This window comes from Melitaea cinxia, chromosome 20, assembly GCF_905220565.1.
Source record: "Melitaea cinxia chromosome 20, ilMelCinx1.1, whole genome shotgun sequence".
In the NCBI taxonomy this organism is placed as follows: Eukaryota; Metazoa; Arthropoda; class Insecta; order Lepidoptera; family Nymphalidae; genus Melitaea; species Melitaea cinxia.
In genome coordinates this window covers 250,836-322,924 of record NC_059413.1, presented here as the reverse complement: position 1 = coordinate 322,924, position 72,089 = coordinate 250,836, and the positions used below count along the sequence as shown (strand labels likewise).

Here is a 72,089-nt window from a genome sequence, read left to right as displayed (position 1 = left end):
ATTATGTTTTTAAGTTGTTTCGTTCTAAAATATTAGAGCTTAATAATAATCTTTTCCTTGAGCACTCACTATAAGAAAGTCGGGGAGTTGTTTCGGTTAATTGTTTAAGCGATTCAATTTAAAGAAAGATTGAATTCGCCGTAATTTTTCACCGCCGACAGCTGACAGGTGAAGGGATTTGGGAGATTTTTCATTTTAAGCCTCTTAGACTGCCTCTTTATTTTACTCGTTAAGATTTCATAAGCGCTTATCCTCTATATTTTATAATTTGAAAAGAAGAGATTTCTTTAATAAACATTTTCGAAATGTCTAAGTCATTCTGATATATTTCTGTATATATTTTCCATTCCATTGCGTCTGTATATATTTTCATACCTCTGTGATCCCAGTGAGTCCGATATGTCGTCCCAACATTTTATCTCTATTTAACACCAAGGTATTTATCAAAATATTATCTAATCTCGATTATTATAACAGCTGATTACAACTGTTACGCATTGTTAAGCATTCTTGACGTCATTCGCCAACCCACAATGAAGCATTGAAGTCAATGAAGCAATCACAAATAATAGCTAATATTGGTATATACGTATTGTATTGTATAATTACATCAGTTTAAATCTTAGATTTGAATTTCGATAACAATACGTCCTTCGTTCCACATAAAGCCCTTGAATATAATCAAGAAAATAAATTAATACAAAATCGATTGACTTAAAATATACATTCTATTCGACAAGTGATCCATTACAATAAAGCGCTTTAAGTGAAACATTTTTCCGTATCAAACCGCTGCAAATACTTTCAATGATAAAGGCGACTTCTCTCCCCGTTTATATCAATAAAGCTGTTCGAATGAATTTCAATCGCTTAATATTTAACTTAAATGGTCGCCGAACACTGCAGCTCCGGATCGGAACTAATTAAGGATCGAGGTAAAATAGTTTTTATTCCGATTAGCATAAATTATTTCTTTGAGGAAGTTACGCAATCTCACCGATGCAGGAACATGTTTATATTTATATTTTCAATTGCTTCGCTTAGATTAAACGAAGCTTGTATTATTTTCTGTGTTAATGTTATTATAAGAATAAATAGAATATTTAGTTTTAAAACCATTGAACCATATAAAAATTAAATTTGGAAAATGATGAAACAGTTGTATTTATTAGATAACTAAATTTAAAATGTCACGCTTCACGCGTCAGCCTGTAATATCCCACTGCTGGGCATAGGCCTCTTTCCCCATATAGGAGAAGGATCAGAGCTTAATCCACCACGCTGCTGCAATGCGGGTTGGCGGATATATTCCTATGAGTAACGATCGCTATCAGGTGTACATGATAACAACCGGGACCGACGGCTTAACTAGCTCTCCCAGGCACGGTGGGGAGACCCACAAGGACTGCGCAAACACCCAGACCACGGCAAACACCTGTATGGCCAATACAAATGTTTGTCATGTGCGGGGATCGAACCCGCAACCGCCAGCGCAACAGATACAATCCATGGATGTAACCGTTGATTTCAGAACATTTGACCAGGTGGACCGATTTCGACAATTTTTTTTAATCGAAAGGTGGTGTGTGTCATTTGGTCCCATTTAAATTTATTTAAGATCTAACAACTACTTTTCGAGTTATATCTAATAATGCGTTTTTACTTGAAGCTTTTTTCGTCGACCTACGTTGTATTATACCACATAACTTTTTACTGGATGTACCGATTTTGGTAATTTTTTTTTTTTTTTTTTGTTGGACAGAAGATATCTCTAGTTTGTGACCATGATAAGTAAACCAGGATTTGATGATGGAATCCCAGAGAAATCGAGGGAGACTCGAAAATCCGCATAACTTTTTACGGGGTGTACCGATTTTGATAATTTTTAATTTAATCGAAAGCCGATGTTTATCATGTGGTCACATTTAAATTTTATCGAGATCTTATAAGAACTTTTTGAGTAATCTTTGATAACGCGTAGTTACTTGACTATTTTTTCGTCGATCTACGTTGTATCACTTGTCGATCTAATTGAAGTTGGTTTTTTTTTTCGTTTGCGAGCAAATACAATTATTAACCGTAAATTCTCTGTAGAGGCTACTCAGTCTAGTGATGAGGGAATAATAACCGAGGTTTGTTCTCTGGCTTTTATAAACAAATATTGAAATTGGATATCGTAGTATGAGAGAGGGAACGTTAATTGAAATTTTGCTTAGTTGTTCTATTCTGAAGTATTTTAATTTCAAACGGCAACTTTTATGCATCTCAAACACATATTTCCTTAAGTGCACATCATTTTTAAAGTTGTAGTCGAAACACTTGGACCTTGGAGAAGCAGTGCTTATTCTTTTTAAAATAAGATAACTCCTCGTCTTATTGCCTCCACTGGTGACAAGAGGGCTGGTGCATTTGTTGCCCAGAGAATCGGCGTAGCGATTCAACGGGGAATGCTGCCAGCATTCTTGACACAATTCCACGCGGATATGATTTGTACCAAAACTATCTGTAAACATTTAGTTCTAAGTTGTTAATTGTAAATATATATAATGTTTAATAAACTACTGATAAAAAAAATAAAGACCAACCAGAATAAGATTTTTCTTGTAACTGAAAATTCTACCAAAGCGGTGCCTCTATGAACGGATTTGTCTATGAAAATCAGTATTATAAATTTCCAATACATTAGAATAGCAGAACTTTTCATTCGTTACAAGTATTATTTTGCTAAGTAAATCGCCGCGGTAAGAACATTATCCTTGCAGCGACGTGGACCGCATCAGTCTCTGCCCCTTTAATGTGCTCCTTATCAAGCTGTCTCTGCGCTCATTAACTTTCTTATTACGTTTTTTCAATCTCTTGAGTACAATTATTTGTATGCACCGTATTTGCATAGTCAGTAAAAAAAGTCTGTATACTCTGGCTCGAGTTAAATCTTATTCTAGTTCCATAATTTTGGGAAAACGATGTTTATGCAACAGCTGAGCGTTCGTCCGTTTACTTATGTATTCAACGTTCTAACATTCGTATTTTATAAATATTTATGCAGCAATTGTTTTGTAGTTTTATCGCGGCTTCACGAAACAATGAATGGAATAAACGTTACCATATTTTTACAGTAACGGTAAGCGATATAAAGGACTGACAACGTTATATCAATCGCAATAACCACGTAAAATGTATTATGTATTTTGTTGCCACTTTTGACGATGCTTTGGCACAACGGTCACAGCACTGGTTGGTAGCTGTTGCGTTGGCAGTTGCGGGTTCGATCCCCGCACATGACAAACATTTGTATTGGCCATACAGATGTTTGCCGTGGTCTGGGTGTTTGTGCAGTTCTTATGGACCTTTCTACCGTGCCTTTACACGTTCAGCCGTCGGTCCCAGTTAGTATCATGTACACCTGATAGCGATCGTTACTCATAGTATAGGGAATATGCCAACCAGCATTGGAGCTGCGTTGTGGATTAAGCTCTTATCCTTCTCCTCCATGGGGTAAGAGGCCTATGCCCATAAGTGGGATATTATAGACTGAAGGGTTTTGCTGCTTACAGAAGTTTGATTGTTAGTAAGTAGTTGTTTAACAATTAACAGGCGTATCTGAAATTGACAATTTCCATAAAAACCTGCCAGAACGTCTTAAGCATTACAGTGGGGGGATTGCAAAACCATTCACGTGCAGATTACGCATAGAAAACAACTTCGAACGATTTTACTAGCAACTTTGTGCGACTGTCTTAACGGGAATAGCCATTGTGATGTGAAAAGTTCTCTGGTTTTTCAACAGAATTTCATGTTTTCTCTCCACTTAGACAGTCGCAGTGACCCAATTACATCTCCAGCTTCCTTCCGCGCTGCGAGATCGCGCCGGTGGAGTCTAATAATTCACTATAATTGGATCCTTCTCTCAACTCTTTCGTACTAACTGTTTCTGCAGAAGATTAGCAAACTTTTCTTAAAATACAAGTCATTCATTTTGAATACTTTGCGGCTTGTAATAGTAATGTACTAACTTGGTAGTCTGGTTTAGTCCGTGTTGTAATTAGGCCTTTATTTTCTTTCTTTTCTTTTGTTTGTTTGTTTACTTGCATAGGTTCACTAGAGAATGTGCTTTGATAATTTTTTTTCATTATAAAAAATATGCCTATTTTTATTTGAGATATATAACCCATAAGCAAATCACAAAGATACACACTTGATTCGGTAGGAGTAAAACAATAAAATCAAATCAAACCCATTAGTATCGATACTCGATATATGCAACTGAGAGTGCCTCAGTCGCGAGCGAGGATGGGATTCGAGAACTCTAACATGAATGTATCATTAAAATACAATTACAATAATGTGATCGTGTAAAGCGAAATAATCACACAATAAAAACTTTTCAAAACCCAACTTTAATTTTCTCCTCCATTCGCAAAATAATTACTAAAATGTTTTAGCTGGCTGTTTCTCACACTGTTTCCTTTTTACCTTATTTTTGTTTTTTCGTTTAGTTTTCATCTACTCTCGCTGCAACAACAACTAACAATTACACGTTTTTAAAACAAAGAAGAGAAACGTGAAACACAACACGTATGGTATTAAATGTGATTGTACGTCGTCCAACGAGGTATTATATTATTAATCAAAGAAATGAGTGGATTAAGAAAATAAGTTTTTAATGTACGAATAAGTACTTTCTTTCTAAGAAGCAGGTGAGCTATTGATTTGAGTCAGTAATCTAGTAATTTAAAATATCCCTTAGAGAAAAGAAATTAATGGAAGAAGGCTACCCTATCTCTTTTTTTTATAATTTGGCGAAGGTATTTGAAATAAAGCCGTTTTGATTTCAATTTTGATTTTACATCATTGTGTGTATGTTCCCTCTATAATAGCTTCATAGATACTAAACGCCGCCTTCCGACGACGCCGCGTTGGCGCAACAGTTACAGCCATGGATTGTACCTGTTGCGTCGGCGGTTGCGGGTTCGATCCCCGCACATTACAAACATTTGTATTGGCCATACAGGTGTTTGCCGTGGTCTGGGTGTTTGTGCAGTCCTTGTGGGTCTCCCCACCGTGCCTCGGAGAGCACGTTAAGCTGTCGGTCCCAGTTGTTATCATGTACACCTGATAGCGATCGTTACTCATAGTAGGGAATATATCCGCCAACCCGCATTGGAGCAGCGTGGTGGATTAAGCTCTGATCCTTCTACATGGGGAACGAGGCCTATGTCCAGTAGTGGGATATTACACACTGAAGCGAAGATATTAAACGTGAGTTTTATTAAAGAAGTATTGTAATAATGAGTAATTCCACTGCGCATGTTTTATCGCATTAGTTTTTCGGACTTAGAAGAGACATGCTACATGTACCGAACTATGATATTATTCAAAATGTATTCTATGAATACAAACATTAATCGCATATTTTTACTTCGTTAAATATATATGTATAGGTACGCATATTAAGCTCTGACTGTAGAACTCGAAAGCAGAATAGTAAATAAAAAAAATTCAAATGCTTAAAGAACAGAATTTTATTTTAGCTTAAGTTACGCAAAACTGAAAATATCTTTTTACACTTAATGAATGTGAGCGTCTAGTGAGATGTTAAAAAAATATAAAATAATTATTGGACTGAAATTAGTTTATTTTGAGGACAATGTTTATTGATGGTAACCCTGACCAATTGTCTTGAATATTTGTTTTTTTATCGTCTTTATCAAAATTCTTTCAACATTAGTTCATCACAATATTTCTATGTAACAACTTCGATGAACACATTCTTAAGAGAGTCGAAATTATATTATGTAATAGGTATTTTAAATTTTTAAAATAAATGTCTATATAAATATAATATTATTCATAGATCCCTTGATCTAATTAATTACTTATAATTAGTTTTGAATTCATTATTACGGCGTGATGTCTGTTATGCCTCGGGCTCTATTCGCCCGAGAGCTTAACGATAAAAGACCTTGAAATAAATTGAACATCTGAGAAACATATTTTTAAATTAATCTCACGAAAGTTTTTTAAAAATGTTAACACATAATGGTGTAATTGTACGTTCTCATTATAAGTAAAATTAATGTTTTTTTTTGTGTATGATATGATCCGAGTGTAACAAAACTTCCATATTCCGGATGTAATAATAATTTTTCAGCTGTATGACAGTCTACACTATTACGGCTGTCAACGTTAACCTGTGTATGTTTCTGTTTAAAATATAAATACTTAATGTGCTGTAAATTGTTTTGTTAAAAGGAGTGATACGCTTCAGCCTGTAATATCCCACTACTGGGCATAGGCCTCTTTCCCCATGTAGGAGAAGGATCAGAGCTTAATCCACCACGCTGCTCCAATGCGGGTTGGCGGATCAGGTGTATGTACATGATAACAACCGGGACCGATGGCTTAACGTGCTCTAAAAAAGGAGTGAATAAATAAATTATTATTAAAATTATTATTATTAAAATTATTATTATTATTGAAACTAATACATTCATTAGTATGGATATGTACTGCTTACTACATAATATTACGCGTATGTCGAACTTACCTAAAACAATAAGAACCATTGCATTATAATACATTATTCAAAAAAGGTTTACATTACATAACATAGATTAAAAAGAACTTTGTCATAGGTTTACTGAAATATTTTTGTCGATCGGATAAATGAACCATCGGTTACAATAATTTAAATAATAGAATCCCTTGCATCTCAAGCGGGTTCTATTTACCTCGGTCGAATCAAATAAATCGAGCAGATCCAGCGTCCGCCGAAAAGACAAGTGGAACGCCCCGAGATAACAAAGCAGCGCAAACAGCTTACGTAAATATCCCCGGGAAACGTCTCCGGGATTCGACGCGATCCCGCGCTCGCCGATCCCGCGGGAACGAGCGGTAAACAACCTCGATGGCTGATGAAGCGTGTCCCTAGCAAATATATTTTGTCTCGGTAACGTTGCTGGCGAAAACTTATACATATTGGGCGTATTACTGTCGAGAATGTGTGGCTGTGACGTTACATCTTATTAGACGTTTATAAAGTTGACACCAGATGCTTCGGCATCGACGTTATTGTAAAAAAACAAGCTTTTATGTTACTTAACAAGACTGAATAATAGAATTAATTCATACTATTTATTTTTGTGTTACCCACACATTAGGGAATTTTAAACAATGTTTAATATCATACCAAAAATCGACCGCCACAACGGAGATCGAACCTGCATCTCCGACTGACCGTGTCGGCGCTCTAGCCAATTAAGCTATGGAACGATGTACCCGTTAGATCAGAACTTTTGAGATGATGATTTTATATTCGGTTCTAAGCGACTGCGGCGCCGTCTATGGTGATTTCTTTATGGAACTCGTAACTGTTTCATATGAATGGTCGATTAATATGATATTAAAAAATTTTTGATAAAATTAATTTCAAATTTAAAGTAAACTTGATTGGAGGTTAACTTACCTATTACGTGATAACATTTTTTTTAGCTCTGCTTGGTTTGGTTGAGTCTAAGGGCCTGAATCCTAATAACAATCGAATACAAACAATATTATAACAAGATAACTGCGGTCTGTTGCTAGTTATTTTTAACTAGCTGAGTATGTTTTAAAATTAAATTTTATTTTCAGGGTGTTAGTGATACACCTGTTAACCAATGGCGTCAACTTAAGTAAATATAACTAAAATACTAGTCACAGCCAGTAATAATAATAGTACTAATACATTCTTTATATGACCAAATACTTTACAACTTCTTAACCCGCCAAACTGTGTGACAGTTTATCGACGGAATTAAGTTATTGGTGTGCTATCGCATATTTCCGGATCCTCGACCAACTACTTCTTAGTGGAGGCCGTTAATTGCGAGGTATTTCTTTATTTAATAGCTTTTCCCCGCGGTATCATCCACGTTAATTTAGAAAAACTTACATAAATATTATATAACCTTTAATATTCATCCCCGTGGCTGTGTGTACTGTGTGGCTACGGTACTAAAGAATATAGCCACCCCCTCTCTTCCCGTGGGTGTCGTAAGAGGCGACTAAGGGATAACACAGTTCCGCTACCACCTTGGAACTTAAAAAGCCGATCGGTGGCGGGATAACCATCCAACTGCTGGGTTTGAAATACACAGGCCGAAGACGGGCAGCAGCGTCGTCGGTGCGACAAAGCCAGTACTGCGGTCACCAACCCGCCTGCCCAGCGTGGTGACTATGGGCAAAACACATGAGTTCACGGTTTTTTTGGCGTAAACTTGTGGAGGCCTATGTCCAGCAGTGGACTGTATAGGCTGTAAAGATGATGATGATTCATCCCCGTTATATGAACTATACAACAAAAAATAATTTTTCAATTCGAATCAGTAATTCCTGAGTCGATTGCGCTCACACAAACGAACAAACAATATCTTTAGTTTTATAATATTAGTATAGATTTAATTTTAAATTTATTTTACAATTTCCAAATTGTGTAGAATATTATTTTTTAACTAATACAAAATTTTGAAATCCTAGCCTACCTATATACCGTTTTTCTAAGTCGAGTTTTCATTCGTAAATAAGAAAAACGAGTGTGATTTAAACCCCATGACTGAAGTAAAAATTCTTTAGCAAAAGCCTCTCCTCTCTGTCTGTTGCTCTGTTCGCCTCACCCGATCACACTTTTCGTAACGCTCTCGTTACGCATTCACCAGCTTACTCCCCTCGCGTAAAGAAATTTTACTTCAAAAAACTGATCATATTTTATATAATTTTTTAGGTCAAGCTTTGTGTTTTGCATAATAAATCGTTAATGTGATGTTGAATAATTCTGTAGTGAGCACTCAGCTGCTCGATATAAAAACGAAATGAAAATATAAGAAAGCAAAGATTCACTGAATATTTACATTATTTCATTATAAACAAATAACTTGAGTTTCTCAGCTAACAATAGGAAGCATAATGATATTTTTCACTATACGTTTTCCTGCCTCGTGCAAATGTCGACCTCAATAAATGAACAATTGGTAGTTAAACCCTCTTTTGTCGTTTCTCACCTGCTATCATATCCAGCGAAGAATATTTTTTAATGTTACGAATACATGTCTTTTAAAATTTGTTACAAATTTTTTTAAGAACCAAAAATGTAAAAAAAAACTACCCTTTTTTGAGCAGTATGTTGTTTTTTGAAGTTATACTTCTTTTGCGTTAGGGAAAAATGATGAAAGTAAATTTAAACGATGCGCGCGAACACCGTCTCACAAAAAAAAACAAAATTCTGAAGTTAGCTAGTCAATGAAGAAGAAGTTAGCTAACCAATGAAGTACAATTTCTTATTTCTTACATAAGTACACACACTTTTTTCCTGGTTTTAATATTCAATTTTTATTTTAATAATAGACTATATAATATACGACTCTTAGAGAAATGAAGAATGACAGTTAGTACAACAGTGTTGTTATACCTGTTAAAGTTATGTGAATATACATGTAAATTAACATTTTGATAAATAAATAATGTGCTTTAACATTAGAATTTTACTTTTGAACGTGTGAAAGAGGACACTAAAATTTGCATGTGAGCTGTTTGTCGAATAAACAAAAGTTACCACTCAAATACATTTACAATATTCTGCCTTTTTAAAAGTATATACCAGTAGGTCGGCAAACAAGCGTACAGCTTCCGTGGTGGTATGTGATTACCGTAGCTTATTGACGCCTGCAACACCAGAAGCATCGCAAGCGCATTGCCGGTCTAACCCCCGATCCCCCCAGGAGCTTCAGTCATCTTACTCACCACAGGAACACAATACTGCTTGACAGCAGAATTATTTAGCTGTAATCTTCTGTAAGATCGAGGTGCTTCTCCAGTCGAGATGCTGCAGATTTTGAGCAGAATATTTCCTGCAGCGTCCTGCCTCAGTTAATCCATTCAAAATAGTAAAGTTATTATTTGTGTATAATTACGAATTCAATAATTTATATTTATTTATGTAAAACAAAGTATTAACAAGCGAAGCTGTGGGTAACAACAATTAGTAACAACAGCAAGATCAACATTAAGTTTTTTAATAACATCTGCCCTCTGTTTAGGAAGTTACAACAAACGAAACAAAACTTCGCAATCTCGGTATCGGGTCTCAGCCTTTATAACTTTAAGTTAAATGTTTAGGGCCGGCTCCACCGGTTGCAGAAAAGTTTACTCAGTACATAAGTTACTAATAGATTACATCATCAGGAGGTAGATTTGCTATTAAGACCTGTTTCTTATCAATTAAGAAACTACATTTGATTAATATTTGTAAATAGAAACATCTCATAAATATACTTGAATTCGATGGTAAAAAACGAATATTATATCAAAAATTTTCATCTGTTTGATACCGTCATTCGTCAAATAACGTTATTCATAACGGTAAAACAGGTCCTAGGAAAAATTGAGAATATCACACAATCCAACTCTTCGCCTTGAACAACGTGCAAACGGAATGACGATGAGTGAACATGAAGCAACTTGTCATTTCTTTAGCTGACAACTCGCCCTCTTTTTCTAGTCTCACCTTCAAGCATCTTTTACGTAGATAAAATTTAAGGTTGGCTCACACTGAACACGGTACGGTCTGAAAAATATCCACTTAAAAAAAAGAAAACTAGAGTTTATTACCAATAAAGAGTTAGAAAATGTACGAGCTGTAACAGTTTCCGTCCATGATGATGATGATGATGAGTTAGCATCCAAAGAAATGGGAATTAAAGAAAATAATCCTTCTAAAACTTAGCTTCGGTGGCGCGACAGAAACTCACCAGTTTCTTGAAGCGTGCAGACGTCCAGGTTTATTATGCGATCACACTCAAAGGATAATGAATAATTCACACTTAATTTCCTGAGTAACTTATGTAAGTCAGTCGCGCATCGCTTGCTGTGTGAAGCATCCAACAGCGCTTTCCTTTTGACATATTTAAGTAACTCGTTTCTTAAGAGTATTTTCTAAGCTAAGGGTCGCGACTTCTTAGAATTGGATCTTACTTGTAGACGCTTAAAAACGTTTTTAGTTTTAAAATTCCAAAAATACTGCTTATAAAATATTTTATAAGGGTGTATTTTAATCCCTAGGCAAGTATATTCTTATTACTAAATAATAACATCAGACTGCAGTTAGTTTTCGTCAGGGATTCGGTTTATCAAACACACAATTACTTTGATTTCTAAATTATAATTATAAATTTTATTAAAGTAACGTCTTATTAATCGATGAATACCGAATGCACGCACGAAAAAGTGTCACGTTCCACCGGAACCTGAGCGTGCAAGCGAGAGCGCGGAACAAGCGAAAAAGGGCACAATCGGCCCAAGCGTTGGCTTGTGTCACATTTATCTCTCTTATTTTATCAGCCTTCATATTATCGGTAGGTATTAAATTTATTCTTTTATTCTTTAAACTCATAGGTGCACTTTTAAACGAAAAAAAAAAAACAAATCGATTTTGAATTAAATATAGTCAGGATGGATGTTCAGGAATTTTTAGCCAATAAATGTAAATTAATTTTTATCCACTAACCAGATTGGTGGTTCGTCTCTAGTTCAGATTCCCTACTATCTGTTAAATGTAGCGTGGTATTTTTTTTAGCCAATCAAGTACCTCAAAAAAGAAGTGGCTTTCCGAAATTAATATCATATTTTAACTAGTAGATAGGAACATAGAATAATATAAACTTCACAGTCATTAAATATTAAAACTTAGTAGTCAATACATTTTTTATCGTTCAAGTAGTCACAATTTTATTAAAGAAATCGTGATTATGATTGTTTCTTTGTCCGATAGACTCATCAGAACTTAGACAGCTCAGCATACTGTAACAGCATACAGTAAGTGACATCAAAAACGTCTGATATGAAGGGAAATGTTTATTATATTACTAGCTGACTCGGCAAACGTTGTCTTGCCGCTAAACGTTATTTAAAAATAGGGGTTGGTCGACGCCAAATCATAATAAAGTAAAAAATAAATAATTTATCAAAAAATTAAAAAATAAATATTTTGGAGGGGACTACCCTTAACATTTAGGGGGGTGAAAAATAGATGTTCGATTTTCAAACCTACCCGATATGCACACAAAATTTCATGAGAATCGGTCAAACCGTTTCGGAGGAGTTTAACTACAAACACCGCGACACGAGAATTTTATATATTAGAATATCCTAGAGACCACGTCTCAGACCTTTTGATAAATAGCAGTTCACAAGCAACTAGGTCGTTGGTTTTTTGGATTTCTAAGAAACTTGCTTTAGAATTGCAAAATGAACTATTCTTCTTCTAATGACTTCAACTTTTAGGGAACTAGACAAGATCCGTATTGTCACCTGCGTAAACAGTAATAAAGATTACATTGATATATAGTTAATCACGTTCCTGACGTAACACACAGTAATGATAATTAAGCTACATATAACGAACACAGTAATTACTTGTCGATCTAAGTGAGGAATGTGGATATTACGTCTTAATCTCAGATATATTGCAGCTAATGAACGACTAATAAACTGTTTTTTAGATATTTGTAATAAATCCTATAAAACAAACAACGCTAAGCATACTATTTTTTTTTATGCATTCTTATTTGACGTTTAGCTTTAAAAAATACGTTTTATACGACTTCTTCCAATTTGCAGTCGTACATCTCAAAATGAGAATCGCGTCAAATAAGTTGCCTATAAAAACATCGAAGCTTCATAAAACGTGGACAATTCCAGAATAAATTTTTATGAGGTTTGTCTGTTTGCGGGTGGGGCAAGATCGACAATGTTCAAAATCTATCCAAGAGCGAACTTCAGCAGTTTTTTTTTATGTAACTAGTTCAACAAACAAGCGTACGGCTCACCTGATGGTAAGCGATTACCGTAGCTTATAGACGCCTGCAACACCAGAAGCATCGCAAGTGCGTTGCCGATCCAATCCCCAATCCCCCCCACGAGCTCTGGTCACCTTACTCACCAACAGGAACACAATACTGCTTGAAAACAGTATTATTTAGCTGTGGTCTTCTGTTAGGTCGAGGTACTCCCCCAGTCAGGCTGCTCCAGATTTTGAGCAGGAAATTCCTGCTGTGCCCTACCCCAGTTAAAACCTCAGTGAAGTATGACGACGATGTATATTTTATTTTTATAAATATTACATTTCACGCTCACATTCTCATTCATCACTCACGCGTGTAGTTGTGAAATCACATCTGGATCTTCCTCGCGCGGAGTCGACCATAAATCACGTATGTTATAAATAAAAAAGGAGACCAGTTCGGGAATTCAAATAGCAGAGTTCATAGTTTACACGATTTATGAAAACGGCGTGTTTACGCGGACGAGTCAACACGGCGCGCAAACACGCCGTGATTTGTACGCGCCGTGACGAGTGGTAACTGTTGCATTGCCACCGGCGTGTTTGATAACCTAACACTGTTTCAAATATTATTCGAGCTGTAAAATAAACTACCGATTGAGTGCTTTTTTTTAGTTGTGAACAATTGTATAACGCCTCATAAATATCTTATGAAAAACAAACTCCAAGATTACAAATGCCGCGAATATCAAATAGGTAATAGATCTTGCTGTAATCTCAGCGTTAAATGTTTTTAAGTGTCTTGAGATGCAGGATTTCATCCCACTGGGGCATGTTGACTCTAAGGCAATAATTTATTTATTTATAACTAAACAGAAATAGGAAGGTTTATACCCCTCAGACATCAACTGCATCATCATCATGCACTAACAACTAAATACTACTTGACACTAACTTTCTTCTAACTTAATTGAACCTTTCACAGACAAGCTGCAAACCATCAACTGCAACTAGATGGAACACTTCATTGTTATTACGACGTGAACGTGTCCATTACTGCAGTAAATTGATACACAGTTTGGTATCAGCGTTACGCCGTTAAATTGAAATTACCTTCGACGTCGGCTCGCGTGACGCGTTGTGAACATTCTACTTTGTCACGCTCGCGGAAGTGCCATATAATGGCCGCTGTTGTTACTCGATTTTATTAAATGCTTTAATTCGGGTTTCGATGAGATACGAAAAAACATTTAACCGTCCCACCCCTGTGTATAGAAAATTACAATGTTCTTTATCTGTATATTCGTCCCACTGCTGGGCTAAGATTTTTTTAATGTTCTGATATATTTTATGATGAAACTGAAACATGCAGGTTATTAGAAAACCGATTTCAACTACATTAACAAGTAATAAACCGTAGGTAGATGAAAAAATAGTCAAGTAAATACGCGTTATCAAAGATTACTCAAAAAGTAGTCATCAGATCTCAGTCAAATTCAGATCATATTAAAAACATTAGCTTTCGATTAAAGTAAGAATCATCAAAATCGGTAAACTTAATTAAAAGTTATACTGTATAATACAACGTAGGTCGACGAAAAAACTCCTCGCCTTATTGCTCCACTTGCACTGGTGACAAGAAGGCTGGTGCATTTTTTGCCCACGAATCGACGTAGCAATTCAACGCGTAAATGCTGCCAGTATTCTTGACACAATTCCACGCGCACATGATTTGTAACAAAACTATCTGTAAATATTTAGTTCTTGTTTTGTTTTATTTTTTTGTTCTTAGTTGTGAATTTTAAATATGTATGTTTAATAAACACACAATTATTTATGTTTGTTTAGGTATTTAACTACTTTTTAACTGATTAAAAAATAATCTTAATTAATAGGTTCTTAATTCGACTGCATTTTTTTATATTTTATGTATGTACCTCAGAACTTTTGACTGGGTGGACCGATTTCAATATTTTTTTTTAATTGAAAGGTGTTTGGTGTCATGTGGTCCCATTTAAATTTTATTGAGACCTAACAATTACTTTTTGAGCTATTTCTAATAACATATGAGTTCACGTTATTTTTGGCGTAAACTTGTGGAGGCCTATGTCCAGCAGTGGACTGTATGGGCTGTAATGATGATGATGATGACTATATCTAATAATGTGTATTTACTTGACTATTTTTTGTCAATATACGTTGTATTGTACCGGATAACTTTTTACTTGGGTGCACCGGTTTCGATAAATTTTTTTTAGATCTAAAGGTGGTGCTTGTCATGTGGTCCCATTTAAATTTAATTGAGATCTGACAAGTACTTTTTGAGTTATTCTAATAATGTGAATTTCTTTGACTATTTAACGTCGGGCTACGTTGTGTTACCTACTAATCGATATAATTGCTGTGTGGTTAATATAGCCACCCCCTCTCTTCCCGTGGGTGTCGTAGGAGGCGACTAAGGGATAACTCAGTTCCACTATTACCTTGGAACTTGAAAAGGCGACCAATTGGCGGGATAACCATCCAAATGCTGGCTTTGAAATACACAGGCCGAAGACGGGCAGCAGCGTCTTCGGTGCGACAAAGTCAGCCCTGCAGTCACCAACCCCAGCATGGTGACTATGGGCAAAACACATGAGTTTACGCCATTTTTGGCGTGAACTTTTAGAGGCCTATATCCAGTAGGGGACTGCGAAAAGCTGATGTGATTATGATGATGTGACGATATAATTGAAGTCGTTGTCGTTTGCAAGCAAACACAATTATTTACTTTACGGCCGAGATGAACCACATAATCGAGCACAACAATTTTAACCGAAATATAAACAAAATTTAATTAAATACAATAAGAAATTATCAAATAACAGTAATAAACACCAAGACGATACTAAAACAATAGAACGTTAAATTAATTCCAACTAATACTCGTCATCAACAACAACTTTAGCATTAAAATAATTCTCGAGAAAGTTCGAGAGACTTCGAGTACATCAACAACACATATTAGTGGAAGTTTCCACTCATGGAATTTGTATTATATTAAACTGAGGATGACCATTCGCCTAGCTTTATTTTATTACGCAAATATCTATTAATCATACCATTAAATTCAGAAAGATATTAATACTAGCTGACCCCGCAAACGTTTTGCCATATATGTTATTAACCCCCTTAACCCCTCTCCCCCTCTTATAAGTTAAGTGTAAGAAAAATAGATATTGGCTGATTCTTAGACTTTCCCGATAGGCAGACAAAATTTGGTAAAAATCGGTCCAGCGGTTTCAATGGAGAATTGAAAATGGACACGAGAATTTTATATATGAGATATATTTTGTTCTTCGACCGTTTCATATAAGTATGTGCCTTTGTGTTAGATTTGAAACATTCTTAGGAAATAATTAGAATATCATTCATAGGAAATCAAATACATAAGGCTATTTCATACTAGGAGGGAAGGTACCGTTCGCCTGATAATAAGCGTTTATGGTAGCTCACATGTACTCATGCTACAAAAAAAGGGTTACGAACACGCTGCCGACCCTAACTCTCCACTGCAGCTTTGTTCGGCTTACTCACCACAGGAACACATCACTGCTTAAGAGCGGTGTCATTTATCTGTGTTCATTTGCAGCTATGTCCTTTTTTTACGTGAGGAAAATCCCTCATGGATCCCTCCAGCGCGGGGGCGCCGGAAGATTACGTCAGACTCCTACTGACTAAAAAACCACCACGTGTGAGCAGTCGTCCGCCTGGGTGGGGCGAGATGGGGTCGCGCCAGCATTCGCCACATCGCCTCTTCAATTTCAAGTTCTATTCGAGGTGTAAAGAAAATAATTGTTCGGGTATACATTTTTATTATGATTTTTTATCGACATTTATAAAAAAAAACTACTTTACAAAATTCCACCTCTATTTTATTTACAATGATGTATAAATATATAATAATAATTATCGAATGATATAATAAGAATAACAAACTGCAATAATAATAACAGTCATCACGTAGACTATTTATACACAAAAATCTTACGCTTTTTTAACGTTACGGACATTTTTTGTCGGCTAGGGTACCGCCGCGTAAGGAACTTCGTTCAAAAAACTGACTTCAAAAAGGTCAAATAAAGAAGCAAAAGGAAAATTACTTATTTCTCAAAAGCCCCGGTAGGATTTGTTTTTGAGTGAAGCGCCCAGAACACACATAATATACAAGCACAAGCGATCAGACCATGAATAACATCTAGATTTTTCGTCACGAGCTCGGATCAAAGCCACGACCGCAAGTGCAACAGCCACTGCTATAAATTATATCTAACTGAAGAAATATCTGTTGTAAAAACATTTTTCAATAATTAACGTGTTTCAAACTTTGTAAACTACAAACAGTCCCTGATTGGTATCTACGAATATTTCTTAACATTATCTCAGCCACGTACTTTCAATAACATGTTGGAAATTGTTGATACAAGGCTTACGTAACCCTAATCCCACGAATATGCTGACGTACCAAACTGATGGAAGCTTCCCAGGCGACCACCTCACGAGTTCCCCGTATTAGCCTTTCAATGCCCCATTGTTTTAATTTCTAAGTTTAGCAATTGTAATATTATTTTGATCAATATTGAGTCCCATTTCGACTAAAGCAGTCATTAGCTAAAAGATAATTATTATATTAATATGTAATTAATAAATAATTAATAATTATCGGGTTTTTTTTTCAACCTACTGGCCCCTGCAAAGGTAATTCAAGTTTTACTCTTTGTTATTCATGCAATAACAACTTTTCACAACTAGCAACAAATGATCCGAAATTATATAAAACTGCGACCAATATTAAATTGTTTCAGACATTCTGCACAAAGGATGAACAACTAACTATCCTAAACCCCAAAGAAAATATTCAATAATACTTAGAAACGCTCGAAACGCTAGATATTTTTTCTTTTATAACTGAATTTTTTTATAACAATAACGAAGTGACAATGTCCTGTAAAAACTTTAAAATTTTTAATACATTTGAGATGTTTCGGCTCATTTACTGGCCTAAAATATTCAACCGGTTTATAAGCGCTGCTTGTATCAAATCAAAATATAACAAATCAAAGTTATTTCAAAGCATATGCAAATCACGGTCACAATACGCATTGCACTTGATTTATTTCGCCGATACGAAGCACATTTCCATAAACATATTTATCGATAGTATTCATGAAACATTCAGCCGCTGTGCCTCGCGCCGAGATCAGCGCCGATCGATCTCCGCGAACTTCTTTTATTAACCCTAAAGCTTTTAACGCTGTAATTGACTCGCTTCATAAACCGCTATGTCGAGTACAATGTATTGAATTTTCTTTTCTCTTATGAAATAAGGAATAGAGTATGAACTATTGTTATGTGGCTTTAGACAGTATTTTTCTTACACAGTCAGCTTGATAAATGTGAATTATTCGTATAGACTTGTTATTAACGTTGCTTTTGAGAGTCGAATGTAGGTAATAATATTAGTTTTACATTACAAAACAATTTCTGAGTTCTAGTGTTGATTGAGGAATGACAAAATAAAAGTAATTCATTCATGTAAGTACAAGTGAAAAAAGAAACAAATAATAGTAATAAAAACTGACTTCAATTACATCGACAAGTAATACAACGTAGGTAGACGAAAAAATAGTCAAGTAATTACGCATTATTAGACATAACTCTAAAAGTACTTGTCGGATCGCAATTAAATTTAAATGGGATCAAATGATATGCAACACCTTTCAATTAAAATAAAAATTATTGAAATCGGTCAAACCAGTCAAGTTAAGATGTAACATACATTTAAAAAAAATGCAATTGAATTGATAAAATCCTCCTTTTTTGGAAGTCAGTTAAAAAGTAAAGTGACGTGTAAGATTAAAAAATTATGGATTCATACACAATGTGACACAAAGATAACAGTTTATTTTATATTTTTATAACGATTCAGTCTGTTCCCACTGCTGGGCATAGGCCTCTTTCGCATGTAGGAGAAGGATCAGAGTTTAATCCACCCTGCTTCAATGCGGGTTGGCGAATTATATGATCATATGATAGCAACCAGCACCAACAGCTTGACGTGCTCTCCGAGGCACGGTGGGGAAACCCACAAGGACTGACATCCAAGCCGGAAAAAATATATTTGTATGAATACAAATATCCATCCCGAGGAAGGAATCGAATTTGTTTTAGGCAACTACACGCAGTGCTGTGTGGCTACGGCACTAAAGTATTTAGCCACCCCCTCTCTTCCCGTGGGTGTCGTAAGAGGCGACTAAGAAATAACAAGGTTCCACAACCACCTTGGAACTTAAGAAGCCGACCGATGGCGGGATAACCATCCAACTGCTGGCTTTGAAATACACAGGCCGAAGACGGGCAGCAGCGTCTTCGGTGCGACAAAGCCAGTACTGCGGTCACCAACCCGCCTGCCCAGCGTGGTGACTATGGGCAAAACACATGAGTTCACGTTATTTTTGACGTCAACTTGTGGAGGCCTATGTCCAGCAGTGGAATGTATAGGCTGTAATGATGAACTACACGCATCACTACACCAGAGCGATTGTTGAATAAAATAGCAACTGGGTATGAAATACCCACGAACGTTTATTTCAATACACAAACTAATCTCGGACATATTCAACTATACTATATATATCCATACTTATATTACAAGTCTGAAACTACTTCATAAGGTTCTGATAGACGACGACGTTTTCTAATAACCATATTGGTTCCGATAGATGGCGTTATTTGATTCGTTTATTTACCACTAGCGACGCGCCCCGGCTTCGCACGGGTGCAATGCTGATACTAAATATAGTACAGAATGTCTTGATTTATAGTGTGAAGCTAGCTTATAGCATTGTTATTAACATAATAACAACAACATTCAAATATTCGTCGTTAGATTACACGTTGTTACAGAATGCATTGAGGAAATAAAGGTTCACTGCTCGTTCCCCGTAGGTGATAGCTTGATAATATGTAGCCTATATGTTGACCCGACTTCTTAATAATATTCGTGCCAAATTTGAAGTAAATCCATGCAGTACTTTTTGAGTTTATCCCGGACATACATACAGACAAACGGACAAAAATTCTAAAAACTATATGAAGGAGTAAGCTCCAGTCGTGCGTTGGAGCTGACACACACCCTAGTTTTTAAGTTTTAAACTACTGCGTTTTACGCTTGTACTGTTGCGCTCTTTCCATTTGTATTTTGTAACGCCGACTCCTTTTTGTTGAAGCGATGTTCTTTATTGCGATGACTATTATGTTCGTCTGTTTGCATTGCTCCTTTCAACTGAATAGTTGAAAGGAGCAATGCAAATACTATTGCGCTGTCTAAAGCAACACAATATTCTAGTTGTACGCGCTTGGCAAAGTTTTCGACGTTGTTACTTCCACCTAACGTTGTGAACAACCGCGAACGCAAATAATTAAAAAAATTATTTCCACTATTAATGATAGTGTTCGTAAATAATAATAATTGAGTTTGCAAACAAAAAAATGACTTCGATAACATAGACGAGAAATAGTCAAGTAAATACTCAGTACTAGAGATAACTCGAAAATTAGTTGTTAGATGTCATTCAAATTTAAACGGTTACATATTCAAATGTGACAAGCACTAACTTTCAGTTAAAAAGTAATTATCGTTATCGCTACCCAGTAAAAAGTAATGAGGAGTAAAAGTAATGAAAAATATAATACAACATAGATTGAAGATAAAATAGTCAAGTAAATACAAGAATTATAAGAATTAATAAACGCTTCACACTCAACGGATCCCTCAGTAGGGTTTTCTCCTGTGCTGGGGGTCCGGAAACACATACAATACACAAACTTAACGCCCAGACCACGACTAACATCTATATGGTCGATACAAATGTCTGTCGTGAGCGGGGATCGAACCCGCGACCGCCAGCGCAACAGCCAGTGTTACCGCTGCGCCAACGTGCTGTCAAAATACGCATTTAATAATGCGATAACTCAATAAAGCACTCGTCAATTCTCAATTAAATTTAAATGGGACCACATGACACGCACCACCTTTTGATTTAAAAAAAATCATCGAAATCGGTCCATCCAGTCAAAGGTTCTGTGGTAACATACATAAAAATTACATTCGAATATAGAACCTCCTCCGTTTTTGACGTCGGTCAAGACAGAGTATTTATTTCTTTTAAAATACACGTTTGCTAAGAAAAGAAAAGTGGTTTGGAAATAATAACATAGACGAATTTTCCTTTCTCACTTTGGTTTTTTTACCCAGCACTTAAGATCTTAGATCAAATAGGCCATCGCTCAAGAGGTTATTACATTAAGTAAATAATTGTATGTGATTTTAAACAAGGCTATGTCGCCATACCAGTTAGGAATGTACAAAAGAAGTCTTTGCGATACGTAAATGAAAGAGTAAATAAGAAAGAAAGAAAGAAAGAAAAATAAATTTATTTGGAATATCAAAAAATTACGGATTTAACGACTAAAATATAAAAAAAAAAATTACAATTAAATAAAAAACAGTTTAAATACATTTCAATAAAAATGCATACAAAAATAAATTATAAAGAGGTAATAAAATAATAATTAAAAAAAAAACAAAAAACCCGCCTGCGTGAAGAACAACTAATAGAAAATCAACTGAAAAAGCTGGAACAAGATAAAAATTCAATATGCACACAAAGTCAGCGAAATAAATAGAAACAGTATCAAACATTTTGTGCTGTACATTTAAAATATATTAATACGGTAGTCCTTCGAAACTTTATGCAACGTCGTACATAACATGCAGTCGGAGACATGCACAAAGAGAGAATGATTTGACTTATCCTTCAATTTCATGCCTCCGACTGCATATTATCTATGACGTTGCATAAAGTTTCGAAGGACTACCTTATTAATATATTTTAAATGTACAGCAAAAAATGTTTGATACTGTTTCTATTTATTTCGCTGACTTTGTGTGCATATTGAATTTTTATCTTGTTCCAGCTTTTTCAGTTGATTTTCTATTAGTTGTTCTTCACGCAGGCGGGTTTTTTGTTTTTTTTTTAATTATTATTTTATTTATGTCTTTTTAGTCAGACAAATTACGTAATCGGTTCAATTAATTAAAACAGTTTACATCATGTGGTTGATTAAGTAAATTTTTAGGGTCAAGAGAACTGATAGCAAGCCCGGAGAAAGATCTCACTCTACTCAAAGCAACGTAAGCCTGACCTTTAGCAAATAGGTGACTGCTTAAATCAACAACTATTAGTTTTAATATAATGAAATTATTATTAAAATTATTTGTTTGTATTTGGTATTATGTATTTGTTATTAATTTTATTAATGTAATTGTAAATTGGTGTGACATTTATTTATTTTTATTTGTAATTTTAATTGTATGTTTTTTTTTAACCATTGTATTTTATTTGAAAGGCTACACCCCGAAGTTGATCGTCGCCTAGGAGGCGAGTTTGACATGGCATAGGCGTGCGAAAGAGCAAAGTCCACATTTTTTAAATTTTAATATTGTATTTCTGTCTTAGTATTACGGTAATAATAATCATGATATACCTTTTTAAAATCCTTGTATTGTGCCCTTCAATTTGATACCCATATTGTAGTATTCGAGAAAAAAATTTTTTTTTTCATTAAATACAATGGCTTCGCACAGCCGCCATGTTTGATTTTTTTTAATGTCACCTATCTAAGAACACTTGGGCAGCAAAGACGAACCTAACGATACCTCAGTTATGTAAATCCGTTTAGTGGTTCTGGAAATATGAGGTAGTAAAGAATATTACATACATACATACATACAAGATACGCGCGAAAAACATAACCCTCCCTTGGCAGTCGGGTAAAAAGGAAAAAAAAAAACAAAAAAGAAGAAAAAACAATCTAATTTAAAATTGAATAATAATAAAAATATGTTAATAGCGTCTGCAATTATGCCATAAGTGATATAGCTTGAGATAATGAATAAAGATGACTTGAAATTGTACGAAGGACTTTAAGGGGCTACACTACCTCAGCTCGAATTCAGATTTCATTCGTACTAAAAACACAAGAGAATTGAGAGCGCTTGGTTGTTCATCGCGCGAATTATATGTATTTTCTCCCCACAAACATTACCAATAGTTGTTTTTTAAAAAACGCAACATATAAAATGTTCTTCATACTTATTTCAATTACCATGCTTAATCTCAAGTCCATAACTTCTACATTTACTGAGATATTAAGGTTTTAATACAAAAGAGGTAACTTTGAGATTTTTTTGTATCGAGAAAATTTTATTGAATCGTGTTTTCGAAACATATGAAAGATAGTTTATGTCCTGAACTTTACCATACATAAATTTCAAACTTAAATATTCAGTAGTTTGGAAGATATGGACATCCTGCCGAGTGGAAAATAAGCAATTTGAGGTAGCATACACTCTTAAGACTTGCGACTCTAAAATACATCGATAATAATAACAGCAATAAAGGAAGTAATGTCGCGATCAGACGGCACCCTAGAGAATTGACTATTAAGACATTAAAATAAATTAACAGCCGTTATCTTTTCTACAGCAGCGTACTTTTACGTCAGATCGGCCACATCTTCTGATCTCTCGAAATTTACATTTTCAATTAAGGTTCTAGCAAGGTTTCAACAGTTATTTTAATACGATTAGTACCTACATACAATATATAGTAATGTATTTTTTTGTTTTTAATCTCTCCTTAAAGCCATTACCATCAGCAAATATGGTTCGCCATTTCATATTCAACTAACAATTATATGTTTTTTTGTTACTGGGTTATCATGTAGTTTATATGAATATATAATTATAGAAAGAAAACGCTTCAGTCTGTTCTATCCCACTACTGGGCATAGGCCTCTTTCCCCATGTAGGAGAAGGATCAGAGCTTAATCCACCACGCTGCTCCAATGCGGGTTGGCGGATATATTCCCTTCTATGAGTAACAATCGCTAGGAGGTGTATATGATAACAACCGGGACCGACGGCTTAACGTGTTCTCCGAGGCACGGTGGGGAGACCCACAAGGACTGCGCAAACACCCAGACTACGGCAAACACCTATATGGCCAATACAAATGTTTGTCATGTGCGGGGATTCAAACCGCAACCGCCAACGCAACAGGTACAATCCATGGCTGTGACCGTTGCGCCAACGCGGCGTCATAGAAAGAAAGAAAAACATTATTGGATCACACACAAGAGACAGCAACAAATACTTTAATTCGACTTTAGAAAGTAACTGTAATACTATTACAATTATTAAAGTATCGTGTGCCTCAGGAATGCGCCAAATTGGTTAAGTTCGGCATAAGTCAGACTGTCATAGTAAAAATGGTAAAAATTATATATTCACGTATTTGCTTGACTTCGAAAGCCTTACGAAATGTATAATACTGTGACTTCATTCATATTTCACCAATATACTTACTATGAAATTCGTAGGTACGAGTTGCCCAGCTATCTCCACGTAGCCCCGACTCGAACTATCATCTGTTTCGCCAATTACCGTCCTCTGCTCGCCGCAAGCTGATTAATATCGTCTCTGAAATTGGGTCGGATCCTGTTTGTACACACCGTCTGCGACGGCCTTTGATCCCTACTGATGTAATACTAACGACATTTTGTGTGTGGTAATAATCTTTTGCTTGGCTCCTTGCAATCAGGCTGATTTTCTGCACTTATGAACATTACAACTTGTTTAGCCTTAATGAAAGAATTACAGGTGTGTTGAATTTAAATAGCAAGAAAATACCTTTAGTTGTGCATCGAGTTTTGATAATGTAACCAACTTTGATAGCAATTTCGTTGATAATAGTATTGTTTATGCTTAACAGTCAAATATTTTAAGCGTAGCTATTACAGGAGTAATGTAAAAAATAAAAACCGACAGTATTTGCAAAAGTTTATGTTTATTATAATGTAACAAATCTCGTCCAAACCAACAGACTGCTGCGTGTCTCAGTGCGCGGTCACATGAACACGTCGTCGGCGAGCGCGCGGCTCTCCGCCGACACACCGCTCTCGTCTTCGAAGGTCACCATCTTGTCCCTACGAGCCCTTGCACGGTCCCCGAGGGCGTTCACCCCAACAGCCACCAGCTCGCTAGCACCAACACCCGTGTAACTCAGGTTGAACTCGCTCAGACTGCGAGGCACGAAGTACTCCACGCACCTCTCCGCGTGCCCGGCCGACCGACGCGCTGGGGTGTTCCTCTGGAAACTTTCTTCCCCGTATGCCGATGATTTCCTACGCGGTAGGCTGTTGAATTTAGTTGGGTTCGAGCTGTCGATCTTGAAACTCACTTGTGCTCGTTTCTCGTGACAGCTCATAGACGGCCCCTCGGCCGTCTCTCTGTGTCAGGAAACGACGGCCATGGAAATCTTTTCATCGCATTTTTCTACACTATGAACTGCGCGAGTCTTAGAGTTTCCCGTACAGAGTGCGGTAAAACCGCGAAAGGCCGAGCTCATATCCTCTTGGATAAGATTGAAACACATAGCTACCACTACAATACCTACTAGAATATATATACAACACACGCCTAAGGCGATGTCCTCCGCCTTCGCTGATACGGTGCTGGCGTACATCCCGGGCTTTAAATTACCAAAACCTATCGTTGCAAGGCTCGAAAATGAAAAGTAACACCCGTCTATAAAGTTCCACCGCTCCGTCGTGTGAAACAAGAGCGTACCTAAACCTATGTACAGAACGATCAGAACTAGACTAAGCACGATTGGCACTCGCGTGTGGTCCCGACACGTCCAGTGATAGCCTCCGTTAAAACTGTCCAGGTTTAATGCAGCTTGAAATGGTGTTCGTTTTTGACGTTCGTAAAGTTTTTCTTTTCTATCACAATCGACAAATTGCTTGCATTCAACACCGGGTAGCGAATACCGGCTGAGGCAGTCTGCTTTTGAATGAAAATCACCGCTTTTAAGGCGCGCCGGGCAAAGTTTGGAGTAGAGCCCGCGGAGACTTCTCGCCAGCGCCTCGCCTATTGTCGACAGGTACAGCATTATTAGTGGAATGCCCACGCAAGCGTAAGCTATCGCTACCAACTTGCCCGTAGACGACTTTGGAGTTACGCTTCCGTGACCTGCAAAAGAGAGATTTATTTCAACTTACAAAAAAATATCTATTGCTGCAGAAAACGACTTTTCGACTTTTTATATGACGATAATAGGAATTAATCTGCTTCAAAGTGGTGATTAAAATTGTTTAATTTTTCAATCTTCAGTATCAAACTTCATTTATTTATTTATTTTATATGTACATCCACAGAATACACATAAAACATTATATTAAATCATTATTAAATTATTATCTACTATGTATCCCATTACGGAGTACACATCATTCTACAATATATTAGATATTATTTTTAACCGACTTAAAACTGTACTGTGTGTGTACTTAAAACCGACTGTACTATGTAGCTACGGTACGTAGTGTTTGGCTACGGTACTAAAGAATTTAGCCACCCCCTCTCTTCCCGTGGGCGTCGTAAGAGGCGACTAAGGGATAGCACAGTTCCGCTTCCACCTTGGAACTTAAAAAGCCCATCGGTGGCGGGATAACCATCCAACTGCTGGCTTTGAAATACACAGGCTGAAGACGGGCAGCAGCGTCTTCGGTGCGACAAAGCCAGTAAGTACTGCGGTCACCAACCCGCCTGTCCAGCGTGGTGACTATGGGCAAAACACACGAGTTCACGTTATTTTTGGCGTTAACTTGTGGAGGCCTATGTCCAGCAGTGGACTGTATAGGCTGTAATGATGATGATGATGACTTAAAAAAAGAGGAGGCTACTCAATTCAATCGCATATATTTTTTGATGTATGTTCGGGAATAACTTCGTCGTTTATGGGCCGATTTTGATAATTCTTTTTTTGCTGGACAGGAGTTATCCCAAGTGTAATACCATGATAAGGAAACCAGGATCTAATGATGGAATTCCAGAGAAATCGAGGGAAACCCTCGAAAATCGTAGTGACAACTAGTGCGTTTGTTAATTTTTGTTTTTTCTACTAACCTTATGTTACTTGTCGATGTAATTTAAAAACCCGACCGAAAAAACCCGATGGTTTTTTTGTTTGCGAGCAAACGTAATTATTTATGATATATGTTGATAACATACATATTAACACGCTAAGGTTAAGATGTTTGCCTCCCTTTTTAGAAAAAAAACCTCACAATTACTAAACATAAATTATATATCATTTTATAGATAAGTGCTTTTTCTAACGGCTTTTGTTTTGTAAATTATTAAATTATTAAACTTATGCATATGACGACTTTAATTTTAAAATAACGTCAACATGATTGACGGTGATAATAATTATTATACTTCATCACTTGTTCATATCGCAGTCCACTGCTGGACATAGGCCTCCACAAGTTCACATCAAAAATGGCATGAACTCATGTGTGTTGCTTAAGTCACCATGCTGGGCAGGCGGGTTGGTGACCGCAGGGCCGGCTTTGTCGCACCGAAGACGCTGCTGCCCGTCTTCGACCTGTGTATTTCAAAGCCAGCAAATTATCTTTAAACTTATTTAATGCGAATCATTTGCACGGGTATAGTTTTTAAGCTATTGCATAGCTTCTATCGCAGGCTTTGAGCGCGGGGACCGAATCCAGAAATTCCGTAACGAAAAAAACCTCACGCTCCCCACTCCGACGGGCACGGAGCTGTGGCTTGAAGGCCGTGCATCGTCTAACGTCGTTTCAGTTCGGCAGTCTTCGACACGGCGTTGTGTGCGTGCGTTAAGTCGCAAACTTATGTTTCTTATTTCAGTTATCATAAACCTATAGTTTCAATGATAAATATTCCTGAATAACCAACAGCTACTGTAAGATAATAAAACCCACATGTATTGTAAAATAATAAAAATATTTTAAACAATATTAACTTTTTATTTATTTAATAAAAGAAAAAAAAATTGTTTTCTTATCGGCCACCACGCTCAAAAAGTGTAACTTGAATTAATATCTAATAAAAAGAAATACTGCATAAATAAAATAAATAAATAATTATAATTGCATAAGTTGATACAAAATGCTATGCAATAGCTTTACCGCGGCAGACCCCGAGTGCCACACGTTATTTTTTTTTTTATGTCACTAGGTCGGCAAACAAGCGCACGGCTCACCCGGTGGTAAGCGATTACCGTAGCTTATAGACACCTGCAACACCAGAAGCATCGCAAGCGCGTTGCCGACCCAATCCCCAATCCCCCCCAGGAGCTCTGGTCACCTTACTCACCAACAGGAACACAATACTGTTTGAAAACAGTATTATTTTGCTGTGATCTTCTGTAAGGTCGAGGTACTACCCCAGTCGGGCTGCTCCATATTTTGAGCAGGAAATTCCCGCTGTGCCCTACCTCAGTTGCAAGTTAGTTAGTAGCATATAATAGAATTTCTTACCGATCGTAGTAATCAAAGTGAGCGCGTAAAGAAAACTGCCAGCGAACGTCCAGCGATAGTCGGCGGCGTCGTAATGCGTTGAAATACTGGGAAACTCTCCAGACTGCATTGATTTCATCAGAATCCTCTGGAAGTCCATCAACTCTTTGGCAGCCAGCTTTGTCCAATTTTCTTTATAAAGAATATTTAAATCTTCCGTTATAGACCAAAGACGCTCCACTGTCCGTGATCGAAGGTCACCACTCTGTGATTGACTCAGGTTCGGTTTCGACGCGGCCACAGATGTCTCTTCTGGTAGAGTGTTGCCCTCTATGGCGAGGAACAGAAACCCTCCCAGTAGGTTGTAGGTGAGGACCAGGAAGCATATCGCGAGGCAGGTGAGTGGGGAGGCGCGTCGCTTGTGAGCGCATCTGCAGCAGAAGAGCCGCGCGTCGTCTCGACGCGAGATGAAGCAACAGTTGGGTTCATCGATGGTGGACGGTTCGTTTTTCCGAAGTATTCGCTTGGACGGGTCCCGGCCGCCGTCCTCTATCATGTTGATCATTGGCTCATAGTTTACCGTACCTTGTACTTTTTATGGTGTATCCTTTTCTTCGTTCTCAACATTCTAGGTTAAAAGTCTACTGTTGCGCGTTGGAAGTTGTTTGAAGGTCTGAAACAAGGAAATTAAATTTGTCATTATTTCTTTGTACCTTAAATATGTGAGTGTACTAAGTCTGGCATTGAACAGGTAAATAAAAAAACTGCCGAAATATAAACTTACAATTTACTTTTCAATTATGTCTGCCTCTACAGTAAACTTTTAACAGCAAAGCGTTCAAACAAACTTTTAAACGTTTTTATTCCTAATTTTAATATTCAAAGTTCGAATTTTCAATAATATTGCACTTGTTTATTTATTTGTAGTCAAAAAACAACAAACAAAGTTTCCTACTTCTAATTTCAAGGAAACCAAACCTTTATAAAAATATTTATCACTTACTTTTGCCTCCCCCCTCTCTCTTAGAGGTAGAATTTTCAAACGATTTTCCTTATTTAATGTTGCCCAACAATATAAAAGTCAGGACGCATTATATTGCAAATTAAAATTTCATTTATAGTTATAAGAATTGTTGTTTTTTTAAATATCCTATTGAAAGCTATTAAACCTGAAGAAGAAGAAAAAGAAGAAGTTTTTTATATATCTTCAGCTAGATCGGCTAGCGTACAAAAGACCTACTTGATGGTAAGCGGTTACTGTAGCCTATCTATGTTATATCGATAGACGCCTGCAACGCTAAAAGTATCCCAAGTGTCTTACTGACCCTACACCTGACCCTCCCCAGGAGCGCTGGCTACCTCACTGACCACAGGAATACAACACAACTTGAGAGCCGGCTGATCTTTTGAAAGATTAAGGGAGAATAGAAGGGAATTAGATTACTCATGTTAGAGAAAATATCCGCCGGCCGTAGTGGAGCAACGCGTTGTAGTAAGTTCCTATCGTTCTCCTATATGGAGATATCCTATAAGACGTCTATACCCAGCAGTGTGATGTTACAGGATGAAAGTGATGCGAACATTTTGATACGAATATCTGTCAGATTCGTCACTATTCTGTGACTGTGACGAAATATTCTACAATCTAATTTGAAGAAATAAAACAGTTCCAACGTTGAAGGTTTTAAAATTAATTACCTTTAAATACTAAACAAGCACGAGTTCTAAGACGAGGGCGGAAGCTAGTCTAACGTTAATAACAGATTTAATCGCTTTATAAATTTACTTTGTCCGCGCTCGTGACCGCGCGCTGTGAGACCGGCATTTATTAGAAGAATAATTTTTCAAGAGAAAAATATGTACTTCTTAACAAAAACTTTAAAATAAATTTTTCAAAAAATAACCAATCGTTTTAATGTCCCAAAAAATTAACCCTTAAAACTCGCAAAGATTTCATTTATTTTCTGTTGTAATATTGTTTGATAAATTATATACATTCATACAAACTATATTACAATATAATTTGTGACTAAATTTACGCAAAAACGAAAAATCTTTGACACAGACTCATTTCCCGCTTCGTTAACTCTCAACCTTTTAAATAATTTTTAATAATAAGTTATACATTTTCTATTTGATCTCAAAGGGGACAATCTTGTTGAACCGAGCAAGCTTTAGGCGATTGAACTAGGAAAAGCAATTAAGGCGAATTAGTGGGCAGCGGAGTATGAACGATTGGTTGTAACGAAGTTGTGGGGTACGCCCCTCCCCCTCCCCACTGGCAAACTTGACAGAATAACTGCCTCGACCATACGAGTATATCGAACTAAACTTAAGCGAAGTATTAGATGCTGCTCCGGATAGTATATCGAGTAACCAGAGACTGCAATAACAAAGTTTCTTACAAGAAATTTACTGTTCTATATCCGTGAACGGGAATAACATTTTAATTCAAAGGAGTTTGAAAGGGCTCTGACCGTCATTACGAAATTTAAATTTTACGTTTAAGCCATTTTACAGAACGCCAATTTTATTTTAATCTAAATGGATATATATGTACTTGTGTAACCTCAAATACTGATTGTTGATTTTTTAGAAAAATGATCTTTCTACTACGTGGAGATAGTATAAGTCTATGATCAAATGTGAGCTTTTATAGGCTGAAATGTCATCCGCAATTATCATTATATTAAAAAATACAGCTGACCTAGAGTACCTTGATTCAGTTTTATTAAAGTTTGAACTTTCTAGAAACATTAATCTGGACACGTCTAGGTGAAGGCTGGAGTGTGTGCCGACCGGTCTGCGGTCTCAACCGTCTTTCGACTTTGAAAATAACTTAGCAGTAACACACGCCACTGCACATTAAGGAAAACCGTAATGAGATTTTAGATTAAAGAAAATATAATGGTAAATGGGCATATTCTAATGACATGTAATAATCGTTAGGCGAATGAATGAATTTGAATGAATTTAGAGCAATTTGTCTCCACTTGTAAAAATTGGTCAATATCTGTTCACGCAATAGAAACATTAAAATTGTAAAGAGTAAGCGACATGCTGTTGCGCGGACCGTAATTTAATATTGATGAAGTATTCAAGGCAACGTAAGCTTCAGAATGTTAATGCAGCTCGCTCTGAAGACAGAAACTCACGTGTTTCAGCTTTCAGCTCCTATTCACTGCCTCGTCTGAAAGACGATGCCTTCGGGCAAATAATCAAAGATGAAAGGGTTCCGTTCGAGACGTGTCGTATTTTCTTCTATATTGTTACCAACCAGAATACTATGACATGTTAAACGCATATTATTTTTATTGCAACCAACAACTAACGAATAGTGCAGAGTAGAAGAAATAACTTTGTTATATATATTTTGGTATTAGATTTCTGTTCGTACTTTTACTTACATTAGGTTAAAGTAAGTTTTCCACGAAATTACTATTGCGATATAAGTGATAATAAACTTATGAGCACATCGCGTGACTCTCCACAATATTTGAGTGTAGCTATAGTTTTCTATTATTTGGGTAAATTCCACTCATTATAATGAAACAACTTTTTCGGACCTCCTCTGACCATGGAGTCCTTCAGTAACCATGGTTGCTGTAAAGTATCCGAAACGCTGGGCGTTTTTAAAAACTTAACAAACCGCGATAAAATCCGAAAAAGTTTAGTCATGTGATAGTTTTGTAATAGTCTTATGATAGCTATAGATTTTATTTTCCATAATGATTGTGTTTGCTAGCAAACTAAAAAAACCTAATTCAATTACAACGACAACGCACTAGTCGTTACTACGATTTTCGAAGGTTTCCTTTGATTTGTCTGGGATGGCACCATTGGATCCTGAGTTTCACCACCGTTGGGATATCTTCTTTCCAACAAAAAAAGGATATTCCAAATCGCTTGATAAATGACAAAGTTATCCGCGAACATACATAATATATATATATATATATACAGTTGAATTGAGAAACCTCCTCCTTTTTTGAAGTCGGCTAAAAATTAAACTCAAGAAATACATCAAGACTAAAATAAATTTTAAAAAGCATCCAATACTTTTAGCTTTATTAAATATTAAGAAAAATTCCTTAATGTCAAAAACCGTAAGATAGTATATACACAATGAATACACACAATTTAAAACATTTCTGTCCATACCTTGCAGAGAAAATAGGGATAGGATGAAACGAAAGATTTTTCTCAAGATCGAATTTCTCCTATTTCATACGAAACAGAAGTTAGTTCCAGCGGGCTCCCTGACGAACAAAGTTGCGATATTCAAGTCACGAGAGCAAAGTTTAAAAGGCAATCCTTACCTTCGAAACTGTTTTAAATTATCATTGAAACGACTGCTGCTAGAACATTGATTTATTACTTTCACTTTTACCATCAATAAAAGTGCTTCTAATTATTTACAAGATGTATCATTTCAAAATTACAAGTTTTAGGAGTTAAACAATATATTTATTTATAGATTAGCACTCGAACAATATAGATATCCGATATCCACAATTTTATTTTTTACAAAACCAAATTACGTTTTTCTCGCTAGCCCTTGTCAAAATTCTCGATCATGCGCTCTATACTCTTTCTAGAGCGTTCTTTAAGAAATGACAAATTAATTTGAATTTAAAAATTGTGAGAGAAATAAGTAATGTCAAATACGCCGTATACTACGGGTATCGTGCGGATATGCTTGTTTATTAAATATATATAAAAATAATATTTTATAAATTAAATAATAAAAGTTAATATATGTGAAATACAAATAGATATAATATACATAAACGAATAATAAATGCCAGGTAGCCTACACCACCCCCCTCCAGAGACCGTCAAGGGCGGTAAAAATCTGGAAAATGAACTCGGCGTCCAGAACGAGTTGTATGCTGTTTCTGAACATCTGGTAAAGGTTCTGGTTTAGAATTTGCAGGATCAGACAGTATAAAGGCCGGCTTAATGCGGTCTATTGATACCGTGACTTCTTTACCTTTTAAAAGTATTTTGAAAACTTTGTCATCCCTTGACAAAACCTTATGGGGGCCTGAATATGCAGGATGAAGAGAACCACGCGATGCGTCTTCGCGAAGGAAAATGTGATCGGTGGTTGCTAGTTCCTTATAAACAAAGACTTTTGGGCTACCATGACGAGAAGCGGGCGAAGGTTTCAATCGTAATGCGATCTGTTTAAGGCGAGCGGAGAAGTCAGAGATATCCGTTGTACCACCGTCGGCAGGCTGGAAGAATTCGCCCGGTAATCTTAACGGCTCTCCGTAAACAAGCTCAGCAGATGAGGACTGAAGATCCTCTTTGAAGGCACTACGAATGCCTAGGAGAACCCATGGCAGAAATTCCGTCCACCTGTCATTAGCGGGACAAACGATGGCAGCTTTGAGTTGACGGTGGAATCTTTCCACCATGCCATTGCACGCTGGATGATACGCAGTCGTGCGCTTATGCTCGAAACCAGCGGTCTTTGAGAGGCACTGAAATAACGCCGACTCAAATTGACGACCACGGTCGGTTGTAATTGTAGATGGACAACATACATCATCAAACCTGGTCCTGCGACACAGATGATCACACAGCAGGTAATCGCTATAAATTGTTGAAAAGTTCCCTCGACTATCTTTCGTATCCATCATCAGACTGAAATGGCACTTGTAACTCATATATATGCAAAGTTCTCATCAATAGAAACGAATTAAGTTCAAACAGCAGGTAATTGCTATAAATCGTTAAAGAGTTCCCTCGACTATCTTTCGTCTCCATCATCAGACTTTAATAGCACTTGTAACTCATATAGGTGCAAAGTTCTCATCAATAGAAACGAATTAAGTTCAAACAGCAGGTAATTGCTATAAATCGTTAAAGAGTTCCCTCGACTATCTTTCGTCTCCATCATCATACTGAACTGGCACTTATAACTCATATATATGCAAAGTTCTCATCAATCGAAACGAATTAAGTTCAAACAGCAGGTAATTGCTATAAGTCGTTGAAGAGTACCCTCGACTATCTTTCGTCTCCATCATCAGACTGAAATGGCATTTATAACTCATATATATGCAAAGTTCTCATCAATAGAAACGAATTAAGTTCAAACAGCAGGTAATTGCTATAAATCGTTAAAGAGTTCCCTCGACTAACTTTTGTCTCCATCATCAGTGTGGGCTAACGCCCGTCTGGTCGGAGGATCCTCCCTTTTCTTCACGTTCCCAAAGCACTTATAACTCATACAGGTGCAAAGTTCTTATCAATAGAAATGAATTAAGTTCAAAAAGCAGGTAATTGCTATAAATTGTTGAAGAGTTCCCTTGACTATCTTTCTTCTCCATCATCAGATCGACTCCAGACCTTTATTAAATAATAGTGCTTTATAGTACCTAATGAAAACATGATTAAATTTACTAGTCTTCCTTACGATTTTTGAAAGTTTCCCTCGATTTATCTGGGATCCCATCATCAGATCCTGGTTTCCTTATCACGGTACCAAACTATGAATATCTCCTTTCCAACAAAAAAAGAATTATCAAAATCGGTTGATAAACGAAGAAGTTATCTCCGAACATACATAAAAAAAAAATATATATACGGTCGAATTGAGTAACCTCCTTCTTTTTTTGAAGTCGGTTAAAAAAGTACCCTTTATAACGATTTACATTTTTTTTTATATTTCATCATAACATATTTTTAATATACTACTAAATTTAAATTTATCCTCCCCCGTTATCCAGGTAGTTATATTTTCAATAACGATGACCGCGCGATTCTGCAACTATAAAGTGTTTCCACAGCGCTCGAGCTGTACAGCGCCCGTGTTTCAAATTTCTTATAAATTATCTGCGAAAGTGGTTTGCTTTGTGCTTTAATATTATATTTTCTTTGCGGTTCCTCGCCGACTTGTGCCGACCTCTTTACCCTCGCTGTAAATAAATTTATACTGTACGTACAATTTTAAATGAGTAATAATATTGAAATATCTTGTTTTCTTTTATCAATTTCATCCCACACATCAGTGGACCCATCGCTCATAAGGACATATCCTATGTCCGGGGTCGAGAAACAAAGACTCACAAAGACCAATATCTGTACAATAATGTATTAAAAGAAAAATAGGAAATTAGAAAAATTATATTTTCAACTTCGTTCGTACCACGAAATAGCACCGCAATACCCACATAACGAAATTTAAAAACTTTAATTCACAAACGTTTCACGTAATAGTATTACTTTAAGCAATAGATGTACAGTGCACTCAGTGTGAGTCACGTGTGCGTTGCATTTGTATCCTCGGCGTAATGGAGAAAAGGAAAACTGGGGAATTGAGTTAGTCCCCACGTAATGGATAGTGGCCATCAGCAGTCAAAGGCGAATGTTACTCGACGCGGTTCAAATTGAGCGCACAAGTTGTCTGCGAGGTGTAATGATGCTTTGAGACGCCGCAACAAGTTTCCAAACTACATACTCGTTAAGTACCTACGTTGTTCCCCATATATTAGTATCTAAGAGCTAAGGAAAGGTTTGCTTTATTTATAATCAATAACACTGAAACCTATGACCTGATATTAGCTCTAGCGATTGCTCTTGCGAGTATAACTCAAAGTTTTACAATTATGTAACAAAATTCATGTTATTTTGATGACAATGTATTTCCAATTGAGACTTTCCTGCAACTTGCCTACTTATTTTATTGTTTTCAACTTGCTAAACCGTCAGACTTGTACTCCTATTTTTTTAACCGATTTCTAAAAAGGTGGTTTATGAATGTTACCTCAGAACTTTTGAGTGAGTGCAGCGATTTTGATGATTCTTGTTTAAATCGAAAGGCGGCACTTGTCACATGATGCCATTTGCATTCTTTCGAGATCTAATGAGTATTATTTGAGTAATTTTTAACAACGCGACGCGTTGTATTATTTATCATCAGTTCAGCCCAATACAGTCCAGTGCTGGACATAGGCCTCTACAAGTTCGCAACAAAAATAGCACAACCTCATGTGTTTTGCCCATAGTCACCACGCTGGGCAGGCGGGTTGGTGACCGCAGGGCTGCCGTTGTTGCACCGAAGACGCTGCTGCACATCTTCAGCCTTTATATTTCAAAGCCAGCAGTTGGATGGTTATCCCGCCATCGGTCGGCTTTTTAAGTTCCAAGGTGGTAGTGGAACGGTGTTATCCCTTAGTCGCCTCTTACGACACCCATAGGAAGAGAGGGGGTATTACTTATAGATAGATGTAATTGAAGTCAGTTTTAATATTCATAACATATAATTCATGAACATACCATAGATTAATAGAAAGAATTTTCAAATTTAGTGCAGTTATTCGTAATTTATACGCGTAGGTTTATAGGTATTTTTGCGATTTATACTTCTTTATACAGATAAAATATAACTGTAGTAATATTATAGATATTAATTGAAATAAAGGTTTTATATTTTTTTTTTTTTTTTTTTAAATAAAGTTATGTCCACAGGCTTAAAGTGCCCATGCTTTTGTTATTCCGATTTTTAGTTTTATTACTGATCGTTTACTTGTTACACTACTGCAGCTTACACTAAGAGACCTAATTATTCTATCTTAGTATCCCTAATGCAGACGTGAGTCCACCGACCAAAATTATGCTAGACTTAATTGATATCTTACATGCAAAAAGACATGGAATTATATTACGCCTTACTTTAATTATTGTTGTCACTATTATAATAATTATTATTATCTATGTTTATATATACACTTACTTGCTATCTATAATATATGTACACTTATTGTCTAGCTAACGTATATGTACACTTATGGCCTACTTGGCCTACTTACAATATACACTTAACCTATGTTATTATTAGTATTTTTTTTTTTTTTTTTTTTTTCCTTATACAATTTATTCCTACAAGTAAGGTGTGCTACAATTTTAACATTTCGAGCACACCCTCAATGACGGCGGCATCCCTGTGGTGAATCGCCATCCTGAGGCTGTGCTCGAGGATGTCTTTTTCAGAAGTTTCCGCTGCCTTCGTCACAAAGCGACCAATTGCGTCGTCACGGTCGTCGGTGTAATAGACACAGGTGTTGGTATGCCTAGTCACCGCGACTACAGCGTGCGAGACGCTGTCGTGAATCTTGAGCCTCCTTGTCTTCGTCTGGAGGACAACGACGTCCTCATAGGTCTGGCCCTGCGCCTCATGGATGGTTAAGACGCGCGATCCCTCACCAGACCCGTATCCCTGGTCAGTCAGCAATCTCTTCTCCTCTTGCGTAAAGACCAGGTACAAGGTCCGGTCCCTTCCTACAGGAATGCGCGCGCCCGTGAGGCTCTCCACTCGCAAAGATCGGATCTTTGTGCTTGAGCTGTACACGGTCTTGTAAACCTCACTGATGGCAAAGGCGACGTCTTTGGGGTTACGATGCGTGCATGACAACTCACATGAGATGGTTGTTAACAGGTTTGGTCTGCGGTACCGCATTTCGAACAGGTTGTCCCTGTCGATGTACGGCAGCTGATTTATATCTCCAATGAGGACTACCTTCTCTGCTCCCGATAGTCGGGCGGCCATTACTATGGCTCCGAAATGGTTCATGAGGGCTTCGTCCACCGTTAGGCGTTTGATTTTTGAGTCCTCACGGAAACCATTTACCAGCACGGATGCCATAGTGCGCACCTTTTGCTTGGCCTTGTTGCCATAGCGGTGCGCCAGTTTTTCCTTTAGGTCTTTGGCCGCCTCGACTGTGGTCGTAATCACGACCTCCGTGTCCTCATCGAAGTCCCTGACTATGCGAGTTGTCTTACCGCATCCCGGTACACCGTTTATCCACTCCAGCGATGGTAGCCCCCAGGTCACGGACGGTAAACCGGCTTCCCGGTCGCCCGAGATGGTTTTCGCCATCCGCAGCATCCGGTCGCCCAGCATTACTTTCGTGCATCTGGCCACTACCACCACCGGGTCCCCTTCAGGTGTGTCGAAGGTTTGAGACTCCTCGTCACTCCCCTCAGACTCGACCGCGCTCACAAAACCTGCTGTGGTGTTATATGCAGCCATATACCTACCCGACATCTTGCCCTTGAGTATTTGTCGGGTTTTGCTGTTGTATATGGCTGCTTCGGCTTCCTCGAGTTCCACCTCCAGTAGCCTTTGGTGATCGTACTGGTAGGCCTGCATGATCTTCTTGCAGGTGGCCAGGCTTACCTCGCGGTTTGCCTTTATTATGGCCAGGAACTCGATTAGGGCGTTCTCTGCATGTTGAAACGGTGTGGACGCAGGTCGAAGTCTTGGTGGTTCTACTTGTCCCATATCGGCCCTAGTTCGAGCGGCGAGTGACGCCTCCGGGTGCCTCGGACTGTCGTCTTTGGTGAACCCGCTCAGCGTCCCCGACAGTCGCTCTCCCTGTCCAGCCTTTTTGGGAGAGGGGTGATGCGGGAGCTTACCTTGTTTCGGGGAGATGGTTGCCTGGATAAAGGTCGCCAATGACATCGAGCTCGGCTTAGACTCAGGTGCGGCCCTTGCTTTGCGTTGTTCAACCTTCTGGTTCTCGATCTTTTGTTGTAGGCGCTCCGAGCCACTAGGTGCGGGTTCGCTGACAGTCGGCAATGCAGGGGATGAAGGTGTTTTGGATTTCGGTCTTAAGTAACCAAGATCCTCCCCCCTGTCTTCGTAAACAATGACCTCACTGTTCTTAGAAGCCATTAGGCAACCGTACCTATCCGATACGTTGCCTCTATCATAACCGACTCTCATCGAATCGACACTGATTCTTCCGGGGATTCCCCCGGGGATCTCGCCCAAGCGCTGTAGCCACAAGCTGGACTGCGCGAAGGCGGACGTCTCTCCCCATTCGAAAAGTGCGATCTCTTTGTTTTTCAACCGCAATAAACGATAGGTCGGGTCGCCCTCCTGCTCTTGCGCTAGCGCTGTGATTTTTGTGCGCTTTATGCTTGTCTTTTGGGTGCTACCGTTTATCAGTAAGGCGAGCCCCGGCGAAATCGCCAGCTGATTGCGTTCTTCAGAGCGACAGAAGCTTATCCCCATCCTCTCCGTTTCGCTGTCCATGAATAGAGCCACGCATCTGGTCCTAATACCAACTTCTCCACTTCCGTTCACTTCACTGGGCGAGGATTGTGTCATCCTGCTCTGAGTCGGTTGCGGAGGTGCGTTTTGGTTGGCTCTATTCCTGAACAGGTTCTGCAGTGAGGAAGACATGGTCCTAGTTATTTGGCCCAGAAGGGTGCGGCCAGGAGACATCCGCGGAGCCGTGATGTTGTCCTGCTGAGTTACTTGTTGGACACGGTTTTGTTCTATTTGTGTTTGTGTGTTGTGTGTCTGAGTGTGTGTTGTAAGAACGACGGTGTTGGCATTCTGCGTAGGTGTTAAAGCCAGTGGTGGAGAAAGCGTGCTGTTCCTCTTTGCGGCTGTATTGACGGCCTTTCTCGCGAATGTGAGGAAGGACGTTCTGCTAGTCTCGCTCTCCAGGATGGTATGGAGCGATGGCTGGTCTAATTTAATCTGGAGTTTGAGTTCCAGATCCAGCCTTTCCTTACTGAACCTCGGGCAGCTCAGTATAATATGCAGAACTGTCTCCTCACAATTCGGGTCGCAGACGCACGAAGGACTGTCAGTGATGTGGAATCTGTGAAGATACGCCGCAAATCCTCCGTGGCCGGTCAGAATTTGTGTGTCGACAGATGTTGGTGCCGATTTCCTTACCAGTCTGCGAGCGGTCTTTACATCCGGTAAGAATATTTTCGTGACCGAGCCAGTCTCCGAAGAATTGTATCTGTCTTGCCACACCCTGGCAGACGCTTCCCGTATCTGCCTTTTGACATACGAGAGTGGTACTCTGTCGTAGTCAGGTGCCGTCTTTTTCGTTAAAGCCGCCCTTTTGGCTAGTTCGTCCGCTCTCTCATTGCCCGGTGTTCCAACATGGGCCCTCAACCAAAAGAACCGTACTGTCTTATTCTCCTCCTGGAGCTGTCTGATTTGACTCTTCATTTCCACGGCCAGAGGGTGAGTTACTGAGGGGCTCCTCATCAGATCTAAAGATGACCTCGAGTCGCTCAGGATGTTGATGGAGCGTGACTTTGAGGTTTTTGCCATTTCCACTGCTCTGAAGAGTGCGTACATCTCGGATTGAAAGACAGTGTTGTGCGGCTCTAACCGGAAAGTGGAGTATCTTACTTCCCTGTCTTGATCCCAGCATGTGAGGGCAGCTCCTACTTTACCCTCTATTTTGCTTCCGTCGGTAAAGATGAGAGGTCCGACGATGCTGTGTTCCTCAAGGACTTCGGGGTTCAGACTCTCTAAGCGCTCGTACTCTGTTGGCATGAGTAGAGAAGGGTGGGGGTTTTGCATTGGTCCCACCCTGCGCTCCAGTTCTCTTCCCGGTGGAAGAAGGTCCGTGCTGTAACCTTTTTTTGTCTCAAAAAGTAAGGCCGCCTCTCGAACGCGAAGGTCTAACGGGAGTAAGCCTGTGAGGACTAGTGCCGATGTAAGCGACACCGTTCTGTACGCCCTGCACATTTTCAGTGCAAATCCTCTCTGCAGGGAGTTTAGTTGCTTTCGTATGGTTAACTTCTCTGCTGCAGAGGACCATACGCTCGCTGCGTACAGAACGATGGGCTCTATTACCGCCACATATATGGTCCGTACGATCTCTCCATTCAGACCCCAAGTTACTCTCGCCGCGCGCGCAAGCTGTTTATAAATGTCCGCAGCTTTTTTGCATACGGCGGATACGTGCGCGTTGAAAGTGAGCTTCGAGTCCAAAATGAGCCCCAGCAGTTTTATTTGATCTACAAGCCTCAGTTGGGTGCCGGACATATGGATTATGGGGGTATCGTATTTCAGCTTTTTAGTGAGCACCATCGCGTTGGTCTTATGCGCGGCGAAGCTCAGTTTGTTATGTATACCCCACTCTTGTACGGCAGCTAAGGTGGTTTCGGCTGAGGTCTGTAGGTTGCCGGATTTTTGGCTGGAGAAGACGAGGACCACGTCGTCCGCAAAGGCCTGGCAATACACTCCCATATCGCTGATCTTTCTCAGCAGCGAATCCAGTATGAGGTTCCAAAAGGTTGGCCCGCCAATGGATCCTTGGACGCAACCCTTCGTGGTCTCCTTCTCACTGGTCGCTCTGGCGTAGTTAACAATGACCTTTCGATCCTGGAGGTATGAGGCGACCATAGTAAATAGAAAGGTTTTATATTGACATGGTTATTTTTATTACTAAAGTTATTCAAAAATGGGATATTTACCATTTTTTTAATTTAAATTTTGCAAATCTCGATATAGTGGAATAGTTTTTGAAATAAAGTACATTCCAGAGAATAAAAGGATAGTAAAGCGGTTACAAACTCCAGCAGAATATATTGTGGAGACAGTCCTTGCATGAGCGCTATGTCGCTTCATCTCAGACGTTTGTCTCACCGTCTTGCGAACTTTCTCAACTCCACACTGTTTATTATATAACACCAGTTTATTGCGATGTCCAACAACGCAGTGAAATGACTGCATGAAGCTACCATCGCTCATGTTTCCTTTTCGTTTTGTTTTTTTTGTGTATCGTTTGTTTTCATCACGACCCATTTGAATCATCGCGAGCTGTATGTTTCGCAACGCAGGCAGAATCTTTAAAATATTTGGAAGACTATATTAGTTTTTTACCTGCCGTTATAGTCTTGTTGAAGCTCCGGTATTATTCAAAATCGCCGTTAAGTTAGACGAGATCACGGCGTTTGTCACAACGCAGAAATGTCGCAAATTTCAATTATAGTTGCGGTAAGTAAGTCATAATATAATAACTAAAAAATATTATTAAAAAGAGTCCATTTAGGCAAGGTTCCGAAGATACTGGCAGCGTTCCCCCTTTGAATAGATAGACTAATTCTTTGTCCGAAGTAGCTGCAAGCTCTCCGTTCTCCTGTGACGTCGAATAACCTTTATTCTATTTCTTTAAAAAGTCTTATAGCGCTAGGACCCCACGGACCAAGGGTCTCGACACCGAATGGGACAAAATCATATTCGGAGCCTAGACCCCTGTATTTGTATGCTTTAGTTTTTTCAGCCGCTACACAAGCCGCACAAGCTCTCTTGTTGGTTCCATGACTTCAATTACATCGACAACTAATACAACGTAAGTAGATGAGCAAAATTAACAAACGCACTAGTCGCCATAACAATTTTCGATGGTTCCCCTCGATTTCTCTGGGGTGCCATCATCAGATCCTGGTTCAGATCTGATTATAGTACCACCCTTGGGATATCTTCTTTTCAACAAAAAAAGAATTATCAAAATGGTTCATAAACGATGAAGGTATCCGCGAACATACATATAAAAATATACATTTACGGTCGAATTGAGAAAGCTCCTCCTTTTTTGTAGTCAGGTAAAAAAGGATTTGGTAGATTTTTTATTATGTAAAATTATACACTTCAGCCTGTAATATCCCACTGCTGGACGTAGGCCTTTTGCCCCATGTAGGAGACGGGTCAGAGCTTAATCCACCACGCTGCTCCAATACGGGTTGGCGGCTATATTACCTACTATGAGTAACAATCGCTATCAGGTGTACATGATAGCAACCAATACTGTGACCGTTGCGCCAACGCGTCGACAACGTAAAATTAGAATTTCAAAATATTTGTAAACAGACAATCAAAAATTCCATTGTTTGAATAAAGATGTTCATTATCTTGAATGTCACTAAGAAAATAATAAGTTGGTACTATGGTGAGTTGTCTTTCGTTCAGACAAAAGCATTTCTTTATGTAAGTCGACTGCGAGCTCCCCCCAGGCGTGTACCTGAAACAGCCTCCGAATCGTCTCACAATAAACAACAAAATGAAAATAAACAAATACGGTCTGTTTAAACATGAAAATCATTTGATTTATTTATTGTTTGTCGAAAGAGTACAAAAGGTATTTTACATTTATTGTATTAAAACGTTCATACAATTTTAAAATTTTTGCAATTCTTTATTGATGACTATCCTAATATTTGAATGTTTTGTATTTCCCTTTTAAATTGATATTCATTATTCATTCCAAATTCCATTAAACACCTATTTTGAAATCCTAGACTTATCGTATTTACGTTTGCATTACAAATTAGACAAACACAATTTAAAAACTCAATAATGGAAGACATATTGATCCCACAATATTGCGGTTAAAACTAATGTGGTGTAAAATACAATTTACACATAAATTCGTTGAAAATACTGCTTAAGATACTTAAATATAGTGTTCAGCATAAAACACAAAAAGCGCTCGATCAAAATACGGTTCAAGTAAGATCATAATGATGACATTCGATCAGCGCTGCGTCAGCGCTCCAATTTATAAATAACTCAATTACATCAACGTGATTCGGAATATCTTGAGACTCGTAAACTGTAACTAGGAATTCAATATCGTCGGCATCTTAATTGATAACAGTCTAGAACTCTAGAATCGATCTCGGCCCAGAGAGCCGAGGTAGCTAGCAACGTGAGCAGGCTTAAATTTACACTGTTTGACTCCGAGTAATTGTGTTCCATTTATATATTTAGGTTTTATTTATTTCATTTAAATAAGAAAATAACATATATTCAGATATATTCTATTCAATAAGATTTTTATATTTTGGATCAGTTACGAAAATAATTCCATATATTTTTTCTCGTAATAAGCACCTATAAACAACGTCCAGAATAATACCCTGTGACGGCGAACAATTTATGAACTTTCGTTATTGTTTCGATATAATTACAATTCATCGAAGTAACAACGAAAGTTGGCGAGCCGTCAGACTTAATCGCGGGTAGTCAAAACAATTCGTCTCAAACTGACGAAAACTACCCGATACCGAGTCAGTCTAATGCCCTCTCGTAGCGAGCTAAGGAACTAAAGTGATTAATAACTCGTTAATCTGTTCAACTTATCAGATTACATGGAAACGAAGCTATACCTGCGAGGTGACGCCTTCCCCGGCTAATGACGTTTTTATCCCTTCGAGGAAGGGGGACAGAGGGTAGAGGGGAGGAAAGAGAAGTTTCGTTTTCGAACGTAGGGAACGATTAACCGACAGGTGGACCCGTCCCACCAGAAACTCGGACTGTTACGCAACTTCCGCTTCCCCAATTGAATACTAATCAGGCTCGAAAAAAGTTGCCGTGTAGTAATAATGAATGATTTTTTATGTAAATGTAAAATTATGGAGATTATTCGTGTCCGAGTGTCCAACACGAGTACGATTACGTAAGTACGGTTACTTTTGTAACTTGATTTGTACTTATTTAAAGTTTAGTTAAATTTAAATAATGGCTAATTATGAATTATTTGATTTCAAATATTGTTAAGCTGCTCTTTAATAGCCTGTAAATGTAATGAGTATTCAGCTTTTAAGGTTAAAATATTTCATGTGTTACACTGCTCACGAATTTTTAACGAGACGCACAGACTTCTAAGAAGACACGTTATAAATTATTACAAAGAGAGATATTTTCTTTGAATAAGAATTAGATTCATTATTTTGCACAACGTTATAAAGGATACGTCTTTTTTATGCGAACATTAGATTGTACACCTTTCTAACCGTTGACAAAATAACGAGTTATTACAAAACAGAGTCGAGCGAGTACTTCGTGTATTTCAGGTAATCCAACCAAGACAGGACTTATAATTATAATTATTTTTTTTTGAAGTTATACTTCTTTTGGCGTTTTAGGGAAAACTGATGAAAATAAATTTATACGATGCGCTCGCACACCGTTACAAATAACCGACACCCTGAAGTTAGCTAGTCAACGAAGAAGAAGTTAGCAACGTGAAGTTAGCTAGCCAATCTAGTATGACGTCTTACGTGCGTACATAAGTACACACACGCTTTTTTTATAACTGTGGCATTTCTAGCCGATACTTATTTGCACCTATAATCTACATTCCGAATCTATTAAAGACAAAATTATTTTTGAAGTCAATTTTGCTTAAGAAGTTCTGACTTTGATTGTTTTATTTTGACTACAAATATTTCTATTTGATTGACTTTTTGTGTTCATTACCAACTCTATGTATAAATAACTGCTTTATGTAAATCTTTTTTGAGTAGTGTGCAATAAAGTATATTCTATTATAATCTATGCGTCTTAAAAATGGTATACAGTACAATACCACTCGGTTGTGTCCACTATGTATAATGATTGTGTCTTAGGCGAACCTAACAAGACGCCATTACACTAAAAATGGTCTAACAATGTAGTTCTCGCAATGTAAAGAGTCCATCTAATCTAATTGAAGTTGGATTCTCGACCGCAGCGACCTACTTCCACCGTGTCGTCTCTGTCCCACGTAACGTTTAGAAATAATATGTGTTTAACTGACACAACTAGAATTTACGCTTCAGCCTATAATATCCCACTACTGGGCATAGGCCTCTTTCCCCATGTAGGAGAAGAATCAGAGCTTAGTCCACCACGCTGCTCCAATGCGGGTTGGCGGATATATTCCCTACTATGAGTAACGATCACTATCAGGTGTACATGATAATAACCGGGACCGACGGCTTAACGTGCTCTCCGAGGCACGGTGGGGAGACCCACGAGGACTGCACAAACACCCAGACCACGGCAAACACCTGTATGGCCTGTGCGGGGATTGAACCCGCAACCGCCAGGGCAACCGGCACTATCCATGGCTGTGACCGTTGCGCCAACGCGGCGTCATCACCTAGGATTACTGGCTCCATTCTCAGCGTCGTAGTCCTGTGCACTAAAACAGTACGGACAACTAGAATTTGTTATGTAAATATTTTTAAACTATACTAACAGTTAATTGTATGTAATTATGACAGTTGAAATTATTTTAGTAAAATTGAAGACAATAGTGATACAATCATATGTTACAAAATGTAATTAAATAACATTTTATATTATAATACTTAAAAATGATATATAAGAAATGATCAAATCGTAATAGAAAAATTACAGTAAACGGAACAGGCGGCACGTAATATAATCAACACAACACATAAGAAACTGGGAAATATTTCTAAACAGACACCAACTAATCTTCAGAAACTCAAAATTATCCGGTAATGGCGACATTGATGATACAGGCTAACATGTGTGCAAGTGGACTCTGAATGATCCGACCTTTAGCCAAGCTGCTTGTTTGATCAAACGTTTGATAACAAAGGGATTTTGATGCGTTACTCACGTACTTTACCATACAAGATGAGAATATTAAAAATAACACACCAGCTTAACCGCCGAATTTTACTATATTATATTTTATATAACACAAGCCGAAGAAGGGTAACAGCATCGTCGATACGACAAAGCCTCCGGTCACCAACCCGCCTGCCTACGTGGTGACTATGGGCAAAACACACGAGTGTACGCCATAATGTCTTGCGCGAACTTAGGGAAGCCTATGTCCAGCAGTCGACTGCGATAGACTGAAGTGATAATGATGATGATGATGTTTTATATAAAATTAAATTACGCAACGAGTTATTCAGACATTATTACACAAAGTATGAAGAATACACACACATAAGCAAATATACATTACCTAGCCTACGACGAAAGGCAGCCGCGGAGTTGAATCAAATAGAATACTAGAGCATCGAAACTTGTCAAGATAACATGGAAAAGTTCTCGATGTCGAGTTGTCAACTAATATTGTTTTAAAACAACAAGTCTTAACTTTTGGTCTATCATATAACATTAAAACAATACATACAAACGTTATATACTACAAATATATAACGTTAATATAGAACAGGACAGGTCATTTAATTAGATGCAAAAAACGGACAAAAGACTACAGATTACTGTACGAGACAAAACAAAAGGAAGACAGGACAGATAGCGCCGCAGAGAACATTAAAAAATAAATGATAGAAAATGGTCAAACAAAGCTAGAGACCGCACAACCGAGGCAGTCGATAATAACCAGTTTAAGGGATTGTAAGAATATTATCTCCAGAAACTTAAAACTAATTACTAACAATATTTTAAAACATTAGTTTTTTTTCGTAAGTAGACATTAGCTATCGTGTATCGTGAAAGATTGTCAATACTCACTACTACTATCATCAAAACAAATAAAGTTAAGTTAGAGTAAAACTAACTTCATGAATAAAGTGGTACAAGTTAGAAACTCAAACGTATTAAAACTCGAAACCTCTTCGAGATAAAACAAAACATACAAAGCGATAAAATATTCCCTGAAACACATATTTTTATCATAATTAAGAACAATTTCCATCACGCGGGAAATCAGATTCCACCCTTATTAACACAAAATTTGGCATATTCCGTCTAAACGACTCCATAAAACAGGAGCAGGCGTTAATTTTCCACCGCGAGGCGTCTTCAAAGGTGTTAGGGTAACATCCTCCTGACGAGCCACTGCTGTTATGAGCAAATTTCGGCGTCATATTTTTATTACGCCTCCCCGTATACTAAGGAGAAACGAAGGAAGCTTCGTTTTATTATTGTATGTTTACTGGATCATTTTATGATCTAATTAGGAAAATGAATACCTTTTTATAACGAACATTATTGCTATATTGTGTCAAATTTCGTATTATTTTGTTTGTTTGCTTGGCAAGGGCCACTGGTAGCCGCTACGTGATTTTTATAAATAATCTATTCTCAAAACAACGTATAAACTGTTCTCAAAACAACGTAATTAGGGTTGATACGATGATTTAAGTAATTTAATTTTAAAATTGTCAAAATAAATTCATAAAGGTGTATTAAAAAAACATGGGTATAAGATAAAATATTGAACGATGTCATTATACATTCCTTGGTCTCGGGATTTCAGATAGATTAATTGCCTACTATCAGTTACGGAAGATAACTTGTGCGTCACTTTTTAAAATGGCTTTCACGAAGATTTTAATACTGTTATAGTTTATTAAAAATGAAAATATATTCGTTTCAATATATTACTTCGGTTAAATTTACACTTATGAATATCACAAGTCGTTATGTTATCAAGTTCCATTTCAATTTAATTTATGTAAAACACAAATACCGCTTAATAAGGCTTTAGGTTAAAAGATATCTATAAATATATTCTCATAAAAACAGCATTGTCATATGAGAACTCAATTATCTAACAAAATTTTCAAAACAAATCGATTATTTTTAACCGACTTCAAAAAAGGAGGTTTCTCAATTCGACCGTACATATACTTTTTTATGTGTTCGCACATAAAAAATATATCTATCTTCGTCTTGTATGAACCGCTTTTGCTGATTCTTTTTTGTTGGAAAGGAGATATCCCAAGAGTGACACCGTGTTAAGGAAACCAGGACCTGATGATGGAATCCCAGAGAAATCGAGGGAAATCTTCGAAAATCGTAGTGGCGACAGGTGTGTTTGTTAATTTTTATTCGTCTTGTATTACTTGTCGATGTAATTGAAGTCGGTTTATTTCGTTTGCTAGCAAACACAATTATAATTCATACGATGGTATTACAGTTTTACCATTTATTCAAGTGTAACATTAGAATTATGAATCTGTAGCGACACAATTAATGTTAGCGCTCCGCGATTACAACTGAAACAATCGCAAAATTTATTGAAATACACATTTCAATGAGCTCGATATTAATTGCTACTCGAACAAAACACTTGACGGTCATATATTAAACATAATGTTAATTCATTTATTAATTATTTAAATTTCCAGAACATGTTAATATATCCGTTTTCATGCAGACTCTTTAAAAAGTATAATTAATAAATAAAAGTATCGTATATTGTGATGTACAGGAATACTATAAAGAGATAAAAAAATATTTATTATGGACTAGCATTCCGCTCCGGCTTCGCACGGGTATTTAACAAAATTTTCAATCTATTTTTTTTCTAATTTTGTTGAAAATATAATATAGCCTATGTCACCCGCGGACAGTGTAGCTTCCCAACAGTGAAAGAATTTTTCAAATCGGTTCAGTAGTTTCGGAGCCTATTTAATGCAAACAAACAAACAATCAAATCTTTCCTCTTTATAATATTAGCGTAGATAATACCAGACCCAAGCAACCGATTTTAATAATATTTTGTAAAGTGTAAAACAAAATAACATAGCAGCTCTGTATATACCCAACTCAACGTAAGGAAAGTCGCGTGGGACGTCTAGCTACTCAAACTCCAATCAAGTACGATCCTCAAGGGCCAATGTATAAATCAACACGTAATACTTATATTCTAATTGCCACTTTCAAATCCTGGTGCTTTACAAAGAGATGTTATAAAAAGGAACAATTTATGACTTTTCAAGTACATAATGATATACTTAATTGACTAATATACTTAACAAGGTCAAGTAGGGTATGAATCCTGTATGTGTCCTATCAGAAAAAAATGACGAATGGCCAGTCCTGGATTTATAAATAGGCCGTATAGGCCGCGGCCTAGGGGCGGCAGCGTCCTAGGGGCGGTAGATTTCAGAGAACGGTCACACGGTATGACCCATGCTAAAATTTCTTATATGAGAATCTAATTCGCAACTACTATGCATCAGTCAGTTGCAATGACCATTGCCTAACAGTCGTCAAGTAAAAATTAACGAACGCTAATTAAATAAACAACCTTATACTTAATAGCAAAAAGATTTTACTACTGAGTTCTGGATTCGGAAACACAGAATATAAGTGCACAAACTGTGCACGTACTGTGTGGCTACGGTACTCAAGAATATAGCCACCCCCTCTCTTCCCGTGGGTGTCGTAAGAGGCGACTAAGATATAATACAGTTTCGCTACCACCTTGGAACCTAAAAAACCGACCGGTGGCGGGATAACCATCCAACTGCTGGCTTTGAAATACACGCCGAAGACGAGCAGCAGCGTCTTTGGTGCGACAAAGCCAGTACTGCGGTCACCAACCCGTCTGCCCAGCATGGTGACAATGGCCAAAACACATGAGTTCACATTATTTTTGGCGTAAACTTGTGGAGGCCTATGTCCAGCAGTGGACTGTATAGGCTGTAATGATGATGTAATGATGAGTGCACAAAGGCCCAGACCACAGCTGCACAGCTAACATCTATTATCCAAAAAAATATATCAAAAATAAATTTAACGAATCATTACGTAAACAGAATAAGTATTAAGCTGAACTAAAACATGTCTCTCGAAGCCTTTATTAGGCATTTTTCCGTTACAAGGGTTTTCGAGAAAATACAGAGGCTCGCGTGGCGGCTCCGCATAAAAAGATAATGTGCGCCATTTGCTGATGATATGAAAGGCTTGAAGATGGCGCGTAGGCACGGAAACCTCGCAGAAGCACGTAAATACATTTCTATCTGAGTTTCAAGCGACCCATATTCTTGTCTCTGTAAATATCTTATGAGCTAGGCTTTTAAATCATATTTCACGTTTTTAGTTTAATTTTCAACCACATTTTAATCATTTTACTTATAATATTAAATGTAGCAATTATTTTCTTGTTTTAGTTTTTGGTTCGATTTCGGTTGTATTTCTGTATATTTCTGTATATTTTTGTATATTTTCCAATTAACCTAACAGCGTATTTCTTTGATAATCGATACGGTTTACGGTCGAAAAGTTAAAAGTTATTGAGAAAAGTATCTCCAGTTTCAGTTTGGTCGTCTCGTCTCGTCCGACGTCGACTGAGAAACTAGTTATAACTTTACTTTTACGCAATAATATTTTAGAATTCTCGATAAATATACTTCACGACGCTTTTCCATTCATTTATTAATATTTTTTGTCCAACTTTTGAGTATCATTACATCTCAATTTTTAATAACTTTTTACATTTGATATTATTTCCTATTTTATTAGAGTTTCAAAAAATTTAATAATCATTTAAGTGTACTTATGTCTCGGAAGGTGGTGTGCTAGGAGTACTTCTCTAAAAATTCTCCACAGATTTTCATTACTTAAATCTAAAGTAAGTTTTATAAAGATCGCTTCGTACACCGTTTACAGCTTGATAAGAACGAGTCACATGTTATTTCCACTATCGTAATCAGAAAAGCAAAATTAATCATCGACTCGTAATCGCAACAAAACACATCTTCCAGCTAGGATAACTAGTGGGAGCCATGTAACTGGGCCAAGTTTCAACGACTTGCTCTAACTTACAATCTATTCTACTGGCGATACGCAGAGGGAGGTCTGACACTAATTTAAAGCTGTTAGGTTTTGTTGACATAATGTTATTCTCAGATATGTGTTATCAGATGTGTCAGGAGTGCTTGAAGCTCTTAAGCTCAATTATTTGTTTCATTTAAATAAAACAATTCTTTTTCATAATGAGAAGAGGCAAATATTGTCGAAAAGGTTTTTTTTTTGAGAACCTTCAAAAATAAGAGTCTAAGTCTGTGGGTCTAAGTAAAAGTTGCAATCAACTAACTTTTATTCAACTCTAACTTTTAACATTGTGTTTTAACAATCTAAACCAACACTTGAAATAGTATTTCACACGTACTTATGTAACTGCCAACAAAATTCGAACTCCGATTCTCTGTATAAAATAATCTCGAAACAACGTAGCGAGCACACTGGAATCACACACATATCTCTCAATATTATTTCAAATGTAAATCGAAACAAAATCCGACAAACGACATAAAAGTGCCGTTTAGCGACACGAAGCGACGCGGCGCGGCGCGGGGCGGTCCGACGGTGACACGGGGGGAGGGAGCGGTGTGTGGGGTGTGTTGCAAGGGGGGGTTGTCGTAGAATTGCAAAGCAGGCATTTGAAGTACACGGTAGCGGCGCCACGCGTTATTCGCTCGTTAAATCCGTATTAAAACCGAATAATTTCGACCGCTTCCGACGAATATGTATGAACTTTTTGATGTAAATGCTCGCAGTACCGTGAGTCTGTGTTCTTTTGTATTCACTGAACGAACAAAATGGAGCGCTAATTAAATTCGAAATCGTTTTATTTTTAAATTATATAATCCGATTACTGATTAAGAGAGTCGGTTATGTCATCGACATCCTCTAAAACCAATTTTCGTAATCAAATAATTAATAATAATTGATTGGTTCAGTTTTATAATTGAATAACTAATAAGAGAATAATAGCGGTAGACCTGTTTTGAAGCCGAACCACCGTAATATAATAGATTGTATTTCATAGATGTTTTATAGTTCGATCTCCAAAAACAGTAACGATTCAGTACAAACTTGTAACCGTTTTATATTTCACAACCTAAAACCAAATATTTTTCCCCATTTGACCCTTTTTGTATATATTTCCCAAAAAAAATCTTCTTTATTAAAAACATTTATTACAAAAAAAAGGATGGTGTCGTGGGACACCAGATAGGAACGAAGTTCCTGTTTATAAAATATTAATGTCAAGTTCTATTCGTGGTATAAATAAAATAATTATTCGGGTATAAATTTTTACTATGTTTTTTTATGGCTAAAATACAAAAAAAAAAATACTTTACAAAATTATCTTGACACTTTTATTTTATTAACAATTAATTATAAAAATATAAATAATTATCGAATGATATAATAATAATGGGAAACTGCAACACTACTAGCAGTCATCACTAGACTACATATTAGCCAATGTATAGCCATCATTCATGACTATAGAATCTTAGGCTTTTATACAACGTTAGGGACGTTTTTTACCGGCTAGGATACCCCTCCGCAACGCCCAATAAGAAACTTCGTTTCAAAATGCTACAGCAGGAAGAAAAGAAAAACTTAAAACACAACAAAAAAAGACAAAACTATAAAAGTAAAATAAAATAAAAATAAAAATGATTAATAACACCATGTGAAATAAATCAACTCAATTACGTCTAAACTTATGCACTGTCAGGTCCTTGCCTAACGTCGTCTGAACAGGAACGAGAGGAAATCATAAATTAACTCTATTGTAATAAAGTTTTTAGGCCAAAAACTTATCCGTTCCGAGCGATGATTTTTCTTCTGTTATCACAGCGCAGCGCAGCGTCCGGCGCGTTAAGCCAGCTTTGTGGAGGGGAAGCCATTAGTGGCCAGGTGCGCCGCAAACTTACAACCCACTTCGTTATGAATATCCGGAAAGCATACGGATTTTTATCCTAGTAATTTCGGATAATATACGTAAGGTTTCCGAATGACTAATGTCGTATTTTGTTAATAGTAGGTAGTTTTGTAACGAAACAGGTGATGATGGGTGATGCCTAGATAATTTTGATTTGTATGTTGTCGTCTAACAGTTTTTGGTCTGAGTACAGAATAACTGTTATTAATTCATTGTCTTTTAGTTATAAGTTCTGTATGAACTAAATTTTACAAATCATAAGTTTTACTTAATCGGTGACAGTTATTTATATTCTTTTAAATGGTTTTTACAGTATGGTCACCATATACCAGTTTCGTATGTTAATTTTTAACCGGCACCAAAAAAGGAGGCGGTTTCTCAATTCGACCGTATTATTTTTTATGTATGTTCGCGGATAACTTCGTCGTTTATGAACCGATTTTGAAAATACTTTTTTTTTGGAAAGGAAATATCCCCAGGGTACCATGATACCATGATCAGAATATACCAGAATCTGATGATGGCATCCCAGAGAAATCAAAAGGAACCTTTGAAAATCGTAGCGACGACTAGTGCGTTTGTTAATTTTTTTCGTCTCCTTACGTTGTATTACTTGTCGATGTAATTGAAGTCGGTTTGTTTCGTTTGCAAGCAAATACAATTATTAAAACCAAACTATTGTACTTTGCTAAATAAAATGCAACCTCCACAAAATAATACATAACATCATCATTTATTATTTCTTACATCATGGAACCTTATCTCATTCTCTGAATTTTACCAAATATAAATCCTGTTTTATAATAAATCTGGGTCAATTAATGTATGAAGCACAAATATTGGCCAAGCAAACTGCCGAACTAACTCTGTTTAATCTCAGTGCGGGCGACCCACTGCGCTGATTTCATAAAAACATTCAACATGAAAATACGGTTTAAGATTATTATCCGGAAACCCTTTCATTTTCCTGATCGTAGAGTCCTCCTATAAGGTAATTTATTACTTAAGCTTACGTTTAGATTGGTTTCATTAAAGCCTTTATTATTCCTATCTATTTATGTTCCATTCTTTCCAGCTTTGGGAGGCGGTGCGATGGTATAGGCTGTTAAGTTCCTCATCCGCCATCGCAAAAGGAAGATCCTCCGACCAGACGGTTATTGTTTCTGGTTGGCTACTGCCCCGACAGTTGTTGTCAGGTTCTTGTATATATACTCAATCGGTCTGATAATTTTGATATCGCGATGTAGGGTACGTCAGTTTTCTCTAGTTTGTATGCCGCGCGATAGATGTCGCTACACAGCTATAACATAGTTTTAAGACTACTAAATTAATATTGTTGGTAGAAGATAATGCATTAAAATAGGCCGTGAACAATCTTGAAAAATTCCGAACTTAGCATAAATGTTAAAAGAAGAACAAGAAATCCTTTCTTAGTTGTAGAACACTTGAAGGAAACTAACAAATTCGTCAGGAGTGAACACTAATGTTCGTCACAATGAAGAAGCATCAAGAGCCCTCACGTTTTCTGTTATACTGTGGGCACTGTGGGCATAGTTCAGTCCAATTTAGGCTGCAAATTATTAGACCGTTACAACGTGCTCGTCTAAAATGGGAAATATTTTAATGGAGAGAAGAACGCCTGCATATTTTCTAGCTTGTGACGCGCGTTAATAAAATATTTCCGCGGAGCTATGCGAGCTGTTGTTGCAGCACGCCGGCCGCCGCATTCTGTGGAAATGTGCTATTTGTAGTTCCTGCAAATATATTCACATTTTCTAACAATCGAGGCCTCTGAATTCTGCTGCGGTGTAGCTTTCCACAATATTTTATATTATAATATTCAAAGTTGTCGTGAATGTCTGTTTGGAATGCATTTTAAAGAGCTGCAGTTCTTACCAACTTCAACTTTAAAGTAAAACTATATGATACTCGTATTTTAATTAACATAATTGTCTGAGTTTTCACGGCCTTGAACTTTAATACAGGTTGCAAAAGGGCTTACTTGTCAATTAAGTCGCTACACACAATTTATCGATGCTTAGAATTCCTGAACCCTTAAAAAAATCTATTAAATAACTAACGTTATTTGTTGGAATTTTTCAAAGTAAATTGGCGACTCCAATGTCGGAAATATTTATAGTTTGAGATTAAAATAGAATTAGAATAGAAATTAAATAGAAGTTATAAATATAAGCTATAAATATAATTATAGTCTCAAACTCAAAATAGAAAAAAAAGCTAACGTAATTATTATAACAACTAGCTGTGCCCGCGGCTTCGCCCGCGTTGAAATCGGTGTGACACAAAGTTTTCCCGGCAAACTTCCAGTGAAACTCTCGGCTTAGCCGTTCTATAAGCCTTCCTCTTGAAGCCCTCTCTCCATTGATGAAACCGTATAAAAATCCGTTCCGTAGATTTTGAGGGAATCGATCACATACATTTTTGGCGACTTTGTTTTATAATACACTAACTGTTGCCCGCGACTACGTGCGCGTGAAGCGCGCGTCGCGTTTAACAAAATGGTTTGTTGAATTCGTCAGAATTGTGGTATGAAATAATGTAGTAATAATATAGTATTGTAGTGTAAATATGTTTAAATATACTGCATGCAATTTAGTTTTTAATATGGTTCTACGTAACTATATGCCACAGAATAGCGTAACGCACGCTCCTTCGTGACTCCGTGACGACAGGGGTAAATAAAAAGTATTCTAGTAACGTAAAGGATATTGTAAAAAATATATTTTTTTGTACTACTGCGTACGGCTCACCTGATGATAAGCGATTACCGTAGCTTATAGACACCTGCAACACCAGAAGCATCGCAAGCGCGTTGCCGACCCAATCCCCAATCCCCCAGGAGCTTTGATCACCTTACTCACCAACAGGAACACAGTACTGCTTGAAAACAGGATTATTTAGCTGTGATCTTCTGTAAGGTCGAGGTACTACCCCAGTCGGGCTGCTCCATATTTTGAGCAGGAAATTCCTGCTGTGCCCTACCTCAGTTAAAAGTTATAAGTGATCAATATAAATGTTTCTTGAACACATAGGGTTGCAACGCGGTTATTTTGCTTTAAACCGATCCTGCTGTATATTTTTCATACAAACTATCAACCCCAATTAAACCCCTTAGCGGTGGAATATCGCAAAATCCGTTTTTAGCGGACGTTTACTAATTATAATCTACCTCCCTGCCAAATTTCATCTTTGTCCATCCTGGATGAATGGACCATCCAGCTGTTTTTGAGTTCTCATGATCAGTCAGTGATCTTTCTCTTTTATATATATAAATTATGATGCATTATTTGGACACCTCCTTACCATCTATAGAGCACACATTTAAATTTAAAGTCTCTTACTTCAAAAACATAGGACTTTCATACAAACTTCCAACCCCCATTTTATCCCTTTAGGGGTCGAATTTCATAAAATCTGTTCTTAGCAAATGCCTACGTCTTATAAGGAGCCTACCTGCCAAATTTCAAGTTTGTAGGTGTTATAGTTTTGGAGATTTCGTGATGAGTGAGTCAACCTACCATACCCCGTTTTAACCCCAAAAAGAAATGGATTTCTAAAGATACACTATTTGGACACCTTCTCACCATCTATAGAGCATACATTTTAAATTTCAAGTCTCTTACTTCAAAAAACATAGGACTTTCATACAAACTTCCAACCCCCGTTTTACCCCCTTAGGGGTCGATTTTCGTAAAATCCGTTCTTAACGGATGCCTACGTTTTATAAGGAGCCTCCTTGTTAAATTTCAAGTTTGTAGGTGTTATAGTTTCGGAGATTTCGTGATCAGTGAGTCAACCTACGATCCCCCGTTTTAACCCCAAAAAGGAGTTGATTTCTAAAGATACATTGTTTGGACACCTTTTCACCATCTATAGAGCTTACATTTTAAATTTCAAGTCTCTTACTTCAAAAACATAGGACTTTCATACAAACTTCCAACCCCCGTTTTACCCCCTTAGGGGTCGAGTTTCGTAAAATCCGTTCTTAACGGATGCCTACGTCTTATAAGGAGCCTGCTTGCTAAATTTCAAGTTTGTAGGTGTTATAGTTTCGGAGATTTCGTGATCAGTGAGTCAACCTACGATCCCCCGTTTTAACCCCAAAAAGGAGTTGATTTCTTAAGATACATTATTTGGACACCTTTTCACCATCTATAGAGCTTACATTTTAAATTTCAAGTCTCTTACTTCAAAAACATAGGACTTTCATACAAACTTCCAACCCCCGTTTTACCCCCTTAGGGGTCGAGTTTCGTAAAATCCGTTCTTAGCGGATGCCTACGTCTTATAAGGAACCTACCTGCCAAATTTCAACTTTGTAGGTGTTATAGTTTCGGAGATTTCGTGATGAGTGAGTGACCTTTCGCTTTTATATATATAGAGATATATCGTAAATGACGTAACGCGTTTTAACTGAAATGTATTCTACGTTACAGTAAACAGCATAATTATAAATGTTGCGATACTTTGAAGAAGAAGACACGGAGAATAATAATTGAGGTGTAATGCGACTTTACACTTGTTTGTACCTGCTGTGTAACGATAATGATTATGATAATGATTGTCGTCGATGTGAAGAGTAAAATAAAGTTTTGTGACAGTTGCTAATTGGTTGTTGAAAGCTTTTCTTACGAAAAAATACTGGCTTTAATATACGATAACGATACTTTGCCTAAGAAAATCCTACACGTACATTTTCACACTTTTAAAAATAATATAAACCGGATTTGGTTGGTTCCAATCTACTCACTCAGGACATCTCGTCACATATTTAGTGTATATGATAAAATAGTGTTCTGCTGTGTTTTTATGATATTCATGCCATTCAACCCTTTACGATGAAATCAGTCAATAAAAAACCAAACTGACCCTACGTATATTTAATCACTTCGAATGCGTTTGTGTTATTTTAGGCCTACTCTGTATAATATAGTCCTGAGTTATTTCAGACTAAAACCGTATTTTCTCAATTCGATTTCCTAAAAAAACATCCCAAACTCTAACTACAATTCACCCGCCTTTACAAAAAGTAATACAATAAAAACGTATAAATAAAATTAGATGTTTTCATCCCTAAATATCCCTTCCGTCTCCGAATAGTTCTTGCAACTCAGCGAAGATGCCCAAAAGGCCTGTAGACGCGTCGTAAAATTACCCTGTGTGAGTATATTTATCACATGTGTGCTATACGTATACTCGTACGTACAAGTCGAAGTACGTCAGTGTGAGTGCGTTGTGTATGTGGGAGCGTATGTTTATGTAGAAGTTCCTATTTATCGTATCGCGTGCGTGTGTGGGTTGCCTCAGGCAATTTCCCGATGACATCGAAGGCTGTTTAGGAGATAGCTCTAACACGAAAAAGGAACATAAGCAAGTTTCAGCACTGTAATATATCAGAGAAAGTTGTGCTGAAACGAGCTTCTAAGCCTCTAACCACTTTGAAGATAAATAAAACACAAACAAAATAAAAGGCTTTCTTTACGCAGAACGTAATAGCGTTGTATTGAAATACGCATTATTTATTTAGTTTATGTTGGCGCCGCGGTGACCCGTGGGACAGGGTACGCAACTCAGTAGCAGACGGTTAAGTCGCTATCAAAGATTAAACGTCGTATTAAAATTAAATTCATATTCATATTAACATATACTCATAGCTCTGATCCTTATAGTTATAGTGTAGGAACACGGGGAAAGAGGCATATGCCTAGCAGTAGGATATTACAGGCTGAAGGGTTGTATGTATGCAAGAAATTTTGTTTATTTTATTTATTTATTTCTTTTAACGTTCTAAATATCATCGATATGTTTGAAATTTTGTTTACCAAAGAAGGTTTTCAGGTTTCAGTCATTTGTATAAGAAATAACATTTGAATGACATATTTAGTTCCAGTCCAGTTTGTAGGTGCAGACCTAATCAGCGATTTTATGAATCGTGTAACCAACGCGTAAAAAGTTAAAAGTAAAGTGCTTTAGACAACACGACTGAAGTAAAACTTTCTATCTTCAACCATGAAAAGACTGAAACTTGGGCACCTAAAAAACTTAATAAGCCGCCTTAAAATCTGAAAAAGTTGTTTCATTATATAATAAGTCAAATTCGCGTAAACATTAGAAAACAACGTATAATAAGTTGATTTATTTGTTGTTTACAATTAATTTTTCATATTTCAATAAAAATAATAAAATTCGAAAATTGAATTTAATAAAATTGAATTGTATTAAAATTTATAATTTAATAACATCACGTTCGCTTCAACTAAAAATATAACATTCTCGTAGCTCCTGCGCTACGTTCGTAGACGTGCTACGAACTATCCGTAGCGGCCAATAAACACTACCAACGCTGACGCGTACGTGCTTTGCTTATGAAACTAAATATTCGAATTCTAAAGCGTGTTACTTCCTGATAAAAACGGAGAAACCAGCAAACAATACGTGAAATATACTCGCAGCCTAAAGCTTTGTAGCACTGGAGAACACCCGCAGTTTTACTCACTAATTTTATATTATTTTAGAAATTTGTCGAAACCTTAGGAATTTGTAGCACATTAAGACGTCGATCCCGGTTGTTATCATGTACACCTAATAGCGATCGTTACTCATAGTAGGGAATATATCCGCCAACCCGCATTGGAGCACGGGGAAAGAGATCTATGCCCGAGCAGTGGGATATTACAGGTTGAAGCTTGTCGACACCTACGTTTAGCCTATCCTTAGACGTCAATTATAACTTGTGTGTTTGTACACACTACACTTTACCGGAAGGATTATAACTTTTTTTGTGAATAAATTACCCAATCAATATAAATATATATACTCTTGTTCTGTTCTTGAAGCTCGGTAAACTTGTAAAACTTTCTAATGTTTTTGTATCACATTATTTTGTATTGTCTGACTTCAAATAAATAAGCAATTAATTCTTCCTCGCATAATTTCTTCTTTGCATTTTTACAAAACCAGTAAAAGTATCAAAAACTGATGGATTTATGTGTGGGTAACGCAAAACATATTAAATTCACATATTTGCAACATCACCACGGCACGTAACGTGACGCTAGGTACGAGCACGAACGTGACGCAGCGAGTTCCAGCATGTTCTAGCGTGCTTTGATTAGACGCGGCATTGTGTCGCGCATTGTGTGACACAGGCATGTAATGTTTCAAACACAAATCTGTTCAATGTTTCCTTTGACCAAATAGCATGTAACAGTCACGATATTCGTGATAACTCTTTTTTTATGTAACTAGTTCGACAAACAAGCGTACGGCTAACCTGGTGGTAAGCGATTACCGTAGCTTATAGACGAGAAGTATCGCAAGCGCGTTGCCGACCTTACCTCCATATCCGCAGACGCTTTGGTCACCTTACTCACCACAGGAACAAAACACTGCTTGAGGGAAGAGTTATTTAGCTCGTCGAGGTACTTCCTCAGTAAGGTTGCTCCAGATTTTGAGCAGGATATTTCCTTCTGTGCGACGTATTACCATAATCCCAGTGTGTCATCATAGTAATACAAGGGATGGTGATAGCAGTACGCAGTGTTGACGTGCTGGCGTGACTAAGCTTTTAACATAATCGTTAAATTTGTCTCTAGATATGTACGTGTGTGTGTACTGTATGGCTACGTACTAAAGAATATAGCCACCCCCTCTCTTCCCGTGGGTGTCGTAAGAGGCGACTAAGGGATAACAAGGTTCCACTACCACCTTGGAACTTAAAAAACCGACCGGTGGCGGGATAACCATCCAACTGCTGGCTTTGAAATACACAGGCCGCAGACGGGCAGCAGCGTTTTTAGTGCGACAAAGCCAGCCCTGCGGTCACCAACCCGCCTGCCCAGCGTGGTGACTATGGGCAAAACACACGAGTTCACGTTATTTCTGGCGTAAACTTGTGGAGGCCATGTCCAGCAGTGGACTGTATGAGCTGTAATGATGATGTACGTGTGTATGATATATTACTAACGCTCACATATCAGACTATTAATCAAGAAAATAATGTTATTTACATAGGAATAACTTTCAATAGACAAATCAACTTTAGCTCGATCTTCGCGAACGATTTTGATTCTTTTCGTACATAATTACACGTTTACGAAGTAAATGTACGGAACGAGTCCCAACGAGCCACGTTCACCCGCACAGGCGCGGATTCACAATTACACTAATTAAGAGTAAATCAGAGGCGAGACTCTTTCATTTTAAATAATTACAAGGCGCGGGATTGTATCACTTACCTTCATTATCGTCGTTATGATGGAATAAATTATATCACTTCTCGGTAAAAATGTTACTTTTTTCGGTGAAAAAAAGTGTTCTAAATATTTTTACATAAAGGACAAATTCTGGCATCATTCATGTCAAAATATAAATCAGCGTTTAGCAATTACATGCCATCCAGACTTCGGTGACTAAAACGTCTCTTTATGACAATTTTTTTTTTATACATCTATACACTAGCGACCTCTGTCGGTTCATATATTTTTACATATCTAACCCAAGTCTGCTTTATCTTTGCTAGATAAAACACCGCAGGTATACTATTGTAGTAAAAAAACCAGAAGTATTTATCGCATGAAAAGAAATTTATATGAATCCTGGTCTATTGTCTGTTACTAAGAGTAGTAGACAGCAATCAGTTCCGTGTAATCACACCTCCTTAAATTTTCTTATGTACAGCAATGATAAATTCATTAATACGTATATTGAGTTTTACTAAGTACCGGCTTGTGACGACTTTATCACGATTATTGGCATGTGTGATGCTTCTTCAATCGGAAATTTCCTATAAATTATAAAAGTCATACCTATAAAAAATAATAAAACACAAAAAGAAACAAGAAACATAGTTTTAGAGTCCATCGCTACATTTCAAAATTATTGATATTTATTTTAAATTGAAAGCAAGTTAAAAGTCAAGAGGCGCAAAACACGAAAACAATATTTTATAAATAAATAAATATATATAATTTAACAACAAAACGTTATTTTAACACAGACAATGTTTCAAAGTTATGCTAACACGTCAATTATAAGTTATGATAAATTGTTTCCTATACGCAGAAATTGAAAAGCTACAACATGTCTTTATAATATTTTCCCTCAATTTTCATATACTAAAATATAATTGTGTTTGCTTGCGAACGAATAAAAATCAACTTCAATTACATCGACAAGTAATACAACGTGGTTAGACGAAAAAAATTAACAAACCCCCCAGTCGTCAATAGGATTTTCAAAGGTTCCCCTCGATTTTTCTAGGATGCCACCATCAGATCCTGGTTTCCTTATCATGGTACTACCCATGGGATATCTCCTTCCCAATAAGAAAAGAATTATCAAAATCGGTTCATAAACAATGAAGTTATCTGCAAACATACATAAAAAAAATATATACGGTCGAATTGAGAAACCTCCTCCTATTTTTAAGGTCGGCTAAAAACGAACTTAATCATTACTGACAAACAAACAGCTAAAACGTTGTGCGTTAATTTCATCTCGCGTCTGTTACTCGGTAATTACGTGCGAGTGTAAACTGTAAGTTTTGACGCGGTGTCACGACAAACGACAAACTCGCACAAAGCCCTCTGTTTGAAAAGGTTCCTCAAAACATTTTGAGGTGTTTGCAGTCGAAACACATACGTATGCTGCTCGCGATAACGTTACAATCCCATTAGCGCGTGAAAAATTAATATTGTTAGAAGTTGGGCGTACGTCGTATTCGCTTGTCGCGGGCGTCGGAGATATCCTTGATGTATTATGTCTTATACGGAATACTAAGACGTAATATGACTGTTCCTTCTGTTCGTGTGTTGTACATCAACAATACGTTCGCGTTTTAGTGTGCGACACTTAAAGTATCTCGATTATCGAAACGAAAATGCTCTTACATTTATTAGTAGTAGCATTATTCTGTACGTGACAGAATTTTGGACAAAAAACTATTATTTTTCACTGAAGATGTTTGATTCAATATTTCGAAATAGGGAAAAAATCGTGATCTGAAATATAGAACAACACCATATTACAATCAGCGAGTAAGACTGAAAGACAAAGAATGCTTTAAATTGTTGTTTCCAGTTTGGAAGACTGCCATCATCATACGTTTACAAATAAAACTAGTTATAACATTTCGAAAACTGTAAAATACGCACAAAAGTAATTTAGTAGGAAGAAAAATAATTTCCCTAAAAAGATACTTTGGATTGATAGGATAACAATATTATGGATAAATTACAGTACATAGCAAAAAGAAAATATCATTACATATTATTTTTATTATTAGCATTTACAAATTCTTTTCATGTATGAACAAATGAATGTCGCGTTCGCTAGGAAATAAAAAATTTAAAAGTATTGTGAATGCCTGCCTCCACTTATCAGAATGCTCCAGTCACGCTCACATACAAGACACAGGTATAGGACACTTATTCACTTCAACAATAGAATCCATTATTCGTACATAAAATGCGAGATTAAAAACCGCTTAGAACCGAATGTTCTCTTAATGCGACACTTAAGGTGAGCGCCGCGTGGAGCACGATCACTTGTGACAGGAAATTATATTTCCATTGACGTGAGCGCACCGAGATACATTTGAATGGAGATTGTGACAAATGCTTCTCAATACATAAATACGAAAGTTTTGATGTTACTATCATACCAAGATATCAGTTGATATCAGTAAAATTGTGTGCAGCAAAAATTCAACCACATGGGCTACCATTTCTTTTGTGATTCGTGCAAGATTGGGATTAATGGGGTAGAAACGCGAGGTACAGCTAAAATAACTATAGTACTTGTAATTCTATATTCTTCATTGACTTCTTTTTTTGAGTTGCAGATACGGACAAGTGCTTAGAATTACCTTGAACATCTCCTTAGCGTTACCCAACTGACAACAGTCGCCCGAGCTACTGATTAAAAACTCATTTATATACAGCTAAATAACAAATGTGCCACTACATAAATCGTAAAAATAAAAAGTTGATACAAAAATAAATACAAAAGAGGCGCTTATCGCTAAAAGAGCGATATCTTTCAAACAACTTTTTGAGAAAGACGTGAGGAAGATAAAAGCTGGAATTAGCGTTTAATTCGTCGCAAATGTGTCCCTTAGCTATAAAAAGTTTTTAGTTGTTTTGAGATTTGAAAATAGGATATTACGTTTCAAGTGAAACTTCTGTGGAATCATTGTGAATTGAAACTCAATGAAACGAAAATGCGTCACGATAAAGAAAGATACACATACATGTATGTATAGGAGAGAATGAGATAGAATACATTAGTGTTCAATACGCGTAAGCGACGCGTTTTGCATGGCGCTTACGACCTTCTTCACGAGACCGTGATCTTCGTCCACACAATAAATCGTAACGGCCTACCTTCAACATTTCAGAAGTTTCACTTCTACCGTCTGTGAATTGCGCACACACACACACATACACACCTTTTTATCCTACGGGAATTACCAATATATTATTATTTTGAAAATCCTGATATGTTGGCGATATTACAGGCGCTATGGTCATGGGTAGGTACACGTTGAATCACAAGTGTTCATAGTGACAGTGAAAGTTAAAAAACTTATAAACTAGGAGAACATCCCCAGCAACACGCAACTTAGTGCGTGGTATTTTTCTTTACAAAACCAAGTCGGCAAACGAGAGTACGGCTGATTTTAAGCGATTACCGTTGCTGAGCTGACCTCAAATCCCCCCCCCCCCCCAGGAACTCTGGTCACCTTACTCACCACAGTAACACAAAACTGCTTGAAAGCAATGTTATTCAATTGCGATCTTCTGTAAGCTGAGGTACTTCCCCAATCGGGCTGCTCCAGATTTGAGCAGAATATATCTTGCTATGATCTACCTCAGATAATCGCTCAAGTTGCGCACTTTGGAAATTTACCACAGCCATAAACTTAATACATATATAATAATTATAATATCAATCACACTTAGAAGACGAGCAAGTTAAATCTAAGCCGTCAACGTTCGCTCTCACTGCCTTAATTAGCGAATTCTCATGTTCTAATTACATATCACATATCTGAACGTTTGCTATATTATTACGACTCCCGTGAATATTATACTTTAATAATTCGGAGGGTTATTGATAATTATCAAAAGTACCCGGCTTCTGCTGTGTGGTTACGGCACTAAAGAATATAATAATAACCTCCTTTCCGTGGGTGTGGTAAGAGGCGACTAAGGGATAACACAGTTCCACGATCACCTTGGAACTTAAAAAGCCGACCGATGACGAGATAACCATCCAACTGCTGGCTTTGAAATACACAGGCCGAAGACGGACAGCAGCGTCTTCGGTGCGAAAAAGCCAGCCCTGCTGTCGCCAACCCGCCTGCCCAGCGTGTGCTGTGACTACGGGCAAGACACATGAGTCCTCGCTATTTAGGTGCGAACTTGTGGAGGCCTATGTCCAGCAGTGGACTGCGATAGGCTGTAATGATAATGATGATGACGCGGCTTTTACATATTATGAAATCGTTTGAATCTACAAACTTCAGCATAAATGTTAGTCTTACCTTTCATTCACTTTAGGAAATGAAATATGCAAATATCTATCTCGCAACGTTAATTCTACTCGTAACGTCTGCACCTATGAAAACCTTATGAAATCAGTTCAAAGAAAAGATACAAAAGAAAATATAACAATATTATGATTTATCATCGGTCCTCGTTTAGTATGTTACATTTGATACAGATGAAAACTGCTTCGTAATTGAAAATAATATTTTAAATACAACGAAATGATGAGGGATAATTTAATAAATTGAAATGAAAAGAGGTAAAGAAACCTACATATTTTAGATAGTGGAAAATGGTTTTATCTATAATGTCTTAACTTTAGAGTAAGTAAACTCCGATACTTATTGTCAAAATAAAACACCTTTGCAACAGTGGAATATTTTAAAAAGAATAATTGTGTTTGCTCACAAACGAAAAAAAATCGACTTCAATTACATCGATGAGTAATACAACGTAGATCGACGAAAAAATAGTCAAGTAACTACGCGTTATCAAAGATTACTCAAAAAGTAGTTATCAGATCTCGATAAAATTTATATGTGACCACATGATAAACATCAGCTTTCGATTAAATTAAAAATTATCAAAATCGATACACCCAGTAAAAAGTTATTACGGATTTCCGAGAGTTTCCCTCGATTTCTCTAGGATTCCATCATCAAATCCTGGTTTCCTTATCATGGTAACAAACTAGGGATATTCCCTTTCCAACAAAAAAAGAATTATCAAAATCGGTACACCCAGTAAAAAGTTATTACGGATTTTCAAGAGCTTCCCTCGATTTCTCTAGGATCCCATCATCAGATCCTGGTTTCCTTATCATGGTACCAAACTAGAGATATCCTCTTTCCAACAAAAAAAGAATTATCAAAATCAGTACATCCAGAGAAAGTTATGCAGTATAAAACAACGTAGATCGACGAAAAAAGCGTCACGTAAAAACGCATTATTAGATATAACTCGAAAAGTCATTGTTACATCTCAAATAAATTTAAATGGAACCAAATGACACACACTACCTTTCGATTAAAAGAAAATTTGTCGAAATCGCTTCACCCAGTCAAAAGTTCTGAAGTAACATACAAAAAAAATACAGTCGAATTGAGAACCTCCTCCTTTTTGGGAAGTCGGTTAAAAAATTATGTGTTGCCATGAGACACCAGGTAGGAAGGATATTATAGAAGCAACACAATTTGAAATAACATTTTATATATATTTTCTAGTTCTTGGTTTTTTTTTAACCGACTTCCAAAAAAGGAGGAGGTTCTCAATTCGACTGTATTTTTTTTTTTTATGTATGTTACATCAGAACTTTTGCCCGTGTGGACCGATTTCGACAAATTTTGTTTTAATCGAAAGGTGATGTGTGCCAATTGGTCCCATTTAAATTTATTTGAGATCTAACAACTACTTTTCGAGCTATATCTAATAATGCGTTTTTACTTGACGCTTTTTTCGTCGACCTACGTTGTATTATACCGCATAACTTTCTACTGGATGTACCGATTTTGATAATTCTTTTTTTGTTAAAAAGGGGATATCCCTAGTTTAGTACCGTGATAAGAAAACTAGGATCTGATGATGGGATCCCAGAGGAATCGAGAGAAACTCTCGAAAATCCGTAATAACTTTTTATTGGGTATACCGATTTTGATAATTTTTAATTTAATCGAAAGCTAATGTTTATCATGTGGTCACATACAAATTTTATTGAGATCTGATAACTACTTTTTGAGTAATCTTTAATAACGCGTAGTTGCTTGACTATTTTTTCGTCGATCTACGTTGTATTACTTGTCGATGTAATTGAAGTCGGTTTTTTTTTTCGTTTGCGAGCAAACACAATTATTTATTTTGTTGTTTGGTTTTTAATTAAGTACATAAAAGTATTTAGGAAATTTAGTATTCTAGAAAATAACAAATACCGTGAAATAAAATAATAATAATAATTCAAACTATTAAGTGAAATAAAAAAATATATATGTCTTTATTTATTTTTGTCGAGAGTATAAAATTACATAAATAATTTTAAAAAAAAGTTAACTAGTAATATTTTAGTTTTACAAACGTCATATTATACAGTCGTGTGACTGATATTACGTCACTCCCGTTATATATTTTTCTTACGGTTTTAGTCTCACATTTTTTTCAGTTCGGTCGCCGAGCCAAATGTCAAGCCTGCCGTAAGGAACTTCGTTCCAATATGAAGGAAAAATTTATTCGTGTAATTACAACAATAAAAGTACCTTTTCAAGTTATTATTTTATTTACTCCACAAACACTGCGTTCGTTCAAAAGCCGCAGACAATATTTGTGTTTACGCTTTATAAAAAGTACGCCCCGCAGAAACAAAAGATTGTCAATATAAAAAGTATATTCGTTAAAAATCTCATTTGAAATCAGCAGGAAGCAGCTAACGATAACGCACTCACTCGTTAGTGGTAATGAAGCGACGATGTATGTGTGTCAGCAAGATTGCACACGAAAATAGCCCCTAAAATATTTACAACAAAATATTTTTTTGCGTACAGCAGAGCGACCGCTCACATAATTTTCACGCATAGACTCAACAATTCACCTAATTTATCGGATGGTTTTGTAAATGGAGAAAAACGAAGGAAACTTAAAAGTAGCGCTCGCAAACGCAGGCATTCCGTAAAAGACGTTAAATTCTACTAATAGGACTGTGGGAATAGAAAAAAATTGTTCCGAAAAAAGGTTTTGAATACCGCGCTGGCTCGCCGGAGCTCCCATTTCCATTTCGGTCGTGCTCGTGTGGGCGACACGTATTTTTCAACCAAACTATTCGCTGAATTCGTTTGCGTCGTATTCTGCGGAGAAAGTAAAATTGTAGGGCACAGAGTGAAATAAGCGTTCGTGGTTTAAGGAAACCAAAACGCACGTGTGGAAAATAGAAAAGGGTAAAAGTGATAAACGTGGTGGACATTCCAGAATTGACAAAATACGAAACTAAAATATTAGAGAAAGCCTGAACATAATTTCAGTTGAAGTATAACAAGCAGAAGGTAAACTTAGTTTGGATATGTTGTGAAGTGATGAGGCAGGTAAAGACAAATATGAAGCCATCAATGTTAATAGTTATGTGGGTAGAGATAGTAGGTTTACTGAGTCGAAACAATTGAATTGCGTAAAAAAGTAATGTGATGATATTATTATTTCGCCTGAAATAAGAAAAACAGTATTCGCGTTACAGAATGTAACAGATGTTCGTCTATTATTCGATGAGGCTGTAGCGCGTATTACTACAATGCTGACGTTTAAATCTGCATAAGACATCGCACGTCAAGCGCGACAACGCTAAAAGCCGCTTGCTAACAGTAACTATGCGTGAAATATTCAGGAGAAGATGTTTTAAATTTCAAACGTCACATTTGAGACTTTACACCTTTGGGTAAAAGATTTAAATTGTAAATACAAGTGCCATACTTTACATTTTAAATGTATTTTGTTACAAACTGTCAAGGTTTTCTTTTACCGTTCACCGTTAGATTTCTATCTTGAAAATTCAACTGTAAAATTATACAAGTTACCCCAACTGTCACGTTGACTATTATTTAACAAAGGCTTCGTAGGCAACGTAGGTAGACTAAAAAATAGTCAAGTAAATACGGATTATTAGATATAGCTCGAAATGTACTTATCAGATCTCAGTTGAACTTAAATGGGCCTCAAAACACGAACCACCTTTCAATTTCAAAAAAAATCCTCGAAATCAGTCCACCCAGGTAAAAGTTCTAAGGTAAATTACATTTTTTTAAAATCCAGTCGAATGGAGAATTTTCCCCTATTTTGAGGTCGGTTAGTAATGAACAGTACTGACATAAATAGACTTTAAATATCTCGTTGATATAAAATGTCCCTCCTACTTCAAGGTGTGGCGTATCCACATATATACAGACTTTTTATCTACACAAATAAATAAAATTGAAGTGTCTGTTTCTAATATTAAAATAACCGCTTTTTACTAAACGCATATTGATTATACACGGTGCATATACCCAAATAACATTTTTTACAATTTTTGTCTATCTGTCTGTCTGTTTGTTCCGGCTAATGTCTGAAACGGCTGGACCGATTTTGACGGGAATTTCACTGGCACGTAGCTTAGGCTTCTTTTATTTTAGAATTTTATTTATTTCATAACTCTGCGAACTAAAAAATAACTTTTTTGTTAAATTCATTCATTTCATGTTAACACCAACTATTAAAAAAAACTTTAACGTCTATAGTTATCTGAATTAGTCCTAGTTTTTCTTGAGCTCTGTCGAACGTTTTAGACCACCAGCTTTTCTGGGGTCCGGACGATACGTTTGGCGCAGTGTTTAGTGATCGTCGTTTCGGTGACACCGATAATGTGCTGACGAACACACCAACTCGCACCAGGTTTCTTAGTGGCACACAGGGGCAGAATATACTAAATGAAGTCATTACAGCTAATTATTATTAGATACCACAGCTACGGAATGGGAGTTCTAAATTACAGGAAATAAACGGAATTATATATTTAATCTTTCATTGACCAAATTTAATTCTCATATGAAAAATATTTTGTCTAAGAGTAATCGTATTTGAAATTATAATTATAATTATTACTATCACTCTTATTGATACATTCAATTTCACACTCTCTCTAATCTCATTGACTCATGTATGTTTGCTTGGTTTTAAGGCGCATCTACGCCACGTACTTATTATGTATAGTAGTCATCGGAAACTGTTCTGGTGATGATTTTCCAAATATGTGCTATTTTATTATATAAAAATTATTATATACTGTTTGTTACCATTAAAAAATATATATCTGAGAAAGAATAAAATCATCCCCAATTAAATAATCAGACACTTGGTATTTAACCGGTAAATAAAATACAATTTAATTTATGAATATACAAATTTCGCCCGATAATTATCAACAATAACACTGCTGTCCTAAAATGTCCTCAGTTCTAATGAAAAAGCAAAGGAAATAATGAAATGTGTTGACAGAATTGATAGTTTGAAAGCGACCGTCGATCAGCTCGTTACTTTAAACAATCCACTGAACGATAGTTTTTGTCGAGCTCGGGGAGCGGCCACTTGTTGAGACTAATATCATGAAATATTTGTTCCAAGAAAATTCATTTCATCTCATATATTTCTATTACCCTCTCTGTGATATTTTCGATAATCAGAAATATTTCAGCCTTTCCATGAAGGATGAAATTTGAAGAAAATGAACTGAGCGGATAATTTGGAATTCCTAAATCCTATTTTGTTAAAATTCCTCGACGAGATGATACGATCACATTGGAAGATGTGTACAGTAGATGTTCTTGGTAAAGAAACGTTCAATTTCAATTTATTTACTATCAAATCTCGTTATATACAAAGGTCTTGTGAACATAACATTTCAATGTTTAAAATCAAACAAAAACCCTTTAAGGGCACTACGAATTTCACATTTCATTAATACATCAATACATATAATAAAAATTTAACGGATCGCTGTCTGTACATTTAAGATATATGTATAAGAAAAAATATTTCTCTTTACTCGTTTGTGCACGCTAATGTCAAAAACGGTTTATCCGATTTAGATGTGGTTTTTACTAATACATTGTAGCAAGTTTAGCTTAACATGTAGTGTTTGTTTCGTGTCAATCGGTTCATAAACAAAAAAGTTATGCCAATTTAAAGAATCACGTTGAACATGGAGTCACTATTCCACGTGGACAAAGTCGTGCGCACAGTTAGTTACAAATATGAATATCTATTCTATACGAGTATATTAATACGTGAAGCAAAAGTTTCTACCCCTTTTTACGAAACTTGCACAGTCGGAGGGAGTGAAAAATACATTTAATCAATAAAAAAAAATTACACACACTACCATATATTTGACACACACGCGTCAATCAAATTGAGAATAGATTACAGACTATAACTATAGATAAATATTGTCTTTACTGAATGTCAAACATAATAGCTAATAACTAATATACATGTGTTCAAACATTAAATAATTAATTATATATGAGAATAACTCACAACTTGAAACGAGGGCTAATCAAACACATAGTTAATATGTATAATTAAATGAGTTTAAGTGATAAAGGTTAATAAAATAAAACTCGTACAATTCAGCAAAATTATTCTTGACCATTAGTCTAATGACTGTGGAAATTTAATTAAACTGTTAAAAATACTTGTTAAACATTACGTAGGTATACA

General features: G+C 36.9%; 1 protein-coding gene and 1 long non-coding RNA gene across 2 annotated transcripts; one reads left to right on the top strand and one right to left on the bottom strand.

Moving 5' to 3' along the window:
- Positions 1-24,746: 24,746 nt before the first annotated feature.
- Positions 24,747-28,820, bottom strand: LOC123663459 (TWiK family of potassium channels protein 7-like). The gene is made up of 2 exons (XM_045598140.1): positions 28,286-28,820; positions 24,747-25,952 (listed from the first exon to the last, which is right to left on the bottom strand). Exons 1-2 carry the CDS (start codon positions 28,818-28,820, stop codon positions 25,213-25,215), a joined length of 1,275 nt encoding a protein of 424 aa, XP_045454096.1. The 3' UTR covers positions 24,747-25,212.
- Positions 26,483-46,705, top strand: LOC123663460. The gene is made up of 3 exons (XR_006744659.1): positions 26,483-26,503; positions 37,869-37,870; positions 46,577-46,705. It is a non-coding gene; the product is annotated as an uncharacterized LOC123663460 (long non-coding RNA).
- The last annotated feature ends 25,384 nt before the right edge of the window (positions 46,706-72,089 follow it).

Coding starts and splice junctions, on each gene's coding strand:
- LOC123663459 (XM_045598140.1), bottom strand. CDS start 28,820: ATGATAGAGGACGGCGGCCGGGACCCGTCCAAGCGAATACTTCGGAAA. Junction 25,953..28,285: donor CACTTTGATTACTACGATCG/GTAAGAAATTCT, acceptor TCTCTTTTGCAG/GTCACGGAAGCGTAACTCCA.